This window comes from Benincasa hispida, chromosome 10 (assembly GCF_027475165.1).
Source record: "Benincasa hispida cultivar pf3 chromosome 10, pf3_genome.v1.1, whole genome shotgun sequence".
Classification (NCBI taxonomy): domain Eukaryota; kingdom Viridiplantae; phylum Streptophyta; class Magnoliopsida; order Cucurbitales; family Cucurbitaceae; genus Benincasa; species Benincasa hispida.
Genome location: NC_143487.1, coordinates 10588166 through 10660254, shown reverse-complemented (window position 1 = coordinate 10660254; position 72089 = coordinate 10588166). Strand labels below are relative to the sequence as shown.

Below are 72089 nucleotides of genomic sequence, written 5' to 3'. Positions count from 1 at the left end.
TATATTTCTTGTAATAGAAAAAAAAAAAAGTTTGGGATAAATTTCAAATTACACGGCGAAAGAATTTGAATAGGGAAAAAACGACGCAAAATATTATTTTTATTATTCATAAAAATAATAATTTGAAGTTGATGCATGTAACTTATATAAAAACAAAGCTACTAAAGTGTAGAACATACATACCAGTAATTTGTTCTTACAACAAAAAAGCTATCATCTTCTTCCCCATTCCTTATGTGTGTATAACCAAAAATGGCGCTTGATGTTGCGGAGCTTGACTCAACCCCTCCCTTCTCTCCTTCTAAACTCTTCAAATCTTCCCCTTCCAAGAATTCCCCATTACTCAACACCAATAACTTTCCTTCCATTTCTACTTATTCAACCTCCTTCTCCACCCTCCACGAATCTCTCCATGAATCTCCTCACATCTTCGATTTCTCTGAAATCAACGCCGCCACCAACAATTTCCTCACCAACCGACACACTGCCGCATCCTCCACCCCCTCCTGGCGCTGCACGCTTCAAGGCAAAGATGTAATCATCTTCCAACGTAAGTTTCAGCCTCAAATCGGCCTCCAACAATTTAAAGATCGCTTCTACAAGATTTGTCTATGTCACCATACCAGTATTATCCAACTTCTCGGCATTTCAATCTCTTCCGATTATCTCTACTTGGTTTACAATTTCGTTAATGGAGCAAATCTCTCCGATTGTTTGAGAAACTCTAAAAGCCCTAATTTCACTGTTTTATCTACTTGGATTTCAAGAATGCAAGTCGCTACAGATCTGGCGCATGGCCTCGATTACATCCACAACAAATCAGGAATTAACATCAGTTTAACGCATAATCATATAAAGAGTAGCAGTATTATAGTAACAGAGCCTTCGTTTAATGCTAGGATTTGTCATTTTGGTGTAGCGCAACTCTGTAATGAGGATGATTGGAACAAAAGAATTGAAAAACCTTTGAATCCGAGGTGTATTAATGGCGAAATTGGTGAAGATTCAAAGAAGAAACTGGAGTTGAAAGATAAGCAGGCGGTGAAATCGAAGAAAGTGCAAATAAAAGGGGTTAGAGGATACATGGCGCCAGAGTACAAATCCAGCGGCGTAGCATCGCCGATGACCGACGTTTATGCATTTGGCGTTGTGATCTTAGAGCTATTGACTGGTGAAGAGCCTGTGAAGTTTGAATTTGATAGAAGGAAAGGAAATTTCGTTAGGGTTTCTTTGATCGAGAGTGCCATGGCAGTAATCGAAGAAGGTGGTGATGACGTGGAAGGGAGGCTGAGAAAGTGGGTTGACCGTAGGCTGAAGGACTCATTTCCGATACACGTGGCAGAGAAGATTACGCGATTGGCTATTAAATGTGTCGACGTGGATCCAGCTAAGCGGCCTAGTATGTCCCACGTGGCAAGCAAGATTTCCAAGTTGTATATAGAGTCGAGAATTTGGTCTGATAATAGGGTAACCCCTGCCAACTTGTCAATCTCACTAGCTCCTCGTTAGAGGTTGACTTTTTTTTTTTTTTTTTTTCAGTGAGACTTTTCATTTAGGTAGGGGATAATAGAGACAATGACCCTTCAATTATCTTCATAATAGTATGATATTGTCCACTTTGAATATAAATCCTCATAATTTTGTTTTTTGTTTCACCCCAAAAGGCCTAAAACTAAGAGAATCAGTCATCCTTGATATACTCATGATCCTCCTCTTATCTAACTAATATGAGATTCTGATCATATTTTCAATCGATGATGGAAATTTTTTTTTTTTGCAAAGCTAAACCGGGATGAGACTAGATGGGACTCTTTTACCCTTGCCTCGTTTGTATTTTTTTAATTTACTTGTCACGATGTACGTAAAATTTATAGTTCATTTGTATAAAGAAAAGTAAGTTTAAAAAAATTATAATTAATATACCAAATAGTTTTTTTACATTGTTTCACCTAACCATTTGACATGAAAAAAAAAAAATGAAATGTAGGTCGTGATTTTTCATATCATAGTCATACTCATACATGAAAAATATATCACTTTGACTCAAATGGTGGTAATGAGGAAAGAAAAACTAGAGATGTAAAGATTCTATAATTTATACATAGTATAGATTCTTATAATTATCGTTATGTCATTGTTGTTATTATTATATATAAGTAGAATTTGAAGTATGAAGAATATCCAACAAATAGAAATGAATATTAATTGGGAAGTAAACAATGTAAGAACTTGAGCACAGAACCTCGTTGAACTACCTACTTTGATACGATCTTAAATCATTAATTGACCCAAAAGTTTAAACTCATAAATGAAGATAAATTTAATATAATATATCATAATTTAATAATTGAAGATAATAAATATGTTTGAATTAAATATCTAAATTTAGGTCATATATTTATAATTTAAGAGACAATTATCTCCAACCCTGTTCGTGAACATCTCTCTACTCATCATTGAACAAACTTGATATTAATGTAACTCAAATCTTCGTCATTGCATTCATCATCAAAGTTGACTGCAAAAAAATAAATAAAATAGAACACCCACACGAGACTTCTACCTTCTATGAAAATATTATTAGCATAGAGAGAGTATCCACAAGTATATTTATGATTTTGTAAGATTAAATTATTCATAAATTAAGTCAGTCAAACACGATTGCCTATTCTCATATCACTTCTCCCTTCGTTTTAACAACTAGTACATTTTTTTTCTTGAGAAAAAAACGTTAGAACGTGTTCCATGCAAGTTTTTTTTTTTAATAAATAATTTCATATAAGTAATAATCAAAATTTAATATTTTTGTAATAATATATTTATTCCAAGTCTTCATTTTTAGATTCATAAAGGTAAAGTATGACGATATTTTATATTTTACTCACAAAAATGAAGAGTTTTTTTTCATGGAAAAGTAGAAATAGGCTTGGTATCTTTTGAAATTATTTAGGGTGTTACAACTTACGATGCTTTGATTTCATATTTTTAAAGATTACGCTATATGCCCCATTTTTTATAGTGAAAAAGTATATATGTTATGAAATTTTCAAAAAATAGATTTCTTAAAATGACTGTATTTGTGTAAATAACAAATGAGTAGAAATAGTAATAAAGGAAAATTGACATGCAATATGTTAAGTTTGAGTCGTTTTCAAAATTACATTGAAATTAGTTATTCATAATTATATTTTCATTTATTATGTAAATTTAATTTGTTTTATTTTACTTAATTTAATTGTTATGACATGACCTTTGCACTATACAAGATGATTTCGAAAATTACCATTCATAAAGTTTAGTTATAATTTAAAATGAATTATTAATAACATATTGATAAAGTTGAGGGTAAAATGTGTAAATAAAAAGTAGTTAAACGATATGTAAAAATCTCTTATATATATGCAGTGAGATTTTTTAATTTAACAATAAAACAAAGCGAACAATCTATTCATTGATTGATAGTTGACATTGTTTAGTTTTTTATTACTGTTCGTGGTAAAAAGAAAAAAAAAACTTACATCATCTAAAATCACATATTTGTGTATATTGTTGCCTACCTTGTAAATGAAGATAGGATACATAATTTTATGTTTCTCTAACATTAAAATAAGACGTATTTATTTACTAAGAAGTAAAGAAGTTGAAGATTTGATAGGGTGATCATCAATTGATCGACTTTAGTGTTGAGTTAATATCAATGTCGACCACTAATATATCAAATTTAATTAGTTTTGGTGATCTTATTGACACTGATAGTCTCCACACTCACTTATTGAATAAAAAGAAATACTTAGATTAAAAAATATATAACTAAAATTAAATTATAAACCTTACTTTTTTTAATTAATAAAGATACATAGTGTTGTAAAATTGAGGAGCGCAACGGAAATATAAATATGAAGAAAATATAATATAATAATATATAAATATAACAATTAATAAATAAAATAAAATAACTAAAATTATGAAGTAGATTTCTCACTTATGTATGTTATTTCAATATCCATCAAATGCCACTATTCATGGGTAAAATGGCAAGTAGAATGTGATACATTTTAGACAATATGCATAAGTGGTTGAATGACACATGGGCAACATATATGGTAATGGAAAAATGACATTTCACATTAGACACTAAGCATGGGCATCTAACACCTATTTATAATATTTGTAATACTCCCCCTTAAATGTCCATTATATATATATGATATATGCCTCGTAAAAACCTTAAAAAAATCCTAATGAAGAAAAAATGTACATATTTCATATAATCTAATAATTCTAAAAGAATATAATATATTTGCTCCCCCTTATAGAAACATCACTTGAGATCGTCTCTGAATCGCCATGTTCCAATGTTGTGCACAAATTTCTCAAAGGTTGCGACAGGTAATGCCTTTGTAAATAAGTCGGTCAGGTTATCTTTTGAACAAATTTGTTGTACAGTGATGTCGCCATTTTCTTTGAGATCATGAGTGTAGAAAAGTTTTGGTGAAATAGGCTTTGTTCTATCTCATTTAATATATCCTCCTTTGATTTGGGTTATATATGATGTGTTGCCTTCATATAATATCGTTGGATGATTTTTATTAGAAGACATGCCACATGTTTCACGAATGTGCTGAGTCATTGATCTTAACCATACACATTCTCGACTAGCATCATAAATTGCAAGGATTCAACATGTTTTGAGGGAGTGGTCGTTATTATTTGTTTCACAATCGTCATGGTATAGCAGTTCCTCCATATGTAAGTAGAACACCTGTTTGATATCTAGCTTTGTGTGGATCATATAATATCCAGAATTTGCATAACTAATTAGATCAATTTGATTTATTTGAATAAAATCAACCCATATCAATGTTTCTTGGAGATAACGGAGTATATGCTTAATTATGTTTGAATGTCTTTTTGTTAGAGAAGAACTATATCTAGCTAATAAATTTACTGAAAATGCAATATCTTGTCTTGTATTGTTAGCAAGATACATAAGTACACCAATTGTATTAAGATATGATACTTCAAGACCAAGAAGTTCTTCATTATTATCTCGAGGTCGAAATATATCTTTCTTCATATCTAGTGAATGAACTTCCATTGGAATTCTCAATGGATGTGCTTTGTCCATATAAAATCTTTTCAAAATTTTTCCTGTATAAGTTGACTGGTGAACAAATATCTCATCTGCTAAATGTTCAATTTGCAAACCAAGGCCAAATTTTGTTTTTCCAAGATCTTTCATCTCAAATTCCTTCTTAAGATATTCTATTGCCTTTGAAAGCACTTTAGAAGTTCCAATTATATTTAAGTCATCAACATATACAGCTATAATAGCAAATTTCAACTGTGATTTCTTTATAAAAACATACGGACATATTAGATTATTTTATTATCTTTCTTTCAACAAATATCTACTCAGACAGTTGTACCACATCCATCCTAATTGTTTTAATCCATATAGAGATCTCTGTAACTTTATTGAATACAATTCTAAAAAATTTGATCAATATGTTTCAGGTACCTTAAATCCTTCTAGGATTCTCATATAAATATCATTATCAAAAGATTCATATAAATATGTTGTGACTACATCCATAAAATGCATATCCAGACTTTCATACACAGACAAGCCAATTAAATATCTTAGTGTAATTGCATCCATCACTGGAGAATATGTCTCCTCATAATTAATATCATGTCTTTGTCAAAAACCTTGTGCAACTAGTCTTGCTTTATATCTTGTGACCTCATTATTTTCATTACTTTTTCTCACAAATACCCATTTGTAACCCACAAGTTTGACACCTTCTGGTGTTTGAACTATTGATCCAAAAACTTGACATTTTAAAAGTGAGTTTAATTATACCTTGATTGCTTCTTTTCACTAAAGTCAATTTTTTCTATGTCAACATTCTTCAACAAATTTTTAGTTCAAAATCCTCATTTTCAGATATAATATCAAGAGCGATATTATACGCAAAAATGTTGTCAATAACTACATGAGTTCGGTTCTATCTTTTTCCTGTCATGACATAGTTTATTGAAATCTCATTATTATCTTTATGTATTCCACCTTCCTCATTAGTCATGTCATGAATTTCTTCATGGGTATTTACATCCTCAACCAAGTCTTCTTGAATATTAATTATTTACCTTTTTCGAGGATTTTTATCTTTGGAACTCACTGGTCTCCATGCTTATGGCGTGTTCCAGACTCATTAGTGACAATTTGTTATATTGGGATATCAATTTCCGGTGGGATATTTGTAGCTGGTATATATGATTTAGTTACGTTGCTTCTATAAATGCATTTGGTAATTGATTTGCTATATTTTGCAAATGAATTATTTTCTGAACTTCAAGTTCACATTGATCTGTACGGGATCTAAATGAGACAATAACGATACATTTCATGTAATCGTTTTTCCAAATTCTTAATTCCTCCCCTAATGTTGAAAATTTTGTCTCATTAAAATGACAATCATTAAATCATGCAGTAAATACATCATCCGTCAGGGATTCAAGATATTTAATAATTGATGGAAAATCATATCCATACATTAGCCTTCTTTGAGGACTCATCTTAGTACGTTGTGGTGGAGCAATTGGAACATATACTGCGCATCCAAAAATTCTTAGATGGGAAATAGAGCTCATGGACATAAGCCAATTATAATGACGAGTACTTATAATAAGCTACTGGCTTAATGCGTACAAGTGATGCTGCATGCAAAATAGCATGTCCCCATACAGATGTAGGAAGCTTAGCTTTCATAAGTAATTGTCTTGCAATTAATTACAAATGTTTTATAAATTATTTTGCTAAACCATTTTGTGTATGAACATGAGCTACAGGATGTTCAACACTTATCCTAATTGATATATAATCATTTTCAAAAGCTTAAGATGTAAATTCACTGGCATTATCAAGACGAATGATCTTAATTGTATAATCAGACAATTATGCTCTTAACTTAATTATTTGAGTGTGACTATCTGCTGGAAACATCTATTAATGTCATAAAATATTTAAATAGTCCACTTGGTGGGTTAATAGGTGTAATAATAAAATTGATGATACACTATGATTTATGATATTGCGATACTACGTTCTAAATGTATGTGATGATGCTTAAATGCTTCGTAGTATGCGTTCGTGTAGTGTGCGTGTCACAAGTTTTCTTATGCTGGAACCAAGTATAATTCCAACGCAAGTTTCTCAGAGTGATTTGAGGTCGAACACGGGGATTGTAAGAATTAATGCAATACTATTGTGGTATATGCGACCGATTAAACATAAAGAATAATGAATTGGGTTTAAAAGTAAATTGCGGTAAAGAATAAAATGCACTGAAAAATAAAATGCGATAAAGTAAATTGTGGTGATAAATAACTTGCAGTGACAAAGTAAAATGCGGTAAAAGATAAATGAATAAATAATTAATTATACAAAGTGAGGACTGGCTGTGAAGATGTCAAAAATGTTTTATGAATGCGTTGGCAAGTCTTGTAAAATGTGTCAGAAAGAGAATGGGTTGAGAGAAAGGACATCGCAAGTTCGTCAATCTTGCTGAGGGCACAACTAAGGTTCCGCTTTCCCTTGGCTTACACATTTCAGTGATCGGCCACGTTCCCATATGTCTATGGTGAAACAGAGATGAACGTGATGAATGCAAGGTTGTTTCCATCTCTGGAAATACTTCTCGCTTTAGTTAACGCATTCTTCCAACCTTCTTTCGATAGGCGGAATAACATCTTCACTTCTGCTCTCACAGGTGAATATGTCGTCGATCATGCCTTAGCTAAACTTAGCCGATTTCCTTAACAAGGATTAACTCACTTGCTTAATCCTTCCCCTTACCCTACGGATTAGTTATACATGATGGAGAAAATGAATGATGAATGTATGGAAAAGAACAGAGAAATGACGATGAATACGATAATGATATTAGAATCTAAGGAGAAGTGTTTGTTACAGATAGTGAATGAAAGATTAGAGATGAACACAGTAGATGAATGGAAGATAAGAACAAATACGGAAAGAGTGTCAATGTCTTGACACAGATCCCGATCGGAGACGATTTGCTTGTCGGCGTGTGGTAGAAATGGAGTAGAAAGCTTCCCTCTTAGGCTTGCTTTCCAGGTAGAAGTGACCTTTCGCACAGAGCTTCTTCTTCGGGAATGGAAATAATTGCTTGTTCCAGAGACTTACATCTCGGTCTTGTCTCATCTGTCTCCCGGATTTTCTCTAAATTGTCTTTTCAGACCAGCCTCCTTTCTTTGAATTTGATGAGGTATTTATAGACCTTGGCTCTTTCTGTATTAGTGGTCTCGCTCTGAAAATCTGATAATTCCTGCCATGGCATAGTGAAAATGTCCGCTCTGCTCCACGATCAATTTTTCAAAATCATATAACAGAAAAGTTGTACGATGTCAGAAGTCCTTACGAATGTGTTGCTCTTCACATCTTCGATCGATCGCTGCATTCGATGTAATTGTTTTGATCTCTTGTTGCATGCACGATCGTCGCATGCGTTGCAATTGCGTTGTTCTTTTTCGTTCTTTTTTTATTACCGCATGCAATGTGAATGCGTTGTTCATTTTTGTCCTCGAGAGATTATCGCATTCGGTGACCTATTTCCTGCAAAACAAGACTTGGACATTCCATTTTGCCATCACAATGGGGTTAGCGGGTGTGCTCACGAAACTTTACAATTTTCGTATTTCTAAACCAATTTCTATACTGTCGACGCAACTTTTCCTTCATTTTGCTGCATAATCTAAATAAAACGGTATAAATAACTTGTATTTCTACAAGTTATCAATAGGTTCACATATATCATCATGAATTCATTCTAAAAATGTAGGTGATTGAGTCCCCACTTTGACTAGTGATGGTCTAATGATTAGTTTGCCTTGAGAGCAAGCTAATTCATTAGACTGAAGAATCTTTTAGCTCTTCAATGGGTGTCCACTTGAATTCTTACTCATCATTATAGATCCTGGATAACCCAACCGATCATGCCGAATTGTAAATATATTTGAATTCATGAACTTCAATTTCATTGTTCAATATGTTTCAATTACTCGTATATAAGTATAATATAATCTAGAAGATAAAGCAGACAATTTTTCTAATATACGTTTTTCATTTGAGGCAGTAGATATAATATATAGATACTCAACATTATTCTTACTATCAGTCTCAATATGATAACCATTGCAACGTATATCTTTAAAACTTAGAATATTTCTTTGATTGACTAGAGAACAATGCATTATTAATTGTAAATTTTGTCCCTCTAAGCAAAATAATATTTGTTTTTCCAAAATCTTTAATCAAGTTTGCAGAACCTGATATTGTATTTAATTTTGTTTTCAGCATTGTCAATTTAGAAAAGTATTTTTTATTTGTAAGTATTGTGTGTAGTTGCACTGTCTGCTAGACATAGATCTTCTTTATTCATTTTTTAGTCACTCAATATATGAAAATGATCCAGATTTTTTCATTGAAAAAATAATTACAATAAGAAAAATAACATTTGGAATATAAAAAAGTTAACATTTACTAAAAAAAAGTGAAGATAGATAAAAGAAAACAACATTAAGTCTAGATATTCTCAAAGTCAAAAGAAACACTTAATATTCCATCAACTGTGTTAATCTTCTCTTCAGGAGATTTAAAGAAGTCCTCTATATTCAAATTTGTCATATGGGATGGGTTAAATATATCACTATCTTGGTATGCAAAATTTGCTTCCACATTTTTCTTTTTTTCCTCTTCAGAAAGGCTTGATAAAGATCAACTAAGTGTTTTAACGTACAACAGGTATGTGATAAATGCCCAATCATTCTGCGTCGGTAGCATTTATTTTCAACACTCTTTGAACTTTTATCTTGTGAAGCTTTTTCTTTATGACCATCATTTTTCATGGTTCTTTTGAAATTTGAATGATTAGAATGACCACCATGAAAATAATAATTATGTTTTCCTCTGTCACGGTCATGACCTCAACCACGACCACGAACTCAACCACGATTATTAACAATCACAACATTCACTTCAAGGAATGGTATTGTTCCAGTTGGTCGAGATTCGTGGTTCTTCATCAATAACTTGTTATTTTGTTTGGTTATGAGAAAATATGAAATTAGATCAGAATATTGTTTAAAACCCTTTTCTCAATACTGTTGCTGCAAGAGCATATTCAAGACATGAAATATAGAAAATGTCTCATCTAACATATCAGCATTAGTAATTTTCTCTCTGCATAACAAATTTTGAACTGATTTTAAATAATGCGAAATTGTAATCACTTACTAATTAAAAATCTTGTAGCCTTAAATGCATCCGCTCATAATGAGCTTTAGGAAGAATAACTGTTTTTTTATGATCATACCTTTCTTTCAAAATTTTCCATATAATACGGGGATCTTTTATTGTAAGAAACTTCATTTTTTATCCCTCGTGGAGATGATGACGAAGGAAAATCATAGCTTTTTCTTTGTCCTGACTGGATCTCGTATTTCTTTCTTTAATTGTTTCTCCCAAGTTCATAGCATTCAGGTTGTTGGGGTTGATGCCATAAATATCATAGGTCTTGTAGTTTGTAATTATATTGTACAAACAGTTTATTTATTTAATAAAATCTGAGGTATTTTATACGAAATTTAGTAGCATTAACCCACAAAACCAATAAACAAACATCCAAGGTTACCTTTTATAGCTTAAACATGTATGAAGAGACATATAGGTGGATTGTGTTTAAGTGATAACATGAACGGTCTATAGTAGATAGATAAGGTTGGGTACCTTATCCTATTAACGTTACGAATGCGGCCTGCTTTGCAGATGTTACAACTGTTGTAAAGTTCTATAAATGATCTTATCCTGATCATTCATATAGAGACATATGAGCGGGAGTATTTTATACAAAAAGGTTTGTATAAGACCGGACCATGAAATGAATAGTTTCATTATATAACACCGTTAAAGTATAGGCTTACATTTCACCACGATGACCATAGGTGACATGACCTGAATCTTGAGTGGGTTGTGAACTCCTGCATATGAAGGCGGTCATTTGATTTGCATGGGTGAGAATGGCTAGTTCGCCGACTCAATATGCCTACCATTTTGGGGATTCGTTTGATTAGGGAGCTAAGAACACAGATACACAAGAAGAAATTCACTCATTCTCTAATGTTGAGGTAAGTAAATAAATTGCTCTCTAAGGGCTGATTCCAGAGCTTAAACTGTTGGAGTTGATGTCCTAAATCTCGTAGGGTCTTATAGTTTGTAAACATTATATGAACAAACTCTTATGTGATTAATAATATATGATATTTTTATTCACTTTTTCTATAAAATATGTGATATTTTAGTTTTATTAACCACAAACCGATAAACTAACATTCAAGGTGGTTGTTGTAACTTAAACATGTATGTGGAGACATACAGATGGATCATGTTTAAAGAATAACCTAAATAGTCTGTAGTATATGGATAAGGTTGGGTACCTTATCCTGGTGACACTATAAGTATGGCCCACTTTGTAGGTATTACAATTGTTGTAAAGTGCTATAAATGATCTGATCCTAATTATTCATGTATTAGACATGCGAGCGTGGAACTCTATATAAAGGAGTTTGTATAAGTCCGGACCACGAAATGTTTAGTCTCATTATATAACATCGTTCATAATAAAGACTTTTGTTTCACTAGGATGACCATAGGTAACATGACCTTAATCCTGAGTGAGTTGTGAACTCCTACCTATGAGGGTGATCCTTTGAATTGTATGAGTGAGAGTGGCCAAATCACCGACTCAACAAGCTTATCATTTTGGGGATTCGTCTGATTGGGGAGCTGGGAATACAGCTACACAAGATGGAATTCACTCCTTCCCCGAAGCAGGGGTAAGTAGATAAATTGCTCCCTTAAGGGCTGATTCCGGGTCTTGAATAATGTGGTGCCACATCCTCTCCTGGCTCGAGACGGGTTTAGTCATAGTGGGACTATGATCTATTGTTCATTAGAGGAATCAGTGGTACTTAAGGAGTTAGATGTAACTACAAGGGCAAAACGATAATTTGGCCCAATTATACTTACGAGCAATTTGTGAAGGGTCATCGAACTGTTGATTGGTTATATCCAATGGACACATAAATATATTTGTAGTATAAAGAGTGTAGCTGTCGATCTTCAGTGGAGTGTCCGACAGTTAACAGATGGTGGATAATGTAATTAAAGAGTTTAATCAGTTATTCACGTACCGTTGGAGCTTCAAGCTAGTGGTCTATAAGGTCCCCTTGGTAGTTCAAATGATTTAGTTGAGAATCAGTTTTTGGGTTATTTGAAATATTCAAATTAATAAGAGAGAATTTAATTATATATGATATAATTGGCATAATGTTTTTGATACATTATAGTTTGATTGGAAAAACAAATATTTGAATATGATTCAAATATATTTTCTATGAATAAGATTTATAGTTGTTAAATTTAATATAAATATGATTTATATTAAATACCAGAAAATAGAGAAACGAAATTATAGATTATATTGAATATGATACAGTAATAAAATTATAGGTATATGTTCTATTTGATTTAACATATAGTTTAATATAAATATAATATGATAAATTAGTTATCATATTTATTTATATTATTTTTTTATTTTTTTAATAATAACTATCCTATTTTCTCTTCAACCACCTTAGTGGGTGGTTATTCAATTTTGTGGCAAAAGGAATAAAAGAAAAAAGTTTCTCTTCTTCCTTCTAAGGCTAACGTGATTTTGCAAAACGATTGAACACATATCTGTACAATTGAATTTTATAGAAACGTTCTGTCTTCTTCAATCTTCTTCCTCCAAAACTCAAACAATCTCTCCTAACCAAAATAGTTAGAGCCCACCACTCCTGGGTTCTTACCCTGAGAATACCAAATGCTCATTGTGGTAGTGTCCTCTCTGTTTGGTTCGTGAAGTTCTTGAAGAAGGCCCTCAAGAAGTTGCTAAGTTCGAGGCTCGTGACCGTTCGGGGGAATTACATGAAGAAAGGTTCTTTACAGGTGATATCTCTTAAACCTTTTTTCCTTGTAAAAAGCATGTTGTAATTTGTTTATGAATGCATATTTTGTATGTTTACTATGAATTTAGTTTTCAATAAAAATGGAACTTGGACGATTCGCCTCCACTCAAGGTCTCCTTTAAAATGAGTTCCTTCAATAAACAATGTGGCCCACACCCATTCTTGGCTCAGAGGGGTTTGGTGATAGTTGAACTATGACTTATTGTTCATTAGAGGGATCAGTGGTACTTAATGAGTTAGATATAACTGAAGGAACTCTTAAACAAGAGTATCCATGAGCGGATGCAGATCTTTCCAATTTCATTGTGACCGAATTGCCACACATACATTCTAACAAGTAGATATGCATTGTAACACTAATTATAGGCATGCTTTAAAAATTAAAATACAAAAGACTGAGTGAACATACCAGTTGAAGACTATCTTCAATCGAACTCAATCCGGCAGAAGCAAACTCCTCTACACTTCTTATCGCCCAACAAACAGTCGCTTAACAGCACCAGGTCATCTAGATGAATGACAGTGCACAAACTAACAACAACCGAGGACGACACCACCACTCGAAGCCCTCGGTATTCTCGGAGTGAAAATCCAAACGGTGGACTTTGATGGAATTGGTAGAGGGAGGAGGAAAAGACGATCGTGTAGTACGGATAAGCAAGTGGGAGATAGTAGATGACTATCTTATAGTTGAGTGCTTGTCGTTTAGGAAAAGGTACATTATCGTGTAGGTTTTACTAAGTGATCGTCTAGCAAATAGTAAGCAATTGTTTAGGTTTTCTCAGCGCGCTAAGTGATCGTTTAGAAATCGCGTGTGATCATTTAGTGCGCGGGTGTGCGATTGTTTAGCACGATGGGTGCTATCGCATAGGCTCTCAACGCTAAGCGATCATAAAGATTCACACCGTGAGCAAATTTCTGTGTGTCTTACCAAAATGAAACCAATTTTCATTTTATTCTTCAATTACAAGAACCGAATTCAATTTTCCCACTTTCGCACGATTCCGGAGAAATTTTTGGCTAATTATCTCATAACCGTCTAATTAATTAGTTAATGAATATAATCATATTATCTTCTTAACCTATAGTTTGATATCATATATCTACTATAGTAATTTCTCTTTTACTTGATATAAACCATATTTATATCTAATTTCCTCCAAAATAATGTATCTCATACATTTAGTCAATTATATCATATATAATTAATCAGTTCGATTATATCATATATAATCGAACTCCTTCTTGTCAATTTGAACATTTCAAACTGACCCAAAAACTAATTTTCAATTTTATCCAAGCTACCAAAGGGACCTTATGGACCTTTGGCTCGAAGCTCCAACGGTACGTGAATAGCTGACTAAACCCTTTAGCCATGAGATCCACCATTCGTTAACTGCCAGGCATTCCACTAAATACCAATAGTTGAACTCTTCTTACCACAGATATATTTTTGTGTCCATCGGATATAATCAATCATGAGTACGATGATCCTTCATATATCCTCATAAGTACAGCTGAGCCAATTTACCATTTTGCCCCTGTAGTTACATCTCACTCCTTGAGTACCACTTATTCCTCTAATAAACAATACGATATAGTCCAACTATGTGTGAACACCTCTCGGGCCAAGAGAAGGTGTATGGCACCACATTGTTCAAGCCCTAGAATCAGCCTTTAAGAGAGCTATCTATCTATTTGCCTATGCATCGGGGAAGGAGTGAATTCCATCTTGTGTAGCTGAGTTCCCAGCTCTCAAATCAAACGAATCCCCAAAATGGTAGGTTTGAGTCGGCGACTTGGCCACTCGCACCCATGCAAATCAAATGACCGCCCTCAATAGCAGGAGTTCCCAACTCACTCAGGATTGAAGTCATGTTACCTATAGTCATCCTAGTGAAGTGAAGTCTCTGTCATGAACAGTGTTATATAACAATACGTTAACACTTCGTGGTCAGGTCTTATACAAACTCTTTATATAGGACACTGCCGCTCGTATGTTCCCTATATGAATGATCAAGATCAGACTATTTATGACAAGTCACAACACTTGTGACCATTCTACAAAGCGGGTCGCACCCGTAGCGCTACTAGGATAAGGTTTTCCTCCTATATTCATATACTACAGACCTTTTGGTTATCACTTAATACATGATCCACTTATATGTCACCACATACATGCTTAAGTTACATACAGATAACCATAGATCTTAGGTTTATTGGTTTGTGATAAAGCAAATAAAACATTTAACTCAGCAAAATCAAGATGTGAAGTAAATATCATATATTATACAGCACAAGCGTTCGTACAAACTATTTACAAACTACAGGACACGAGACGTTAGAGCATCAACCTCAACAGTAACTATTGGGGCAAAACAGTAATTTTAGCCCACTGTACTTACAAGCAATTTGTTACGAGCCATCGCGTTGTTGACTGGTTATATCCAATGGACACAGAAATATATTTGCAGTGCAAAAAGTGCAGTTGTCGGTCTTTAGTGGAGTGGACCAACAGTTAATGGAAGTTGGGTAATTTAATTAAAGGAGTTTAATTAATTATCCAAGTACTATTGGAGCTTTAATCTACATGTTCATAAGGTCACCTTTGTAGCTCATGAGAATTAATTTTTGATTAATTTGAATTGTTCAAATTAATTTAGGGATTAATTATATATGATATAATTAATTTAAATTAATTATATGTGATATAGTTAACATAATGTATTTGATACGTTATAATATAAAGTTATTTGAGATGATATAAATATTTGAATATGATTCAAATATTAATTATATGAATTGGATTCACATATTTAATATAAATTTAATTTATATTACATTTCATATATTATTGAGAGAATTCAAACTATAAGTTATGTGTTATATTCTATATAACATATAGTTTAATATATACTATATGATAAGATGGTTATCATATATATATATATATAGTCGATATTCATTCTTCCAAAAAGCCATATACTGTCTATGGTTTCAGTGAAGGCCTCTCCCATAAAACAATTCATCTCTTCTAATTTTTTTTCTCTCCCAAAATCAATAGAGCCCACAAAACTCTTGTAATTCTCATATCCTAAGGATAATACAGAGGATTATCTTGTGGTGGTGCTCAACAAATTGTTTCGATTTTGTTGTTTATCTTTGGGAGTTCGTGATTCAAGGAGATTCAAAGTATTCGTGACCAATTAGACAAGGAACTCGTGAAGATTTCATTGTCTTCAAAGGTCAGTAATCCAAACCCCAAATTTCTTCTCTGTATTGTTGTTCTATGCATGTTTTAGTTTGTTTAGAATGCTTGGACTATGAATTTTATTTTTCTATGTGAATTTGAAAATTGGGAAACAATCTTGCTTCCGTTGCCGGTTTTCACAAACCATCACAGGTGGATTTTGACATCGAGTTTCCATGACAAATAATTATTGTCATTAATATCAATGACTACGAATTCTAATTTTGATAAGTGTTGTCATGGCATCACTATCACAAAACATTGTTTTTATATTAGAAATTTAATATGTACTAAATATACACAATTTAAAAATTTTAATTTATTAATTATAACAAAGAGAAGAAAAAAAAACTGACCTACATTTAGGACCAACCTTCAACAATGGAAGTCGTGCTGATAACGTGTTGTGAAATTGGAGAGCACAACGGGAACATGAATATGGAGAAAATATAATATAATAATAAAAAAATAATAAAATAAAATAACTAAAATTATGAAAATTGGATAATATGAAAAATTGAGTGGAATTTTAAAGTGGATTTCTCATCAATGTATGTTATTTCAAGATTCACCAAATGTCACTATTTATATGCAAAATGACAGGTAGAAAAATGACATTTGACATTAGAGACTAAGCATGAACATCTAACACCTATTTATAATATTTATAATACATAGTTTTTTATTGTAAAAAACAAATACATAGTTTTTATGACCATCGTTTTAAAGAAAGCAGAATTTAAAACACAAACGTCGTTATTATAAAATGCAATTAATACAACACTGATCCTGAATTGTGAAGTAAATGGAATTAAATATATTAAAAACGCGTTGAAATGTAAAAGTTGACAATATTAAAGCTGAACAAATAATTGATGCTTTATTCAAAATAATAATAATAATAATAAAGAGAAAAATGTATCTTCTTGGTGAATAGGTGTTAATTACGCTTTTAATTCTTAAATTTCAAGTTTAATCTCAACTTAGTTCTTAAATTTTAGAATATTATAACTTTATCCTTAAATTTTAAATTTGTTTCAATTTATTCCTTAGATTTCAACATTTATACTTCTAGGATTAGGTACATTCAAAAGTGATGTAAATTTTTATTAAATGTTAGGGGGTGTTTAAAAAATTTGATGACTCGAAAAAGTCGATCATCGACCAACCTAAAAAGAGTTGATATCCTAACTCAAAATCACACAGATTAAGTTAGGTTGGGTTCGAATAAATTTTATGAGTCAGGTTCATCGTTAGTTCATCTAAAATAACCCAAACCAACCACCCATGAACCAACCCCAGCTTGTTATTGACTTTAAACTGTATATTATTTATGATACAATTAGATATACATATATTTATTTCAGTTTTATTTAATTTCATTAGTTTTTTTGGATAATTTTTTTTCTAACTCATAAAAATAGTTTTTTTAGCGCTTTGAAAATATATTTTACATTATATAAATTGTAATTGAGATTCTTCTTAATCATAATTCTATGAAAATAATTAAATCAAATTTTTGCATATTAACATTTTACTTCATTTCAGAACAAAAAAATAAATAATTAATCCGAGCAACCCAAACCAACCCAATCCAAATAATTCATGGTTGGGTTGAGTTTATTTTTTAATTAAAGTTATTTGGGTTAAATAAATTTAAAATCCGAACAATTGGGTTGAGTTTAAAAAAAAATCTTTTAACCTATCTAACCCAACCCATGAATATACTCCTATTAAATACTCACGTTTGTCTATTGTGTTAATGTATATTAATTAATTTAAAATAATTACGAAGTGAAATTTTTAAAATTCATTTTAATAGTGTTGCAATTAATTTTAATTTATTCATTTCTTATAAATTAATGAATAGACATTAATATTTAATATTAAAAATAAATATTTGATGAGAAATTGAGGTTAAAAGTGTAAGTATTGAAATCAATGAACCAAATTGAAACAAAACTTAAATCTCAAAGGTAAAATTGTAGCATTATAAATTTAAAGACTAAATTGAAATCAAAATTAAATATAAGAACTAAAAATATAATATTTTAAATGATATATTGGGCTTCAATTGAAGAAGTGGGCCTTAGGGCCCGGTTAAAACAGCGTTTAATGAGTAAAGAAGGAAAATTTCGCAGTAAATAACAAGAACTTCACTCAGAGGACCATACGAAAGAAGTAAAAAAAGGAAAAAATGGTCACGTTTTTTAACAGCATTAGAAAAACAGCTATCAATTAAAATCACAAAGTTTGGTATACATATCATAAACAACATGAAATATGTTGACTTGGTAGAATTTTCTTGAATTCCATGGTGAATTTTATGTTGTATTTTTAATATTTATCTTTTTTTTTTTAAGTTCAATAATAAAAAGAAGTTTGTTTTGTAATTAAAAGGAAGAAAAGAAGAAAAGGTAGGAAAGAAAAGAAGAAAAAAATAATGAGGATGCCAAAGGATATCATGGTCCATTTCACCTTCTTTTTAATACTATTAATCTTTATATTTTAAAATTTGTTCAATCTTAGTATCTTATATTCAAATGTTTAATTTTAATTCTTATACTTTCAATAAAAAAAAAAAAAAAAATCTATCGCTTGTTTATTATTACTTTATACAAAAACTTTTTATTGTCTTTCACATGGACATTTTACACATTATTGCATGAACATTTTTGTTATTATTTAGTCAATTATGATAAAAATTAATCTTAACAGATTAAATTTACATTGCTACAAAATCTACATTACTTAAAACTTGTAGTTTTTAATTACTTGACGTTTCTTTTGACAAAAAAGGTCAATTAATGATCTTTTAGAAAAAAAAAATGTCAAGCAATAGAGTTAAAAGAACGGAGAATGATGAAATGTTTCGGATATTTTCACGCGAACCATTACTTGACAAGTTTTTCGTGTCAAGTAAAATATAAAAAATAATTAACTTATTATTTTAAATAAGTAAAATGGTTAAATGCCCTAAATTGAAACTCCTCCTTCCTTGGTTTCTCTCTTGCAACCCCCTTCCCCTCCGAAACCTTCTCTTCGCAGCACCCCACCAGCCCCAGCCGATTCTCCCTCTTTCCGTTGCCGGCAGCTGACTAGCTCCTCCCTCAGCCACCACCCTCCAGCGTCCAGTCGAAGTTGTCCATCGCCGTCGAGCCCAGCCGTTTGTGTAACAAGACGTCGCCGCTCGTCTCCTTCGTCCAAGCCAGAAGGAGCGTTCGCTACTCGCCGTTCGCGCCGACCAGACACCGCTGCACATCGTTTGGAGTCGCCTAACCTTGCGCCAGACGTCGTTCGCCGTACAGCCGTGCTGCCCTTGTTCTAGATCTAGTTAGTCCTCCATAGGATCCACTGTTTTCATCCTCAACCATCGCCGTTCCTTGGGATTTTTGCCAGATCGTGGAGTTGGGTGAAATTTTGGGTAAGTTGGGTTCCTTTTGGTGAAGTTAGTGGGTTCTTGTTATTTTTCTCTACCCATTGGTCTGGTGTGAGTTTAATGTTTGGTCGGATTTTAGATTTGGGTTGAGACCCCTCAAATTAGCTTATATCTACATTGAATTTTGTGTTTAAGGCTCGAGTGAAGCATCAATTTGAGCAAACAATTCGAGTAAGCCATTTTTCATGAATCTGAGGGCTTGTTAGTCTAGGAGTTAACCATGAAGAATTTTAGCATCTTCTGTAATGATTTGCTTGTTTGAATGTTTGATGATGAGATTGATTTTGAAGTGTTGGAAGGAGTTGAGTTGCTGTCCAATAGGTTTGAGACCAATCTTGGCAAGATTTTGGTAAGTTTGGAGGTTAGTATTAATAGTTCTTTGTTACCATTGAAGTATTGGTCTAATAATTGAGTTAATTTCAATTTTTGATGTTCAATTCAAAGATTTCAAGGGATTGGAGCCACTGTCCAGCAAAGTTATCGATGTTTGGATGTTTTGATGTATTGGGGTCTTGAAACTCTTTTGGAATTCTTATATAGTTGCTGGAATTTGGGTATGTAACCATTATTATTGAACTTTTCGTAGGTTGGATTACTTAGTTGTAGTTTTGAAGTGACATTCAAATCAAGCCACACTTTGGGTAATCTATTTAGAGTTAATTAGTTATTTTGGTGAATAAAATTTTGAAGAAATTTTTTATTGCTGGTAGATAAGATTGGGCTTCCAATATTCTCTTCTACTTATTTATTCCTGTATTAGCTTTCCATTAGATATGCACTTTAATTGCCTTTATAGAGGGATTACAACTGTGTCAAGTCGCTTTCGCTTGAAAGTTGTGAAAGTTGGGGGAAAGGTTTCTGCATTCTTTTATTTTAAATTTTAGCATATGCTTGATTTGTTGATAATCTTCTTCTTCTTTATTATATTTTCTCAAATCTCTCTCATCTTCCTTCGTTTTGCAGCAAAAGGTAATTGTTCCTCCTGAAATTGGATATGGTCAAAAGAGAATGAATAAAATCCCAATAAGTCCCTAACTTTTAAGTTGTAGATATTTTTTTAAGTTTCGAGTATGATATTTTTCCATTGCATAAAGGAAGCCAATCATGTACATTTTTCCTTGTGCATGACTTTTTGTCATTGTTATATCTTGACACTTATTTCTATATTTTGAAATTTAATGTTATCACCATTTATTTTATTTTGCAGGTTGACTTGCTTAAACATGGCTTGTCTGACCCTTAATTCTCGATCTTTAGACTTCAAAACTCAATATATAAATTAAATAATGTACTTTGTTGAGATGTTACTTATTAAACAATTTGTGTCACTTTTGTGTTTGTTGAAAGTTGAGTTTTGTATACAAAAACAATTTTTAGTGAATATATTGAGTTGATAGATCTTACATGTATAATGTTTATTTAGTTGATGTAATTGTATCGTTGGAATATAGATAGAAAATGAGAATATCAATTGGGACATTTAATTTGAAAGAAAAAAAAGACATATACTTGACAAATAAAAAATGTCAAGAGTTATCATATATGATACGTAATTAATGTCAAGAATCAATAAACTTGACATACCACCAATGTCAAGTGTATTATCTTTCTTGACACGAAAATTGTATCAAGAAACATTTGTCTTAACGCTTTTTCGGAGTTAAGTTATCACATTATACTTGACAGTCAAATACTTGACAGTCAAATACTTGACAGTCGAATATTCAACGCTTTTATAAGTACCAGGTATATCCTTTACTTCACATTGGAAAAACGTCACGTAATCCAATTTTTGTAATAGTGTTAAGATTTATAGAAGAAAAAAAATATTTTTTTGATCTATAGGTTTTGAATATAATTTCTATTTAGTTCATATGTTTCAATTTGTTACACTTTTAGTCCTTAAGATTTCAGTTTTGTTTCAATTTTGTTTATAGGCTTCAAGATTTATACTTTTAATCTCGATTTTTCAATATATACTCACTTTTAAGTATTACTGTCTATAAATTTATTTAAAATAATTATAAAGTGAAAATTTTAAATTTTTTTTAATGGTGATGGATAACCAGTGAAATTTTATTAATTGCAATAACTTTAATTTAATTAAAAGACATTAGCACTAAAAACTGAAAGTGAGCATTGGATGAAAAATTATGGTTAAAAGTATAAATTTTAAAATACAGGGACCGATTTAAAATAAAACTCAAATCTCAAAGGTAAAATTGTAATTTTTTGTAGGTTAAAAAACACTTTTGGTCCCTAAGCTTTTATGAAAGTAATAATTTAGTCCATAAACTTTGATTTATAACAATTTAGCCTTTGAACTTTCAATTTTGTAACAATTTAGTCTCTGAACTTTAATATGTAACAATTTAATATTGCACTTTTAAATTCATAACGAACTAGTCCCTTATGTAATCAAATTAATCAAAATTAGATGTTAATTATTATTATTTTATGATGTAGACTTTGTATTTTATAAAAATCGAGTCTCTAATTAGTTTATCCATTTATTTAGACAAGAATTCTCATTAAATCTTGACAATAATCTATACACTAGGGACTAAACTGTTACAAAATCTTAAAGTACAAGGAAGAAATTGTTATATAGTAAAGTTCGGGGATTAGTTGATACAAAATCGAAAGCTCGGGGACTAAATTACAAACTCAACTAAAGTTCAGAAAACTAAACTATTACTTTTATGAAAGTTTAGGGACTAAATGATTTTTAACTTACTTTGTAACTTAAAAACTAAATTGAAATAAAATTCAGGACGTAAAAACTAAAAGTGTAACATTTTAAAATTTAGAAGGCACTTGAGATAAGGAGTTAGTTATTATAGTTGAGTTATGATAGTTTGCGTTTGAGGTGTAAATTATTTTAGTTTGGGTTATAATAGTGTATTTGAGGTATAAACTATTTTAGTTTGAGAAGGAAATAGTAAATACGGTAGTAAATAATAAAAAATGATGAACACTATTTTAATAATAAAATAGTAAAAACTATAGTAAATAATAAATATTTAGCAAATGAGAGTTTTGAAATAATATTTAATGTAGCAAGAGGTGATTATTATAATTTTAGAATAGTTCTTGCTCCAAAGATCCTTTAATGATACAAAGAAAACTAGACAAAAACATATAGACTCTAAAAATGTCTTTAAAAAAAAAACACTAAGTGTTTTTTTTAGTGTAGTAATAAGGACTAAAATTGAACATTTAATAAAATAGACATTAGAATTAAACAAACTTTGGACCACAATGATATTTGAACTTTTCTTCTTTCTTTTGACCGCTGGTCTTATCTACGTGGCATTTCGAACCCGCATTCAACGTCGTGTGTGTATATATATAATAATACCTATTATATAATATATATTTTATTTATTTATTTTGGATTCCACTCTGCGAAGCACACTCTCTGTGCAGCGATGGAACTTGGAGCATCTTTGTTGTATCTCGATCCAATCGAAGGTGAATGTGCAATGCTGTCCATTTTTCTCTACTTTCGTCTCTGTATCTCATACTCTTAATTGCAATACCCGAATCCCGCGAATGGTAAGCTTCTCTATTTTTCGCGGTTTCCGTCTGATTATCATATACAAGATTCTTTGGTTGCTAACAAAATGTGGAGCTATCAGTAATGCCATTCCTTCTGCAATCCATTACAACTCACTCTGACCTTCAAATCAAAGCAAGTGAAGGCCATTCATGGCATAATTTCATTCCGAACACGATACAGTGACTGTGTTACTTCTATTATCTTTTATGGCCGTTTTTTTAGTTTCTCATTCGTATTCGTTGTTCTTCTCGGTTGTTGATTAGTTTAATTCATTTTCTTTTCGATTCTTTTCATTTCTTCCGTTAATTTTGACTGTCCTAATTGTTACTGATGAATTTCTGTGAGTTTGAGCTTACTATTTCGATTCTGTTTGTTATTTCACAATGTATGAATGTTCTCGAGTATTTGTCTATTTCTAGCTGCCATAGATGTAATCCTAGAATGATTCTTTCTTTCTTTATTTTTTCAGTGAATATTTGAAGCGTATTGATCGTTAAGATTGGTGGAGTTAATGTCACTGTTCACTTACGCGTTATTCAGAATCTTCAACTCATTGAGTGTACAGAAATAATTCGTCTGCTTCATCTTGTGTTTTCTGACTCACTCTCACCTCACTGCATTAATCGAATTGCTTGTTCCTTGGATTAGTTCTTTGCATTAACAAGTTTCATCTGTGTCAGTAGATTTGATTTAAGTCATTTCATTTGCTGTTGGCATGAAATATTAACGATGACTTCCTGCAGGTTAAAAGCTACCTGAAAATTTCTGCTCCAACAAACCGAAGGATGACTTTGTATTTCTCTGCCTTCCATTAGAGAAATCTCCTTTAGCACTTTCAGGTGCTCATTACAGGTATAATCTAAGTGCTGGATGGTATAAAATTGCGTTCATCGATTCACTGGAGGGAGGGAATTAGTGGGAGAAATATTTCTCATTTAGTATTTTGTCTTGATTGTGTAATTCGACTTGTATATCCTGATTTAGGAATTTTTATTTGGAGATGATTACTCACGAGCAACCCTACTGCATTATTCGAATTGCTTGTTCCTTGGATTAGTTCTCTGTCTAAACAAGTTCCATCTGTGTTAATAAATTGGATTTTAGTCATTTCATTTGCTGCTGGCATGAAATACTAACGATGACTTCCTGCAGGTTAAAGGCTACCTGAAAATTTCTTCTCCAACAAACCAAAGGATGACTTTGTATTTCTCTGCCTTCCATTAGAGAAATCTCCTTTTGCACTTTCGGGTGCTCATTACAGGTATGGTCTAAGTGCTGGATGGTGGAAATTGCATTCATTGACTCATTGGAGGGAGGGAATTAGTGGGAGAAAAATTTCTCATTTAGTATTTGGTCTTGATTGTGTAATTCGATTAGTATATCCTGATTTAGGAATTTTTATTTGGAGATGATTTCTCACGAGCAAGATCCTGATGTTGTTCGATGGGGCCTTGAACTCTTCGATGGAAACCCATTTTCTAATTACGGGTATTGTGGGAACGTTCATGATGAGATACAATACTATCAAGGACAATGTTTTGATGTAGATAATTATAACAAGGCATGCAACATAGAAAATAATGAGCTTATTGCTCAAACTCTTCAAGAACTCTCACAGCTTGCAGTCGCAGAGCCAGTATCCTTTGATGAAGGGACAGAAAATGTACAACTTTCCATGTGTCCACAAGATTGGTTTAGTCTGTCCATTAATACCTATGGTTTTGGTATGTGACACAAAATTTAACATTTAATGTAGAACATATTCAAGTTTCAACGCCTAGGTTCTATTTTCTATGTTTAAAATTAATTGTATTTTTCAGAGCATAATAATGATCTGGAAGAGGAAGATGATAGTTCATGTACTATGCCTGATGAGACATCCTACAGTGGGGATGATTGGTCATATTCTTTAGAGCTGACTGATGAGTATACCCTTGATGGAGAAGTGGGAAAAAGATTGAATCAGATGATCTCAATTCCTGTAAGTTATGCATTGAAAGAGGACTCATATTTACTCGAGTGCTATTATATGCTGTGCATGTGTCTTCTGCTGAGGGTGGTTGATTTCCCCGTTAGTTGTATTTCTGGGAGGATCCTTCCTTTCATTGGTCAGATTGCTGGAAATCTCTTCTGGTTCTCATGTTTATCTGTCAAACTTGAGCCCTGCCGTTCAAATCTGATTATTTATTTATTTTTTCATGTTGTTTATATGTGTCAATATATTTTTACTTCTGTTTAGCATTCTCCTATTAATTGTTTAAAGTTAATAAAGGCTAGGATGCGGTTAGTGGTTTAAATTACCGTCGCTGCAAGTTGAAGTTTCCACTTCATTTTTGTTCTTTCTTTCTGTTTGATTTTTTTTTTTTCTTTTAGGGGTTATCTTCTTGTCAAAAGCTCTTAGGCCAAGGCTCTTGAACTATGGTCATAGTGTAATTGATAATTTGAAAGGGAAATTGGAGATGATGCATGTACCTATATGGTGATTGGGGTGGTTCATACTATGACTTCTGCTTTTCTGACTACTTGCTAAAATGGTGCATGGATACTCAATGTTTTTAGTACTTATTTTGAGTTTTTGTAGCACGTTCCAAGAATTAATGGAGAAATTCCTTCTGTTGATGAGGAAGCTTTAGATCATCAAAGGCTATTGGACAGGTGGTATTTCTATGTTTGTCTGACACCCCTTTTCTTGCCTGTCCCCAGCTCACTCTCACACACGCTTATCTATAATTTTGGATAGCTACAATAATTTGTTGTAGCTTAGCAAGAATATATCATGATACTATTTGGTGCTATCGTGCGGAACTAATCTGCCCCCTACCCTCCTTAGACTGCAGCTATATGATTTGATCGAGTTGAAAGTGCAAGGAGATGGTAACTGCCAGGTTAGGTTGTCCTATTTTATCATCTTATCCTCTGTCTGTTATGATGTCACAGGTGAAAATATTTGTCTTGTTTATAGTACTAAGGATGATGACCATGTCATTATTTTAGATATCTTTTGTTTTAGCTGTTAGTAATTTGAATCACATACTGTTCACTGTAATACCTGTTTTATTACATTTGAGGGCTCTAAACGAGCTTTCTTAAACATGCATTCTTATATTCGTTTTGGTTCCAGTTCCGTGCTCTGTCGGATCAAATTTATCGAACTTCTGAGCACCATAAATTTGTGAGGGAGCAAGTTGTTAATCAGGTCTGGTCTGGCATATTTGTATTTAAATGTTGCTTGTAGCTCTTTTTTTGTGCTATAATTTTATGGCCTTTTCTTATGTAGTGTTAAAGTTTGTTATAATGAACTATTTTAACTCTCAGCTAAAGTCATATCCAGAGATATATGAAGGATATGTCCCCATGGCCTATACTGACTATCTGGAGAAAATGTCCAAGTACTTATTTGATGCATTTCACGATTTGTTTCCCCTGATTATTTGATTGGTAAGACATCTAACTGGAGTCTTTGGTTGTGGAATTTCTTTGGGTTGATCACAGGAGTGGGGAATGGGGCGATCATGTCACTTTGCAGGCTGCTGCCGATACGGTATGTATGGGCAACAAGCTATCATGATAATGTTATTTAGCTACTTTATAAAGCACGGTTCAGCCTATGTTGTATACAAACAGCACTGCAGCAAAATAAACGTTTAACTAAGAACTGCTTTAGCTTCTATTCTTCCTTGTACTTGTAACTCTTTCTGACAAGACAGCAATGTAAATAATTAGTTCATCATATCCTAATATATGGTTCTGTATGGTGGTGCAGTACGGTGTTAAAATTTTCATGATCACATCATTCAAAGATACCTGCTACATTGAGATCCTTCCTAATATTGAAAGGTCCAAAAGAGGTACATTATAATTTATATTGTTTTGTTTTTCTGATATTTAATAAATGAGATTTTCTGAGCAAGATTTTCCATCTTCTAATGAACTCTCGAGTCTCAACCGGTACAATTGTAGATTATATGAAATACAGAATTGCCAGTTGACCTTGGACTTTTAGTAGTCAGAATATATATAATGTTGAAGTATTGATATAAGATTAAACTTACTATAGTTTTTTAGTTTAAATTTTTGGATTCAGTGGTGATTTAACATGGTATGGGAGTAGGTCTTGTGTTAAAACTTTTACAATGGAAGTTTAGGGCAACAATCTGAAAACCAAATATGTGGAGGATTTTTATATTGAAGATAGCTAGAGAAAGGACACCAAAGGAAGCGTATGATCCTCATCATCTCCACTTTCTTGAAAAGGAAAGCGCCAATTTGGAAAAATTGCTCTCAATTGCTTTCTCTACGAAAGCATATCAGTAGTATTGATTCCACCTAGGCAGATAGCTCACATGAATATCTTGCAGTTCTTCAAAATTCTTAGACAAAGTTACAATACTCTGCTGTGTTTGAATGAGTAAAACAAACCTTATTCAAGATTAGTTACTAAGTCCACCTTGATTTTAGCTGAGGTTCATTATTCACTTCATCTATTGTTGCAAGATCGTGGTATCTAATAATCAAATTGGCACACAGTCCAAGCCTGTTTGAAGTTTGGTTGGAGCCCAACAAAAGAATCTTGAAGGGTTGATGGGCATTGCATTCAAAGGAAATTTGGAATTAGTCATCTTTAAATTCTCCCAACATATGTAATAACTGTCAAAAGACTCAAGACTGCAAGTTGGGGTGGGGCATCATATGGACCTCGGCTTAAATGGTGAGGTTTAACCCATTTAAGAAGATGCTCTCTAATACGTCCTTTGGTAACCCTGTCACTGAGGCTACCAACACCTAAGATAGTTTTTGATGATCAACCACATTCCTTGTTTAATTGTCTGAAATTATTCTCACGAACACCCCATCCTTATTGGCCTTAACGAAAAAGCACTGCTCGAGGTTTCAGCCGGCTAACATGGCTTTTCCTAGTTTCTATCCATTTGTAACATGTTAAAGCATTGGCATTAGAGCTAATCGCTGCTAACAAGAGTTTTTTTTTCAGCCTCCAATAATCTGTGAACTGTAAAAACATCTTTCGCTTTGAGCCATGATCCCTAATATGAATATGATATTTCCCACTCCAGATTTTCCCTTTTTCTCTTTCTCATATATGTTGATGTAATAGGAGGCCAATCATTCTTGTGCGTCCAGATGCGATTAATAATCTGTCAATTAATATAAGCACACCAAAATGATTGTAGGCAGTAAATCTTCAACATGTTGGCCAAAATTTTAGCAAGGATTTTGTAGATGCCAGCAGTAAGGATTATATTGATATTCAATGTTTTGATGGTAAAAATCCTCTTTGGCATGGGGAAGGCAGTAAAGGCTTCATGTACGCTGTTGGTTACTATTCGTTCATAAAATTTCCCTAATATCAGGTCTGAACATTTCTTTTGGCATTAGGAGTTGTATCTATCAGCAACACTTTTATCTTGTTTCTATGAATAGGTTCTATGAATAGGCTTTCCTTTTGGTATCCCCCTCATTTACTTAGTTAACACCCTCTCCTGATAGGACCTATTCAAATCAATTGTGTAACAATGCTGAATCTTCGTCCCCTTCATTTGTTGATCTAAGTTTATTTACCATCGTCTGAGCATGTTTTCTCTCTTAACAATATGTTGGATACAAACTTAGGCTTACTATCCAACAGAAAACGGGTGACTTCAAATGACCCTCTATTTTCCCCTTAGAAACTCTGATAGGGATGCATGTGAAGGCATATTACTGAGCACGGAATTTATCATTAGAACCTGAAGTGATTGATTGCTGTAACTGTAAGTTCTTTTAAGTGGTGCTTTATTGTTTGGTCGGTAATGTGCTGAGACCACGTATTTAATTTCATTATCCCAGTTTAGCAGTCAATCGTGCTCAAATTCCTCTCGTTCAGCTACTTAGAAAAGTTACATCTTTTATCTTTTGATATTTGAATGGCCCAAATGTTGGGTTAGAGAGTATTCTTAGCTTTAAACTTTTCAAAGATTGAATGGTCGAGGGATTGATGGGTATAACAGTGTAAATGTTGAATATAGACAAGTTAATGTTCAACTAGTCTTATTTTTCTCCCTCATGCTCACTTATTACTGAAAGGATTTTCTAATTGGATGTATAACTTGCAGTTATTTGCTTGAGCTTTTGGGCTGAAGTGCACTATAACTCAATATATCCTGAAGGAGGTGAGTTTTCTCATTATCATTAGTTTAATAATTGACTGTTTAATTTACTTGTCAACTGCAATGGAATGCTTACATCGTTGGATCCTTCTTCACCTTTTCTAGACCATATGATACTTAATCCTTCAAGTATTAGATGCGTTCAGTCTTTATGTGAAGTTAAAACGGGTAGGTTTGATGAGGTGTTAATGCCTTTTCTTTTCCAAAGAATTTGTCTTCACTAATTCTATGTTATTGCCTAATAACTTTGGACTTTGGTTCTTTTTTGTCCTCATACTTTCACCTTTTATTCATTTTAGTCCCTGTTCTTTCAACATGTTCATTTTAGTTTTTGTACTTTAAAAATGATCATTTTGATCCTTATTTGCAAAATTTTAGCCTAAATTTTATACACAATGGAAACCTTTTAATTCTAATTTCTAGCTACATTTTAAAGGTTTAGTACATTAATTGTCATGCTAAAATTTATTTTGAGAAAAAGAGAAATAAAAATGAAAATAAAGGGACTGAAACATCCACACATTAAACCAAAATGAATAAAGGTTGAAAGTACTGAAACCAAAACGAACCGAAGCCCAAAGTACGAGGACGAAAATAGTATTTAAACCAATATTTTCAAGTAGCATTCTTGTGTGAATAAATAAACACTTACCACGATTCAAGTAGGAATCCATCGGCTTGTGATGAAGCTGGCAAGATGTAGTGCATAACCTCTTCCATAACATCTATAATTATCCAAAAAAGATGAAAAATCTTTACAACAAAGTGGTATCCTTACGATTAACTAATAGTAATTGATAAACTTTTATCAGCAAATTAAATGAATTAATTTAGCATGAAAAAACAGTCTTCATCAATTGTTAGCACTCTCCCCCTCTCCTCTTCTTTCTCTCCCTAGTATTCGTATTAGGCCAATCTTACAAGTTTTGTAATTCCTGCTGTATTTTGTTATATCTCAAGATTATATCTGTATGGAATGTTGATTCTTTCTCGTGTACCATACTGTTTGTAAAGCCAATAGAACTTTGTGCATTATGTGGTTTTCTCCAGATGTACCCATGTTTGAGACGAGGAACAATAGATGGTGGATGCTTCAAAACGAGCATCTGGAATGACGACACAAATAGCAATTTTTCAGATATTGCTAATCACAATCTTCACTAAGTTGTATGGACATTTCAATCCTAATTGGATTCATAAGAGTTATGCATTTCATAGCGCGTTTTCCTGCTAGGTTTTGTTCCTCTGTGGAACTCAATGGGAAAAATTATGCGAAATACAGAAATACTGCCATGCTTTTTGATTAATATGTGCATCTCTAACATTTGCTTGGAATCTTCTTTTCCCCGTCATTTTTTTCGGGTTCAAGTAACTTCAATTGTAATTTCACACTTGGGTTTAAGCGCTTTAAGCAAATGCTAATTATGTTATGCTATTTTCTGCTTCTTTATGCTCGAAAGGCACCCCATTTAGCCCATTTGAAATAGACCTTTGAACATTAATTTTGTTGTACTTATTTTCACTAGAGACAGTCACTTTCTTCCTCCTAATCACTTTGATGTTCCCGTTCAACCAATAAAACTTCCTCTTTGACATCACGAAGCTACTATTTGCGCTCTTACAAAACTCCATTACCCTCTCCTTGGGGGTATATGTTAATTTGACTCACCATAATGGGTATATGGTCCGTTGGATAAACTTATTGGATTTTAGGCTTTGTTTGAAATTTTTGAATTTATTATCAAAACAAATTGTAAGAGTTGAGATTTAGTTTCTGTATATAGAGATCTCTATATTAATACCAATCCATTTCATGATACCTAGTTTCATTTGTTCTTTAAATTCTTTAAACTTTAAAGGTCATTAACAATAGGACACCCAAGGACGGAGAAAAAGGGATAGCTTGTGAAAACCGAATGTCTAGTATCCCTAAAGTTTTATTATAAAGAAGAGAAAGCTATCTTTTTTAAAGAATTTTTTTTTTCTAAACAATCCTTGAGTAGTTTACTAGTAGGATTCAAAATGGTTGATTTTGGATGTGGAGACTGATGTAAGATGTGAAAAATTTTGGTGAGACGAAACATGAACAACAATAATAATGATTTGTCAACGATATTCTTGATATAAAGAATCATGGCACAGCTAGCAGTTTTTACTCGCACTTGGGGGAAACTCGAATGGGGTTGCTAGCATTCAAAGCGAATGTGGCTTCAATGAAGTCGGAAGAAGTAATGGAATGAGTTCTTGTTAAATTTGCAAGCGCTGTGATGGTATGGTGGATGGCTAAAAGCTTGTAAGGCCATATAAGGACAGGCAAGCAATAATATGATTTGGACGGTTAGGCATCGACCAAACTGCTCATCTGCCTATAAATTGAATTCTTTTCCATTGATAACAAAGAACATAACTAGTTTTCTTTCATTCTTTGATTATTATTTTCCTTTTCACTAGCAAATATATTGTTCATACTTCTCCATATCTATCATCCTGGCCATACAGAGAGATACCATTTATATTGATTACATGACATAAATTGCCATTAATCTAAATCTCAGTCATCGTCGTCCTCAGTTTCGCGCTCAGAGTTTTCTGCCACTTCTTGAAGCATGGCGATGTGATGAGCAAAAAGTTCCATATCAAAATCCGAGACCAAATCAAATTCATAATTTGGCAAAGGTATGCATTCATTAGCCATTGGGAAAGCATAGTTGTTTCCATCAAAAGTTTCTTCAAAAAAATTTGTAGTAGTAGAAAGGTTTGATGAAGAAGATGGATCAAAAGGCTTGCAGCCAGGCAAATCTAGAGTAGCAGAGGCAATATCTTTACCAGTTAGAGCAATAATGGATGGCTCAGCTTTCTTCAACAGCCACTCTACAGTCTGACCATCTGTTTTGTTTCCGAGCTCACGAGTTAGCTGAAACACACGAGCTGCACACAATGGTGGAAGGCGGATACGTCGATCACGCCCGTGAACCTTGGCATGACGATCCTTTGGAGCTTTGGAAGGGATGAGCTTAGACTCTGAGGCATTTGGTGAATTGGGTTTTGGTGCATTTCTTGGGGAGTTAGATGTAGCCTTCTTGACTTTCATGTTTTTTGAACCCATGAATTCTTTTAGAGAAGTATTCCAATTACATTATGATCCAATGTACTGTCCTTTTAGGGTTTATATAAATTCACGTATGCGTGCGTGCGCACGTGCTAGCGATTGAGATATCGAAAGGTTTATAATTGTTCTATGTTTATGCATTACATTAAAAAATCTGTGTTTTTCTAGTGCAACTTCTTGGCCTTGCCTTTTCTAGAATTTTGATTTGGAGTAATCTAGTATGAAAAACTTAAATGCTTCTTGGCTTGGTAACGCTAATGCAATGCATATATGTATAATAATAAGGCACATTTTTTTCTTAGGATATTTAGTGATGGATTGAAAGTCCAATTGATGTTAATACAAATTGAAATGATAGAAAATGTAATTAAGGGTATTGATTTTGTTGAGGGTACTTTGTTAGGCAGGTTGGTGATAGTAATTTTCTTACCAAAACAGGGAGTGAAGAAATGGAATGTGTGAGTTGTTCTGTGAAGGATCTTTCTTGGCTGATATTTACTCTCCAAATATGAAATCACTTGCATGAAGTGCCAATTACGGTTGCTTGCACTTGTAAAGAAATGGTTTTAATTTGGTATTTGTAGCTTTATATGTCAACATAATTTTGGATTCTTTCGAGAGTTCAAAAATTTTTGAGCGGCAAATCACACTCTTGCGAGAAAACTTGATATGTAGCATTTATAAATTAAATCAACATAAGTATAGTTTAACGATTAAGACAATCGCTCGTTCGGATTCAAAATTCAAATATTCATTTCACATATGTTGTATTAAAGATAATGTTGAATTTTATATATTCTAAAAACTAAATGTAAGATAAATCCTAAAATGGAAATTTGATGCTTCACATCAGTCAAGAAATTCATTTTCTATTAAGATATTTGAATAAGAGGATGAATGAATCTATCAAGAGTATTTCAATTTTGAGACCTGAAAAAATAATTGATTTTCATCCAATATTTGAATTCAAAAAATTATGCTTGGCCCCTTTCATGAAACAACACTATTGCAATGAATAACTGAACATCCATAGTACTCAAAGCACTCAAGTGGTTCTGTTTGTTGGTCAATCCTCTAGTTGAAGTGATAAGATATCCACTGTTCATGGTATTTTTTTTTCTCCTTTCTTTCTTTCATTTATTTGATTTAAAATAACGAAAAATTACTCTTTTAATCTGAAATTTTCAGCCATACATAAGGTTTCAAAATATACCATTTTAGTGACTCAATTTTAAAAATAGATTTAAAAGGTGAGTTATTTTCAAATATAGAAAAAAAAAAAGCCAATTTATTTATAAATATAACAAAATATCATTGATGGACATTTATTTGGTGATAGATAATGACATTTTACTATTTTGAAAATATTTCTGATAATTTTATCATTTAAAATAATTACTCTTAAAAGATTATTGATTATTTTTATTATTATTCTTATGTCAATATGATATTTTATATTAAAAACAATAATTAAAAGGATTATCTTTTCTCTCTCCCCTCCTTCCGCTCTCCTTCCCTGCTTTAATTATTATTTTTAATTTAAAATGTAATGCACACCTTTCAAATAAGAAAAAAAAAAAAAAACCCTATGATTTTTTAAACTTATTTGTAAACTTTTAAAGAAAAAAAAAAAACTCATAGGACTAAACACATCTATTGCTAAAAAGAAAACCCAAGAGACTAAAAATTAGTTTTCCAAAAATAATTAATGGTTTTAAAGACAAAAATAAATAAATAAATAAACTCATAGGACTAAACACATCTATTGCTAAAAAAAAAAAAAAAAAAAACCCAAGAGACTAAAAATTAGTTTTCCAAAAAACCGTGTTTCTTTTATTTTTTTCGTCTCTGACGTCTTCTTCATGCACGATTTTGAGGTAGTCATCTTCATTCTCCCACTCGCTTCTCTTTTCTTTTTCCTCAAACTCATGCACGATTTTGAGGTACGTCTTCTTCATTCTTCCTTGCATGATTCTGAGAGGAACAATTAATCAGTTTTCTACTTACGATTTGATATTTCTACCTACGATTTGTTATTTCTAGTCGTGCTTCGGTATTTTGAAATCCTCTCAATTTTTTAATATAAATTCGTTTCATCCTTTGCTCGTGCTATTCTTTCTCCCAAGTCGAGGTCGTAATTCTTCGTCAGTTTTTGGATTCAGTTTCATCTAGTTTTTTAAAATTTGTTTTAAATTTGTACTGTTTTAGATTTCATTGATGTTTAATTAAAGTATGTTGATGTTATTAGTCGATTTCATTATTTCTACAAGTCTCATCTACTCTATTTTTCCTTTGAGACTTCATGAGTTAATTTATGTTTGGGTTTATATTTAGACTTTTTTCTTTTCAATCAGTCATATGCTTCCTATCACTGATATTAGTCTACTAATATGAGTCTACTATTGATAGATACATATCATAGCCTATCGGTGATATTAGTCTATCACTGATAGATACATATCATAGTCTATCGGTGATATTAGTCTATCACTGATAGATACTGTTTTCTATTTATTATACTAGTTTATCAATGTTATGAGTTTAATTTGTGTTTCTTGCAGTGATTTGAAAATATGATTAAGCTTATAGTAGTGGTGTTTCATAGTGGACAATGGGAAGATAAACATAGTTAAATTACAAGACTAAAGGTGTATTGGTCGATGAGATTATGTGTTTTGAGAATTTTGTGAGTTTGATATCAAAGGAAATTCAATTGGATGCATTTATTTCTTTAATACAATTATCGATCTTATTGGATTATCAATGACATTCAAACTATGGTTGACATTCATGAAGATAATAACGTTCCTTGATTTTTAAATTTAATTAAAGAATAAAGTACAAGACATCCATTAGTTGTTCATGCCATTTATATGCTTTTAGAAGAGGTTTCCAATAGTAGATTTGATATTTTTCTATGTGTTGTTTCTTCTTCTTCTCCAATTAATGATGATTTCAACATTCTAGCGGATGTTCATATTAGTAGCTTGTCTTCTACATTTGATTTGAAAGAAAAAGATATGTTTGCTAGTAAGGAAATAGTATCAAAGTCTTTTTACTACATAGCTATAGAGAATAACTTTGAGTTCAAGACTGTGAGATCAAATTCTAAATCAATTGTGTTAAAGTGTTCACAAGATGATTGTCAATGGTACGTTCGTGTATCTGGTTAGAAGGGTGGGGAACTATGGAAACTTAGGAAGTATATTGCTAATTACAGTTGTTCTATAAATGTTATTCAAACTTCTCATAGACAAGCATCTTCGTCATTGATTGGTGATTGTATGATAAAAGATTTTAGCTTTTGTGACCGTTTGACTCCAGATGATATTATGATTCACATGCATACTAAATTTGGGGTAAATATTAGCTACTATAAAGCTTGGAGGACGAAAGAATATATTATAAAGTCATTGAATGGTGATGCAAAGAAATCTTATGCCTTGATCCCAAGTTTTTTTTTTACAAAACAGAAAGAAATGAATCTAGGTTTTTTTCCCCTTATATCCTTTATATATCATTAATCAAGCTTTCAATGAGTATATAGTCAGTATTTGATAGACGTTTTTAACTGATATGGTCTATTATTGATATTGGTCTGTTAGTGATAGGTCTTATAGTAAATGAGCATATCATTGGTCTATCATTGATATTTGGTCTATCAGTAATAGATCTATTGTAAAACAACATGTAATTATTTTTTTATATATCTTTTTTTTATTGCATGTTCATTCACTACGTATGAAGCTGATTCTGAGGGACATTTTAAGTATCGTTTTATGGCAATTGGATCGTGTATTGGGAGGTGGAAATATTGTAGGCCAAACATATTAGTTGACGACACCTTTTTAAAATGTAAATATGGTGGAACTCTTTTGATGGCGTCAACAACTGATGGTAACAATCAATTTTTTCCTCTTGCCTTTAGTATTGTAGACTCTGACAATGATGCATCATGGAGATGATTTTTTGAGAATATAAAGAGAAGTTTAGGGGATCGAGAAGGTTTAATTATTATGTCTAATCGACATTAAAGCATTCCAAAAGGTGTTCAAAATATTTTTTCAACTACTGAACATTGTGTTTGTTTGCAACACCTTTTGAAAAGTTTGAAGTTGACATATAAAAACTCTTCTATTGATAATATGTTTTTTAGATGTGGAAAAGCATATACTGTTGCTGATTTTGAGTTGAATATGAGATGGATGGAGGCTATACATCCTAACATATGAGACTATCTTAGTAAGGTTGGTTTCGAGAGGTGGGCTCGTGCGTATTGTAGAAGAAGAAGATATCAGATGATGACTACCAACATTTAAGAATCCTTAAATGCAGTTCTAAAAGAGCTTAGAGATTTACCTATGATATCACTACTTGATTCTATCAGACAATTACTTCAAAAATGGTTTTATGATAAAAGTAAAGCTGTATATTGTATGAAAACTATTTTGACTAGTTGGGTTGAGAGAAAGTTACGAACACAACATCAGATATCGAGAAGCTTCACGGTAAAAGTTATTTGTTTTCGTGGGTAATATCGCAAAATCTATCAATGATTGACTCTTATCAGTGATAGGCTTCTATCACTGATAGACTTAGATAGTTGGATCTTAATTAATTTGTTATCTATGTGTCATTTTTCTCAGGTTAATGCAATCAATGATGTTCAATTTCAAATGATTGATGGAAGCAATCAATTTATGATACATTTAGATTGCAAACCATGTACCTGTCGTGTTTGGGATCTTGATGAAATTTCATGTGTCCATGCACTTGTTGTTCTTCGTGGCCACAATATGGATACTTACTCTTTTGTTCCTAAGTATTTTTTGTCAAGTACCTTGATTTCATGTTATGTTGGTTTTGTTAGTCCAGTTGGGAACCATGCTAAATGGAAACCTACAGGGCTTGACATGAATATATTACCTCTAGTTGTTAAGCATCCAACAGGCTGACATCGAAAATAAAGAATATTATCAATTGACGAAAAAAAACTAGACAAAGTATAGTCGTTGTCGTCGTGCTGGTCAAAACCATAGAACGTGTAAATTTCCACCATTTATAAGATGATGTAGCATTTACTATCGATATGATTTTTATAGACGTGAACGTGTATATTGCCACCATTTTATCAATGTTGTAGGTGTTTGAGTTGGTACCCTAAATCTCGTAGGGTCCTATAGTTTGTAATTGTATTATACAAACATTTTATTTATTTAATAAAATATGAGATGTTTTATTTGACATTTAGTAGCTTAAACCCACAAACCAATAAACTAGCATTCAAGATTATCTTCTATAGCTTAAACATGTATGTAGAGACATACAGTTGGATCATGTTTAAATGATAACCTAAATGGTCTGTAGTAGATGGATAAAGCTGGATACCTTATTCTGGTGACACTACGAGTATGACTCGCTTTGTAGATGTTACAATTGTTGCAAAGTGCTACAAATGATCTGATCCTGATCATTCATGCAGAGACATGTGAGCGAGGATATTCTATACAAAGGAGTTTGTATAAGACCGGACCACAAAATGACTAGTCTCATTATATAACTCGTTCATAATAGAGACTTACATTTCACCAGAATGACCATAGGTGATAACCTAAATCCTGAGTAAGTTGTGAACTCCTGCCTATGAAGGCGTTCCTTTGATTTGTATAGGTGAGAGTGGTCAGATCCCCGACTCAACAAGCCTACCATTTTGGGAACTCGTCTGATTGGGGAGCTGGAAACACAACTACACAAGATGAAATTCACTCATTTCCCAAAGTAGGGGAAAATAGATAAATTACTCTCTTAAGGACTGATTTTGGGGCTTGAACAATGTGGCACCACACCCTCTTCTGGCTCGAGAGAAGTCTAGTCATAGTTGGACTATGATTTATTGTTCATTAGAGGAATCGATGGTAATTAAGGAGTTAGATGTAACTATAGGACTACAACGGTAATTTTATCCTAGTTGTACTTACGACCAATTTGTGAAGGGTCATCGTATTATTGATTGGTTATATCCAATGGACACAAAAATATATTATAGTGCAAAGAGTGCAATTGTTGGTCTTCAGTGGAATGTTCGATAGCTAATGGATGTTGAGTAAATTAATTAAAGAGTTTAATTAATTATTCAAGTACAGTTGAAGCTTCAAGCTACAGGTCCAAGAGGTCCTCTCTGTAGCTCAATGGGGTATTTAATGAGAATCAATTTTGGATTATTTGAATTGTTCAAATTAATTGAAGGATATAATTAATTTAACTTAATATATATGATATAATTATTATAATATATATGATATAATTATTATAATATATTTGATATATTATAATATAAAATTTATATGAGAGGAAATAAATATTTGAATATGATTCAAATATTAATTATGTGAATTGGATTCATATAATTGAATTTAATATAAATGAGATTTATATTAAATACCATTTATGAGAGAATTAATATCATAGGTTATATTGTATTTTATACAATATTAAACTATATGTTATATGTTATATTAGATATAACATATAGTAAGTATATATTATATGTTAAGTTAGTTAATGTATACTTATATATATTAAATAAATTGAAATAAATTTTAATTTATTTAATTTTATTTTAAAATTTTGAAATTTAAAATGAAGGGAGTTATTTTCTAACTCCATCCCTCTAAAATCTCTCATCTTTCTATCATGATAGGTTAGTGGTTTTAGTATGCTCTCTTGTACTTCACGAAAAGAGAAAGTTCTCTGAAAAAAAATTTCCGCACTATCAAATACATTATATTAATTATATCACATATATAATTAATTTAATTAATTATATCATATATAACTAATTCTCTTAATTAATTTGAACACTTCAAATTCTTCTAAAAATAATTCTCAATTAAATCCCTATTGAGCTACAAAGGGAACCTTATGGACCTGTAGATTGAAGCTCCAACGGTACTTGGATAATTAATTAAACTCTTTAATTAAATTACCCAGCATTCATTAACTATCGGTCATTCCACTAAAGACCGACAGGTGTACTCTTCGCACTATAGATAATTTTTTGTGTCCATTGGATATAACTAATAAACACTTGCGATGACCTTGCTCAAATTGCTCGTAAGTATAGTTGGACCAAAATTATTGTTTCGCCCCTGTAATTACATCTAACTCCTTAAGTACCATTGATTCCTCTGATGAACAATAAGTCATAGTCCAATTATGACCAAGTCCCTCTCGGGCCAGGAGAAGGTGTGGCCACTATGTTCAAGCCCCGAAATCAGCTCTTAAGGGAGCAATTTATCTACTTGCCCCATCATCGGGGAAGAAGTGAATTTCGTCTTGTGTAGCTGTGTTCCCAGCTCCCTAGTCAGATGAATCCTCAAAATGGTAAACCTATTGAATTGGAAATCTAACCACTCTCACCCATACAAATCAAAGAACCGCCTTCATGAGCAGGAGTTCACAACTCACTCAGGATTCAGGTCATGTCACCTATGGTCATCCCAGTGAAATGTAAGTCTCTATTATTAATGGCGTTATATAATGAGACTAATCATTTTATGATCTGGTCTTATACAAAACTCTTTGTATAAGATACCCACGCTCCTACGTCTCTAGATGAATGATTAGAATCAGATAATTTGTAGCACTTTACAACACTTGTAACACCTACAAAGCGGGCTGATAGCTTTTAGAAATACAAGCTATTGTAGTCTTTTACTTAGAATTATGAGGGCTAATAAGCAGAATATGCGTCAATAATACCAAGAATTCATATGAAAAAGTAAGTTTGTGTCGACCAGCACAAAAAATCCTCACTAACCCTATATCATGCGTTATTCTGTTTCAAAGTGTCTATTTTTGCAGCTATTGCAGGAATTGATCGCATGCGTTGATTCCAGACCGCCGCAAGGTTGACCGCTTGCGTTGATCTTCACGAAGACTAGTTCGTCGCATGGAATACTACGTCCATAGAGTGATAATCATGATAGAAGATTGATCGCAAGGTGTGGAATGCATTGACACTTCAGGAGAAACAAGCATGAACGTATACCTTGGGAGTATCAACAAGATAAAGTGATGCTGACATTTCCCATACCACGACAGAAGTAGCAATGAGTCAGAATGGGGTTATCAATGTTGTCGGCGATTGAACTCTATAAATAGAGCCTTGGAGCTTAACTTCAGACTATCCGAGTTTCTACCTCAAGCAGATTCTTGTGATCATAGATGAGAGCATGAGCAAGACATTCTTTGAGAGTTCTTCACCTCCACAACCCCTTCCGAGTGACGACCAAAATTTTGCTGGAGATAGAGCTTGAGAGAGACTTCTCCACCATCCATCCATGGCACCACCAGCAGCCTTGACGCATTTCGGATGAGAAGCAAGAGATTGCTTACATCTAGCTTTCCACCTCTCCTCTTATCTCAGTATTGTATTACATTTTGGCTTAAGACATTAATACATTTTGTAATCAATGCATCTCTTAGTTCTTTCAGCACCATCTTCATCATCATCTTCTTCTTTATCATCGTTTAGTTAAGTGTCAAATACAAGTCGCATACTCAGTCACGCGGCCTAGAGATATGACGCATGTAGCAAACCATTGAGAGGTGTGCGTTGCACGGGTATAGTGAAGTAATCCTCTCTGCTTGGTGTGAGGCTGTAGCAATGCTTGTTTATAAGCTGACTAGCTACAACTAACTGCTCGAAAGGGTAAGTAGTGGAACACACTAAGACAAGGTAAGCATTGTTCCTAGAGATAGGAACGATCTTATGCTCGACGCAACCATGCGTTATAGAGATATAAGCATGTGACCGACCACTGAGAGGTGTGCGATGCGTTAGTGTGGCGAGCTGGGATTACTCTTATGACTGAGTGTAATGAAGTGGCGAACTCATTCTCTCCACAAATCTCTCCTCTCACCTTATTATGCATCAATAGTTGCCGTATCTCTACCAATTCTCATAGTTAAATTGCTCAATCTATTTAGTTAGAAGTAGAAGTAGTGCATAATCCATTAACTTCTGTCCTTTTTACTTTTACTCATCACCTCAAACGCATCACTTCACAAGCATTATTTAGTTACAAGTCCCTATGTTCGACCTTGGATCATCCCGAGAAACTTGTGTTCTCGTTATATTTGGCGAGAAAGCAAGAAAACTTGTGACAGAAATGCATGGTCATCGCATACACGCTTAACGCATATTGCATACTCTCTATTCCAACGCATGACTATCGACGCATAGAGATTAACACATATCAAAAGACAAATGCATTTTTCCTATTCCCTTTTTTCTACAAACACAGGTCGTATCCGTAGTGTTACTAAGATAAGGTACCCAACCTTATCCATCTATTACATATTATTTATGTAATTATTTAAACAAGATCCACTAGTATGTCTTTACATACTTGTTTAAATTATATAAAATAAACTATGATCTTAGTTTATTGGATTGAGTATATGTTTATAAAATAACACTTGTTTTCATGAAATAACACTTATTTTATTAACAACAATATGTTTATATAAAGTTTACAAACTATGAGATTCAAGAGATTTAGGACACCAATCTCAAAAATCTCTCACTTGTTCTAAAGTTTAGAGAGCCTAATATACAATACAGATAAAGTACAAAATCACAATAAACTAGGGCATACACTATACCTCAGTAACATTTTTCATTTGTCCTAGACAATATGCCGTATATCCCGTAGACCCAAGTTTTTTAGATGACCCTCGAACACTTTAGCCGTGAGAGCCTTTATAAACGAATCAGCAACGTTATGCTCTGAAGTAATCTTCATGATAGTCACATCATCTCGATGCACAATCTCCCGAATCAAATGATATTTTCGCTCTATGTGCTTGCCTCTTCGGTGACTCCTAGGTTCCTTAGAATTTTCCACAGCACCATTGTTATCACAATAAAGTGTGATGGGTAAAGACATATTTGGAACAACTTCCAAATCAGTAAGGAAACTCTTAAGGCATACAACCTCTTCAGTAGCTTCACAAGCAGCTACGTATTCAGTTTCTATAATGGAGTTTGTGATGCATCCTTACTTGATGCTTTTCCATACTATAGCTCCTCCATTCAGAGTAAACACTAACCCTGATGTGGATTTCAGAGAATCTTGATCAGTCTAAAAGTCAGAGTTTGTGTATCCTATAAGGATCAAAGCCTTATCTCCATACACGAGCATATAGTCCCTCATTCTCTGAAGATATATGAGGATCGTTTTGACCACTGTTCAGTGATCTAATCCTAGATTGGACTGATATCGACTGACAATCTCTACTGCATAACAAATGTCAGGTCTAGTACATAACATTGCATACATAAGGCTGCCAACAGTCGATGCATAGGGAATTTGTCTCATTTTCTCAACCTCTTGAGAAGTCTTAGGACACTATTCCTTAGACAATACAATTCCATGCCCGAAAGGTAATAAACCATTCTTAGAATTGGTCATTGAATATCTAACAAACATCTTGTCAATATATGATGCTTGAGACAAGGCCAATCTTTTGTTCTTACGATACCTGATAATCTGGATCCCTAAACCAAACTGCGCCTCTCCCAAATCTTTCATTTGGAATTGGACGGCTAGCCATTTCTTTACATCAGTCAGAAAACTTACATCATTCCTAATGAGTAGGATATCATCCACATACATCACGAGGAAATCTACTGAGCTGTTGATGATTTTCTTGTGAACACAAGGCTCATCAACATTCTGACCATAGCCATAAGATTTGATTGCAACATCAAATCTTATATTCCAAGATCGATATGCTTTTTTCAGTTCATAAATGGACCGATTAAGCTTGCAAATCTTTTACTCTTGATCTTGCTTAATTAATCCTTTTGGTTGATTCATGTAGATGGTCTCTTTAAGACTACCATTCAAAAAGGCAGTCTTGACATCCATTTGTCATATTTCATAGTCATAATATGTGGCTATGATCAAGAGAATCCTGATAGACTTTAACATGACAATAGGTGAGAAAACTTCTTCATAGTCCACTCCCTTAACCTAGGTATAACCCTTTGCCACAAGTCTCACTTAAAGGTCTGTACCTTTCTATATACATCTATTTTCCTCTTGTAGATCCATTTACAACCTATAAGTTCACCCCATCATGTTGATCTACAAGCTCCCAGACAGAATTGAAGTACATAGACTCTATTTCTTGATTCATGGCTTTAATCCATTCATCCTTATCAACATCTTCCATTGCTTGTTTATAAGACAATGGATCCTCAACTCTATCATCAATTATGATATTTTGGGCTTTTGTTAAGCCTATGTAGCATATAAGTGGGTTCATAACCCTTCAACTACGTCGAGGCAATCTCAACTCTTGAGATGGATGACTAGATGAATTGACATCAACAACTCTTGTTGATGTATCGGCCCCTTCAACAACTCTTGTTGAAGTCTCAGTAGATTCATTAGAAATTTCACTTAAAACAATTTTTCTTCATGGCTTATGATCCTTCATGTGGTCTTCTTCCAAGAAGGTAGCGTTTGCCGATACAAACACTTTATTCTCACTTGGATCATAGAAGTATCCACCTCTCGTTTCCTTGGGGTAGCCTACAAATAGACACACATTTGAACGAGATTCTGTCACATCCCCTCCCAATCTCACCTTCTTGAACCTGAAAGAAGACTTGAGGACGACAGATACTACCCTTTTGTGATACTTAATGCCCATCTGAACTTTTTACTAAATTTAAAGCCAAGTAAATAAGCAACAACTGTTTGGTTAAACTTATTTTATCACAAATAGAATAGCATTTATACAACTTCTAGACTTAACTACAAATGTTTACAACAACAACTTAAATCCGGAAGTATGGCTGTGGCATGGCAAACCTTGACCTTAGCAGTACCCTGGAACTTCTAATCTTTCGCTATCTGAGAAGAAAAACATGAAAAAAAGAATGAGCTTCAAAAAGCCCAGTGAGTGGTAAACAACTTAACAAGTTTCTTTCAAATTATAGCAATAAAAGCATATCACATTACGAGGTCAACATTCAAACCTCAGTCTTGAATGGGTCTGTTCTCAATCTTACCGACACACACGATAGATAGTTAAAACTAATACTTATCATAAACACTTACTCTCCTATGTTTCTTATGTGCACATATATCCTCGCTTATGGGCTTAGAAGCTAGGCCCATTGGCCCTCTGACCATCCCATACGAGGTTCCTCTCACAGGCTCAGGAATTAGGCCTCATGGCCCTCTGACCATCTCATGAGATTCTGCTCTAGGCTCAGGAACTAGGTCTATTGACCCCTTGACCATCCCAACCATATTCTCATTCTCGTTCTGGCTACTCATTCACAACATAAACATACAATCTAAAAGATATGCTCAAGACCTTAAAAGAATACCACTCACAGTTTATTTGCAGGAATCCTTCTTTCCTTGCAAGTTCCCTGGTTTTTCCTGGCTCCTCCTTCGAACCCTAGTTTCCAGTTTCATTTTGAAGCTCAGATCACTCATCATTCTAGATCTAATTTTGAGACACTTCCTTGTATAAACTTGTTTAGAAATGTCTTCACTTACTAACCTTAACATTTGAGCTCCAAATTCCAACTCAAAAGCTCAGGAGCTCAAGATTACTCCACCTTGCCTGTCCTCGATTCTGTGAACGCCTTTCAGTTTCCTTTTATTTTGACAATCTTTCTCTTAGTTTTTCTTTACGACAACCCTTACGCAAAAACGACACTCAATTTCTGAGATTTTGGCTCAAGAATCACCTGATTTACACGAGTAGTTTTGGAGAACCCCTCGTTTGAACTTGGTGTTACAGCAAAACTTTATACTGTGAGAACTTTCCCCAATGCATGGGTTGATCTCAATGCCACAACCACACTTCCGAATTTAAGTTGTTGTTGTAAACATTAAGTTTGGAAATTGTACAAACGCTATTCTGTTTGTAATAAAATAATTTTAACCAAACAGTTGTTGCTTATTTACTTGGCTTTAAGTTTAGTAAGCGTAAAAGGTTCAGATGGGCAGTAAGTATCACAAAAGGGTGGTATCTGCCATCCTCACGCCTTCTTTTGGGTTAAAAAAGGTGAGCTTGAGAAGGGGTGTGACAGATTCCAACTTTTTGGGGTTTTCCATTAGCACATGGGTTGGACATCCTCAAATTCTGAAGTGACGTAAACTACCTTTATGACCTCTCTACAACTCAAAAAGTGTTTCAGAAACACTCATTGAGGGAACGTTGTTCAAAATATAAACTGTAGACATTACTGCATATCCTCAAAACGAGTTAAGAAGATGAACATAGCTCATCATAGATCAAACCATGTCCAACAGGGTTCTGTTTCTCCTTTTCAATACACAATTCTTTCAAGGTGTACCTGAGGCTGAGAGTTGGGACGTGATTCCATGTTCTATCATATACTTTTGAAATCTTAAGTCCATATACTCTCCACCACAATCAGATCGTAGTGTTTTTATTGTTTTACCTAACAAGTTTTCAACTTCAATCTTGTACTCCTTGAACTTTTCAAGAGCTTTAGACTTATGTTGCATTAGATATAGATACCCCAATCTAGAATAATCATTTATGAAAGAGATGAAATATTCATACCCTCCTCGTGCTCTTACATTCATCAGACCACAAAGGTCTGAATGTATAAGCTCCAAGGTTTCTTTGGCTCTATAACCTTTTCCAATAAAAGGTCATTGGGTCATTTTACCTTCAAGGCATGACTCACATACTGGTAAAGACTTTTCTTCTAAACCATTTAGAAGTCCACTTTTCACCAACTTTTCAATCCTATTGAGATTGATGTGATCTAATCTTAGATGCCAAAGATGGACATTTTCTTTAGGAGAAATTCTTGATCTTTTTACAGTTATTGCTATTTTGAACATTTCAGTATTGAGCACGACTTTTAAGATTAACGACCTTAGTACATATAAGTTATTTTCCATTGAACCAAAACCTAACTCCATTTCGTTCTTAAAAATAAACACTTTATTCTCAGAGAAGGATATGAAATATTTTTGTTCAATTAGACAGGAAACAAAAATTAGGTTCCTCTTGATATGAGAAACTACATATATGTCATCTAATAACATATATTGTTTCTTGTCCAAAAATAACTTAAGCCTGCCTGCAGCAACAGCTGAAATGACCTCACCAGTACCGACTCTAAATGTCATCTCTCTAGCTTCCAACTGTTTCCAGGAATTAAATCATTGATGGGTAGAACACAAGTGGTTAGTAGCGTAAGAGTTAGATAATATGCAGCAGAAGTATCAAGGATCCATAAGCATTCAAATTCACTAATTTTGACAGAAACTTAAGCATGCTCTTCTAAAAAAAAAAAAGGGTTTTAAGATCATACCTTTGAAGAACTCTCCAAGAACTTGATTGTACAACAACGGTCTTCATCAAAGATCACCGTGAACCACCTCAAGATCTTTCCCACTATCCTCTTGGAGCTTTAGACAGAGTTGTGGGACTCAAGAACAACTTGAATCTATGAAGAATAGTGAAGAACTCGCAGCAGCTCACTTTAAAGAACACTTTCTTCTCTCTAAAATTTTCTCTCAAAATTTTTGTATTAACCTCTCTCAAATCACTCCAAACTTCTTTATTTATTGTAGATGAACATGCAGAGAAGTGAATTGCATAGCTTGCAACTCATGCTTGAAGTATTAATGAAGAGAAGGAGATGGGCTTTGTGTGAGCATGAAGAAGATGATAATGGAAAAACAACATTTTCCATTTTGAAGGCATGCAAAAACCGTTTTTCCAATTTTCTTTTAAAAATCAAAATTTGATTTCAAAACCATTTTGATTTAATAAACTGAAAAATGATTTTCTAAAATTAATTTCATAAATTAATTTCATAAATTAATTTAAAATATTAATTAATTTAATATCAAATATTAAATTAATTTTTGCACAATAATCATCTTCATATATTTAAATCATATTTAAATATATATTCTCTTGTTTTGTTTAATTTGAACGTTTCAAATTAATTTCTCAAGCTACTCTCAAGCTCCAACGATTCGAGATTAATCAGCTATACTCATTAGTAGGGGGACCTCGCGGACCTACAGATCATGGGCTCCAACGATTCGAGATTAATCAGCTAAACTCATTAGTATGATCTAACCCTCATTCGTTAACTAATAGGACACTCCACTATAGCCCATAGTTGAACTCCCCTCACTGTAGATAGATTATGTCCACTTAATAACCATAATCAGTAAGTCGATCTTTCACAGGTTGTTTATAATCATAGCTAGGTCAAAAATACCGTTTTACCCCTGTGAATACATTTTGTTCCTTAAGTTCCTACTGACCCTCTAATGAACAATTCTGATTCATAATCTCTATGAATCAAATCCTTTCTTTATCATGAGAAAGCGGGGCCTCGATTGTTCAAGACCTGGAATCAGTACTTAAGAGAACAACCTATCTGCTAACTCTAAATAGGGTAGGAGTGAATTCCATCTTGCAAGGCTATGTCCCCAGCTATTCATCCGGTCTTATCCCCAAAATGGTAAGCTTATTAAGCAGTGTTGTTGGATTACTTTCACCGTTTGCAGATCAAAGGATAATCCCGAATAAACAGGAGTTCATAGCTAGCTTAGGATTAAGATCGAGTTAACCTAGGTTATATGATAAATGAAATAGTCAGCTTTAACAGTAAGCGGTCGTTATAAAGAAAAGTGAGTTCAGTCTATATGCAAACTCATTGCATAGGATGCCCCCACTCACATGTCTTGACATGAACGATTTGTGGATTACATCATTTGTAACACTTTACAACTTCTTGTAACAACTACAAAGTGGGCCGCATCCAATAGTGTTACCAGGATGAGATACCCAATTTCATTCATATACTTTTTAGACCATTTAGACTATATATTGTCAACTTAATCCTGTTTATGTCACTACATAAAGTTACAGTATTCAAACTATAGTTAAGGATACGTTTATTGGATTTCCATAATAAGATTTAATCAACAAGTCATTGTTATTGATAAATAGAATGTTTAACATGAACTGTGAGTTCTAGGACATTCCCAACAATCTCCCACTTGAACTAAAACTCTAGTGTGAACAAATATATACAATATAATGTTGAGATACATAATGGGAAAAATACAATAAACTAGGGCATTTATAATACCATAGACATTCTCCCATTACACTACTAGGAGTCATAGTCTAACTAGGTGGCCCTTGAAAACTTTATCCGAGAGAGCCTTTGTGAATGGATCAACAAGGTTGTCTTGAGAGGTTATCTTTGGGACGATCACATCTCCTCTGTGTACGATCTTCCAGATGAGATGGTACTTTCTTTCAATGTGTTTTCCACGTTTATGACTCCTGGGTTTCTTTGAGTTGGCAGCTGCACCACTGTTGTCACAATACAGTGTGATCGGCAGGTGCATATTTAGAATGACTTCCAAATCAGCTAAGGATTTGCATAGCCATACTGCTTCCTTAACAGCTTCGCATGCAGCCACGTATTCCGCTTCCATGGTAGAGTCAGTGATACAACTTTGCTTGATGCTTCTCTAAACTATAGCTCCTTCGTTAAGAGTGAAAACTGATCCTGAGGTAGATTTCCTAGAATCTACGTCAGTTTGAAAATCAAAATAAGTGTATCCTGTAAGGATCAAATTCTTAGGTCCATACACAAGCATATAGTCCCTTGTTCTCCTTAGATACTTGAAGATATTTTTGACAACGATTCAATAACCGTGTCCAAAATTGGATTGGAACCTGCTGACGATTCCAACTGCAAAACATATGTCAGAACATGTACACAACATAGCGTACATCAAACTCCCAACTGCAGATGCATATGGAATTCTGTTCATCTCTTCAACTTTTTGAGGTGTCTTAGGACATTGTTCCGTCGACAAATGAATCTCATGCCTGAAATGTAATAAACCTTTGTTGGAATTTTGAATATTATACCTTGACAACATCTTGTCAATATAAAATGCCTGAGATAGTGCCAATGTTCTATTCTTTTGGTTTCGAAAAATCTGTATTCCTAGAACATACTGAGCATCACCCAAATCTTTCATTTGGAACTATGTTGCTAACCATCTCTTTACGTCAGCAAGAAAACTTGTCTCATTCCCAATGAGCAAGATATCATCAACATATAGAACTAAGAATGCTACAGTTTTGTTGACTATCTTCTTGTATACACAAGGTTCGTCAATGTTTTGTTCAAAGCCATGATTTGTTGACTATCAACATATAGAACTAAGAACTATGATCGCAATCTTTACATTGCGTCAACGCATATTCGACCCATAAATGGATATCATCAACATATTCGACCCATAAATGGATCGATTAAACTTATAGACTTTCTGTTCCTATCCTTTTTCGACGAACCCCTCTGGTTGAGACATAAAAATACTTTCATCAAGATAGCCATTCAGAAAAGCTGTCTTGACATCCATTTGCCATATCTCATAGTCATAATAAGTGGCAATGGCAGGAAGTATTCTTATTGATTTGATCATGGCAACAAGAGAAAAAGTTTCTTCATAATCAACTCATTTTCTTTGGGTAAAACCCTTTGCCACAAGTCTGGATTTATAGGTCTGTACCTTGCCAGTTTGATCTCGTTTTCTCTTATAGGTGTAACACCGTGTGGTTGATCTAGAAGTTCCCAGACTGAGTTGAAGTACATAGACTCCATTTCATCGTCCATGGCTTTTATCCATTGTTCCCTATCGACATCTTCCATTGCCTTCTTAAAGGTTAATGGATCCTCTAAACCATCATCTTTTATGATGTTTTGAGTTTCTGTTAAACCCATGTAGTGTTCAGGTTGTTGAATAACCCTCCCACTACGGCGAGGCATTCTCAACTCTTGGGATGGACGTGACGGGACAACAACCGTTGTTGATGGACCAGCTTGATCAACAACTCTTGTTGACCTTTCTGTAGTATTCTTGCAATATTAGTTTACTGCGAGTTAGATAATTTTTAATATGATCATATTCCATGAACGTTGCATTTGTCGATATAAACACTTTATCTTCTTGAGGATCATAAAAATATCCTCCTTTTGTTTCTATTGGGTATCCTACAAATAGGCATAATTCCGAACGTGTTTCCAATTTCTTAGGATTCTGTACCAACACATGTGCTGGTGATAACGGGCAGAAATGCACGTTATCATAGTGCTAAGTTCTTAAACAATGTTGGATTGCGTTGATGAAATATGTTAACTTGCGTCCATTGAGCATCATTTTCATGATATTGCGATCGCATGCGTTCAACGCAGTAGAACAGTTGGTTTTTGTATTTTTGTGCAGAATATGCGTTGACGCAATGCAAAGATTGCGATCATAGGAATTCATTGGTCAAGCGCAACTTCACCGCAAGGCTTTGCGTTGATTGTGCTCGCAAACATTCGCCTGAGACGGATCGCCACAACTTGGTCAGCATAACATGGTGGGTGCATCTGGGTGAAAGGATAATTAAGAGCGATGGGACAGAAAGCTGATGACAGTTGAATCCAAATTAAGTTAACAGCCAATAACGGTCACAAAGTACAATCAGCTTTATCGGTGACAATTATTCGGCGCATCAGTCAGGAACTAAAGTTATCCCATCTGTACAACTAGGAGAGAGAAGTTGCCTTTCACCATGGATGCTCTATAAATACCAAGGGCATTCTTCAGAGAAGGGGGTTGATCAGTTCATGAGTTTAGCAGTTAGAAATTTCATACTTCAGTTTGCACGTCTTTAGTTTTCTTTCATTTTTAAGGTGGACACGAGGGAAGAAGTTGTGCCGGCAGATCGTTCCGATATACTTGGGAGAGCGTCGAAAGCTTCAAGGACAGAGAAAGGGCCGACGCCTGCGGAAGCGGGAATATCTTTATATCAGAATAGAGAATTCAGTGTAAAAAGCCTCAGTCAGCAAGGAATTGCTACCAGACTCTCTACCTTTACTTTCCATTGTCATTTCGTACTCAACTCATCTATAAAAATGGAATTCCCTTCTCTAAATTTGTTCACTCTCTGTTATTCATGCATGAGTAGCTAAATCAGTTGAATGGATTGAAAAGCATTTATCTAGCACAACTAGGGAATCTTCATTCTTTGCAATTATCTGGTTTATGTATGCTTCATTCGTCCATTAGAGATACTCGAGAGGGTAGTCTAAGGACAGGATCTAGACTAGGGAAGGTCAGGTTAGAATCTAGACTTGGAAGAGCCTGATTAGAATGCATAAACAAGAGATAGGTGCTTAGGAATGAGCACTATTTGTTATCAACGCATCGCATGCATCCTAGAGATAGGATATGATTGTATGCGGTCACCTTGCTTTTATGCATTTTGCATCATCGCATAGGACAAGAGTAGAGACTTAGGGATGAGCTCTATGGACATTTTGCATTCAACAAATGCGTTCTAGATTTAGGAGCATCGCATTTACATTGGAAAATGACTTGCTATGCATGGTTATAACATAATTGCATAGTCTGATGCATTCCCAAGTAACGCTGACTAAAGATCTTCTCAACCCGTTCATTGCATACTCATTGCATCTATCAACGCAACTGTTTTATCTCAACTCCGCCACATTTGTTTATTTATTTCTTGTCAACAAAATCAAACAACAAACCCACTATTTATTTACTTGGTTACCGCAAGGATTCATAAAAATTATCAATGCAAACTGTTTTCACAAGTCCCTGTGTTCGACCCTGGACTTACCAGAAAACTCAGAAGAATTTACACTTAGATTCCGCTGGTGAAACTTGAGTGCACAATGCAATTCCATCAACGTATATCATCCATATTTCCATTTCATAAATACAAGAATCAAGTTTTTGGTGCCGTTGACGGGGACTTTGGCAAAATAGAGTGCTAACGGTAATTTTTCTGATTTCTTTGCAGACTCTCAATCTCTGGCGAATCACGACCCAAAGATTGAGAGAACATTTCGAAGGAGATTGAGAATCTGTACTGCATACTCCCAAAAGGATTGAGGTAATTGAGCATAACTCATCATAGACCGAACCATGTCCAACAAGGTTCGATTTCTCCTTTCTGCAATACCGTTTTGTCGTGGTGTTCTAGGTGCTGTGAGTTGGGATTGAATTCCATGATCTACTAGATAGTTATATAATTTTAAATCCATATACTTATCACCTCGATTAGATCGAAGTGTTTTAATTCTAATTTTATGATGTTCAGTAATTTAGGACAAAAGCCACCGGAAGGTAGTCAGTTGTCCCTTCATTGAATTGAGACACACTGAACCAACCATTATACCAGAATAACTCTTATTCCTATAACAGTCAGTTATCATTTATTTGGTCAAGAAATCATTAACTTGCTTAGTAATTTCCCATAAGCGTGACCCTCCATTTTAGACCCTAGAGTTCCACCCCAATGAGCCAACCGAAGGGAAAAACTAATTGGGGGCAAAAACTAAAGCGATCCTATCCATATTTAGAGTTCGCCTTGATATTGGCCTACTGCATAAACCATCTGAAGGGGGACACTCCTAGGATGTGTCGAGGCCATGTAAGAAGGTTTCATGGTGCAAACCATGAAAGAGACCGTAGGACATGTTGACACACATTCCTCTCCCACTTACTATAAATACTCTTTACATTCATCTTGATATTGACCCATACAAACACCATCTGAAGGGAGATGCTCCCAGGATATCTCAAGGCCAAGCATGAGTCTCACGGTGTGAATATTAAGGGAGAAACGTGAGTGAAAAATTGACATATCATATACATCTTTTCTTCCCACTAAGTATTTTAACAACCTAAGGTTTAATCAACATAAAATGCGGCTAATTATTTTTATTAAGTGACCATTTAAGTTTGCCCAAAAGTAACACTTACTTTGGAAAATTAAACAATTTTTTTTTATTAATATTTGTTAAACACTTTAACAAATGTTAGTCAATAATTGCATGCTTGCAGCAAATCTATCTAATTCATCTTTTCAAATAGGTTCCCAGTTAGGGGTGCAACATTTTCGTCATCTTAAGTACCCCAGCCTAGATAAAACCCGCCTTAGACAAAAGGTCTCTTATAGATATATTTGCTACAAATTTAATCTTTTATTGAAATCAATTTAATCCTATTAAACCAATTAAAAAATATTAATCTAATTTCTAATCTCATTAGAAATTTGTGAAATTAAGTCTATGTGAACCATATTTTAAAACTATTTTAAAAAATGATTTTACCTAAGTTTGCATGCAACTCTTAGTTATTGATTTTAATGTCTAATTTTATTTATTTATAACTCTTATAAAGTAAATGAAACAAATTAAAACCTACATTGCATTGATCGACATACTTTATAAAATTATAACGATTATAAGATTACCTAAAGTAATGTCATGCATTATGCAATGTTCATTTCATTACTACATATATATTACACATGTATAACAAAGTAATGAAATTAATAACATACATTACATGCATACATTCAGACTATATATTATAACAATTATAATATAAATGATGCATGACTATGTTATTTATGCATGCAAGCATATAGTATAATACTTATATTATATGATGCATGAGCATGCTATAAAACTAAATCATGCATATACATATATTATAACACCTATAATATAAATGATGCATGAAAATAAATGAATATCAATTCTATATGACATACAAATCATTAAAATCATACATCATATGTATAACTAAATAAAAAAAGCAATATTGGACTGAAATTGACATCCTAAACATTAATTAAATTAATATAATAATTATATTAATTTAATTAATGAAAATACAATAAATAAGTAATTATTACAAATTAGTAATTAAATAAAAAGAAAAAATTGCAAAGGAACCGTTGGGAAGACTCAAATCCACTATCTGGTGGAATCTAAACTCACGCACTGACCATCCAGAGTGTCGTGACGCTTTGATGTCAGTGTTGCGACACTGGCTTTTATGTTGCTGCAGCGTTGCAACGATGTGACAGAAGTGTCGCGACGTTGCGCGGCAGAAAGTTTGCTTTGCTTCGCCCGTTCATCCGATTTGCTCCATTCTTGCTCCAAAAATTCACCAATTTGAAGCCGGAGCTCCATCAAGAATGACACGAATAATTATAGACTCGATTACATGAAATTAAACTCCCAAAACACCGGGCAATTGCAACTTTAATAAACTTTAAAGCAGTAAATTCTAGCCAATTTGGAAAACATCCAATATGCAAAACTCATTCCATAAAAACATTCATCATATGAAAAATAATACAGAGTGCACCCACCAATTTTATAATTAAATTATGGAATTAAAAAAATGGGATTGAAAACCTCCGCTCTTATACCAATTGAAGGGAAAACCATTGAAGGTTCCCACAACAGAATGCGGGGATCGTCCATATTTTCATTTTCTTTTTCCGGAAAATCAGAATTACAGAATATAAAGAGAAGGATTATGCATTGTAAATTAACTTACAACACGCTAATTTCTAAAGAAAAGGGAGAGGAAAAACATTACCTTTGAAGAACACCTTCTTCAAGATCTCCCATGAATGGATCTTGATCCGATCTTCCAAAAGCGAAACTATCAAATGGAGTCCCGTGTATTCTCCTTAGGGTTGAGAATCAGGCACGAGTTGTAGGCTTTGCCTTAGGGTTTTAGGAAAAAAGGGAAGGAGATATAGAGGAAAAGAGGAATTTTTTCTTCTCTGTGAGTTTTTTCTAGAGAAAACTATTCTCTCAGTGTTTCATGGAGGAAGATGAATGAGAGTCATTCATCTTCCCCACATCACGTAATGGATGAGAGATCGGGGGAGGGAGTTGTAACTGAAGGATCTCTTACCGAAGAGTTCCATGAGCGCATTCGGATCGCTCCGATCTCACCGTGATCAAAATACATTTAATACACTCAAACATACAGTGGGGCCAACAAATAGTAATTATCGACATGCTATGAACAACAAAAGAACAAGAGAATGAGTTGCCATACCAGTTGAAGACAATCTTCAATCTTCGAAACTCAACGCAGCGAAGCCCTCCAAGCGATCTACCAACGCCCAGTAGCAGCGTCAATAACAATAGCATGAATAACCGCACGAACACGAATGTCGCGGGGATGACACCATCAGAAAATAGCCTTGGGTATTCTCGGAGTGAGAACCCAAAGCATGGTCTTTGGTGAATTTGGTAGAGGAAGGAGGAAGCACGAATGTGTAGGCGATAAGCAAGTGGGAGGGAAAAAGTGCTATTGCATAGCAAAATGCTTATCATTTAAGAGAAGCTACACGATCATGTAGGTTTTACTGAAGGATCGTTTAGAAAATAGTATACGATCGTTTAGCAAACTCGGCACACTATACGATCGTTTAGAGAAGCTATGCGATCGTGTAAGAAATAGTGTGTGATCATTTAGGCGCGAGGTGGACGATTGTTTAGGCGGAGACATATAGGCTCTCGAAATGCATAAGTGATCGTTTACTTTCACCAGTGCGATCTCCTGATTTCTTTTTGGACGGACAATTGAACGAACAAACAAACGCTTAAAAAAAGAAACAATTTCATTTTTATTTCATCGATTACAATAACAGACTCATTCCCATTAACTCATGTCCAAACGTGATTTTTGGGTTAATTATCATATCACTAAAAGAAATTTGGGCTTTAATGTCAGTTGGAAAAAGTGAAACCCGATGTATAATGTCAGTTTTTTAAAAAAAGAAAAAACGGATCTTTAATGTCGGTTTAAAACCGACATTAAAGGTCTAAATTTATTTTTTTCTTACTTTATTAAAAAATATATCTTTCATTTTAATCAAACCTTCTCTCTCCTTTCACCCTTTCTTCTTCTTGGCCGTTCGAATCCCCAAAGTTTTCGTTGTTCCGATCGTTGTCGTCACCGACATTGTTAAGGTCTCTGTCGTCATCGGTGGTTGGTCTCTGTCATCCGATCATTGTTGTGGGCGTTGTTCGATCATTTCCGTGGGCGTTGTCGTGGGTCTCTGTTGTCTTCAACAACGTTGTTCAGTCGTTGTCGTGGTCTCTATCACCGACATTGGTTGGATTTGTAGATTTGGGTCACCGGCGTTGGTGGATCGTCATCGGCGTAGTGGAGTTCACTGTTCATTATAGAAGAAGTACGACATTGGTTGGATCTGTAGATTTGGATTGTTAAGAAGTAAAATATATCATCACCGACGTTCAACATTGGTTGGATCTATAGATTTAGAGTATGTCGGTGTTCGATCTATCCGTGGGTCTTTCGATCCGATTTTTCTTCTGTTGTAACTTGGCTTTTCGTTAGGTTGCTATCATTCATTTTAAGAATTAAATTGCTAAGAATTGGTCCCCCGTTGACCCAGGTAATAGATATGTTTGTTGAATTGTTATTGGAATCATTGACTAGTTTTGGTGGCTTAATTGTTCTTGTTGAAATGATGTAGATGAACAACAGAAGATTTTTTAGAGTGATAAAGATGTAGTCCGGAAGAACATTCTTCCATTCTTGTCACAGGTTCCATCTTTGTTGAGGTAAGTGTCTGTTGTCTATTTATGTATAACGTAAAATAGCGGTTGAAGACTGCCTTTTTGAATATTTTGGGTATAATAGGAGTTTGGGAAACTCATTGTTCTATGAACAATCTTTTTAAATTTGGTAACTTCCAAAAATAATTGACTATGACGTGTGGATTTGAATTCTTTCTGTTGCTTCAACATCGTGCATATGCAGGGTACAGCTTGGGGAGTGCTTAAAGTCGATCATTCATGCTGATTATCCGGAGCAATGGTTGTGTCTTCTTGATTGAGTGAAAGAAAATTTACAAGCTCCAAAGGTTTATGGGGCTTTATTTGTGTTGCGAATTCTCGCTAGAAAATATGAGTGAGTATATTATGTTTTTTAGTTGTGGACTTTTTCAATCCGGTCGCCTACTTGTCTGATCTACTCATGGGTCTTCCGGTCCAGTTTTTCTTCTGTGTAGTTTGAATTTTCTTTAGTTATGAAGTAGTAGCAATGTGAATAAGTTGAAATTTAAACAGTCAATAAGTTCAATACAGATAGAGAAATCTATCTTTCCATGTTCCTATGCTCTGTTGCTATCTTTAAAGTCATTCTTCTTTCTTTCAGGATAATCTCTTAAAGTGGCATTCTTTATGACAGTGATAGCACTTAATCACCGGTTTTTGCCTATGAAATCTCTGCCCCTTTATAAACTTTTCTTTTTGAAATGATTGTTCTTCCCCTTTGAAAATAAGGTCTCACCATTTCCAGAACTTTTAGATTCTGCCTTGAATTCTAGCTACTTACATCTAATGGTTGTACTTACTACATTAGTGGAGATATTATCCCTTCCATACTTAAGTGCCATTTTTACATTTTTATAAGTATTTGGTAATTAATTAAGAAGAATGGTTGCTTCACTTTCTTTGCCTAGTTTCTCCTCTGTTTGATTTATTTTTTATGTTAGTCTTCTACAGTCATCTAGGTTCTCATCCATTGTTTTGTAGTATTCATCTTGAATGAGAACAACCTTTCCCTCAAGAAAATTTTATTTGACACATCATTTTTCTCATATAAAGCTTTTAATTTATTCAAAACTTCATATGTTTTGCATTCATCAATTACTTGCCTTAGTATGTTGTCAGTTACATTCAATAACAGAGTTCTTCTGTAGGCTACTTCTTCAATATTCTGTTTCTCTACTTGAGTTAGAGTTGTAGGCAATGTCCCAGGATCTTCTAATCCTTTTAAGGTCTTTTGATATTTCAATATCATTTTAATCTTCTTTGACCATAGATTAAAATCATTACTTTCAGTGAACTTTTCAATTGTGTACTTCTCTGATCTTTCTATTCACTCACAACAAATCAATGGAGACAAAATTTGAGTAAAGAACTAAATGAAGATTAAGGAAAGTAGAAGAGAAACACCTGATTTATAGTGGTTCGGCTTATTTATTCCTACATTCACTCCAGAGAATAGCCATCGACATCTTTATTCAAGATCAAAATCACGAAGCAGACATTACAAAGCACAATCAGGTTCGATTCTTCATAAAGACTTCTTCTCCCTCTTACAGCCTTAATTATAAAGCTCAAATCTTTTGCATTGATTTAAATAGTCAATAGGTTAATTACAGAAGAAGTACTCAATAGGTTCCTTTGAATTACTATGCAAAACAGCTCCCATACAAGCACTTTCCCTTCTAACAGTTGGTCTGTTCATTGACTATTGCCTTACTAGCAAATCTCTACTGAAATACAACTACACTTTTGGTGCATTCGTAAGTCGTTATTCTGACATCTCTCTTTTTCGAACCTTGTATTCGTTTCACTTTTACTTCCGAAGATCAATCTATCCTTAATGAATATTGTAGTGTTTCATGTTATTGTCATGCTTCCTAGCTATGTTTTGCAACATCAGTTAATAGCTGGGCAGTTGAAATTGAGAAAAAAGCATCATTTTAATATTCGATTTAAATTATTTGATCATTCGATAAGTATCACTACAAGAATTTTGCCTTGAATGTACCATTTATGCATATTCCCAATAAACACGATTAGTTGAATATGAATTCTGATAACCTTTTCACTTTCAATCCTTTGTCTTAAACCTTTTTTGTTTATGTATTTTTTAGGTGTTTGGAATGGGTGGGGAGGAGATGGATTTCTTGCAACAGCAAGGGATTCAGGTGAAAATTATTCCTGGTAAGTGCACTTTTGAATGCTTGCAGTTTTAAGCACAGTTTCTAAGTGTTTTCAAGTGACTCTAATGATATGAAAATTCCTGTTTGAGAAGTTATAGTGTGCTTATTTCTCTTTGGACCATATTGGATTAGAATGTAACACCGTTTATGATTCATGGGTACTATTTATTTGTAGTTTAAATTTGATTCAAGGTGCTTGAGTTTGTGGGTTGCCCTATGGTAGTTTGTGGGTTATCCATATTATGATATTGATGTGAAGGAGGCTTTGAATCGACTCCCAGGGAGGTTGTTGATGCGGGCAATCAACATTTGAAGCGGGCCATGGACCTTTCCATGAAGCATTAGTACCTTCCTGATGATCTTCAAGTTTTATCCTACTATAGATGTTTATCCCTTCCTTAGATCTCTTCCTTAGATCGCCCAATGACTAATACCTTAGTTAGGTAGTTTTATGCTTTAACTTCAGGTATGCTGTGTTATATACCTCAACATTCTATTACTCTTTAACTTTAAGGTGATATTTTACTTGTGGATTCTTTGCAACCACCAAGTATGGAGATTTTAGTATGTCATTTTGTAAAGCTGGGGAACCTATAAGCCTAGAATTTTGGGTGTAACCACTGTTGAGTCGTTTTGGTTTTATTAGTATTCTTTTGCTTTGTTATCTTGCAGCTGTTAGTTTTATTTTTGTTTTAGATCTTGGATTCTTTAATTTATTTTTGCTACTTATTTGGGAAGGTAGGCAGTTAGCTTAGGCCTTTCTTTGTACATAAGATCTTTATTTTGTAAAGAGGTTACTGTTTTTGATAAAATTCTCTTGGCTTTGGCTATTTACATCGAATTTTAAGCCACCATAGGTTGGACTAGTGGTTAAGGCCATGTAAATGATAAAGAGCTTAGTGGGAATGATTGAAGTCAGTGGCCACTTATGCAGGATTTAATATTCTATGAGTTACTTTGGCAACTAAATTTAGTAGGCCTACATAGTTCCTCTGTGTGAATAGTCAAGGTGTGCAAGTTGACTCAAAGACTTGCATATATAAAAAAATCCTAAAGTTTTACCATCAGATACGATGATCGTCTGTAATCTTTTTATTGTATATTCTTGATAATCATTCTCTACATTTTCTTGCCCTTGTAATGGTTTGTCATATCAGAATTGGTGACTATTTATGTAGTCTAACGAGTAAAAAACTTGGGAGAAAGTTGAGTTTATTTTGGATAGACGAGGTATTAGTAGAGCACCATTGTTTCAAAAGGGGAAAAAATTGAGGACATAATTTTTTCATGATTTGTCCTTAGATGCATTTTATTTTCCTCGTTCGAAATCTTAAAACATTCTTGAAATTTTCAGTAAAATGTATTTCACAATCTGCAGATTCTCCACGCGATTCTGTCCAATTTATTGAATAGTCCCCATTTTCTTGTCCACGTGCTCTGCTAATAGCTAATTTCCATGGGAGGACAACTATTTGGACTCAACCTTCTCGTGTAAGCTTAAATCATATATTCCCTTGACAAATGTAATGGTTATGTTTCTTTCTCTTTCAGAATCAAGGTCTCATAATAATTGGTGTTTTAATCAAGGGTTCATGTCACAAGCTTTTCCTAGTGGTCTTGCACGTGCTCTTGACTATATATGAGCATACATCTTTTCTTGTTTTAATTTGCTTTACCGTTCTATTTTCATCCAGGGTTCAACTTTTGGGTAATATATGTATGAATCCTGGATGAATTCTTGATTTTGATATTATTTACCATCTATTAGCCTAGATGTTTTCTGTTAGCCTATTATTTACCATTTATTTGTTATGTACTACAGACAAATGCTGATGGTCTGTTATAAATAGTTATTGATTTTGATATTATTTACCATCTGTTAATCTAGATGTTTTCTTTTAAAGCAAATAAATGACTTGTATAGGCCTTTGTTTGTGGTTGAATTCTTGATTTGTTCTGATTGTAACATTATACAAGTTTATACGAGTGATTTTCATGCATTAACACCAGATCTTCGCTGTTAATCCTAATTCTTATATTATTTTCAAAAACATTATACGAGTGAAATTGCTTTATCACATGCAAATAAAGTAAAATGTGTGGCGGTAAATTTCTTTTTTCTTTTTGTTTGATTAATCTAGATTCTTTGATTTTTATTTACTGACGAGTATGGAAGGAAGACTAGATAAAAATAAGATAGAGCAAGGTTGATGATTTGATGACCAGTGCAAATTAACCTGCTCAATTGTTCTATTCGTTGTGTCAAATTGTTTAATATTAATGTCTCAGCTTAGGTGAATAAAATTTGTGTTAATTTAAACTGTGTAGTAGCAGGAAGTAGGGTCGCATGATGCTGCATATGCGTGCTACAACTCCTTTGATTTCTTGGAATACTACTTAGTGAATAGTTGTGGGGATTGTGTTGCACATCCTACCATTGCTTTCTACTTGATGTCGACCTATCTTATTCCGCCAAATTTCATCCGATGTCTTGCTAGACTGTTGGTACATAGCTTCTTTAGTATTTTCCCTTTGAACTTTAGGGTAAATGACTTCGTTTAGTAATTAAACAATCTCATTTAGTATTGGTCTTTGTTGATATTTACCTTTATTAAACCGGAGAAAGCTGAATGAATTAAGCTAAAGGTAATTTTTTCCCGCTTTGGGTATGTTTTTGCAGGTAAAGAAGGAGAGAGCAGAACATGAGGCATTGGAATAAATTCAGAAAATGCTTCTAGTTATATTGAAGAAGGAGCTAGCCATGCCATTGTTACTTCAATAAGTTCTTTCCTTTTATCTATTTATGTGTTCAACAATGGACAAATGGATCTTACAAGGCTTAAAGATCTTGTTCGCATTATTGGGAGACAGAGGCTTGTGTTGTATCTTAGTTGTAGAAAAAAGGTACTTCTTTTTGTGTTATTGTTGCTGAGTTTAGAAGCTATCATGATTGATTAACATCCTAAGTTATGCTTAACCCTTTAGATGTAAAAAGTCAGCCAAAGTCATCTGGATTGAAACAAACAAAACATCTTGTAGCTTGGGGCTTCACAAACATTTGTCTATGCTCATGCATTGATTAACATTTAGTTTTGATTTAGGAAGGTAAAATGCAATTGTGACAAATAGATGGCAGAAGTTCAGTGATGTATTTTTGTGTTGTATTTGCTTTTAGTTACATACAATTTGAATCTAATTCGTCTTTGGAATCTTGTTTAGATAATCTAAGATTGACCCTCGATAGCATCTTTTAGTTGGAGATGTTTTTTGTGGTATCATTTGATTGAAGTCTTGTATCCATTGGTGTGCTTTTTAGATACTTAAAGTTTTGGTGTTGCTTTAGGGGGTTTTTTACTTTTTAGTTATATGGATAATGTAAATTTTTTTAGTTGAATATGCTAGCCTTGTACGTAAATTATTTATTTTTTATATAGTACTAGCATTAATTTAATAAATGGACGTAAATTTATGTTGAATTTATCCTTTTTTTTCGTTTTGTAGTTCAATACAAAAGATGCATATACGCAAGGAGAGATCGACGTAATTCGGACCCGATGGGCAAGTTTTGTTGGCCGATTTGTGTAATGATGTAATTCTTGTTTTTTGTCTCAATAGAATGCAAATGCTAGCTTAGAATGAATGTAAATGTAATGGATTGGAAGGGAAACATTGATGGGCTTGCCATGCAAATATTCTGGTTATGGTATTGTTTTGCAAATTTTGGTGGATAAATTCATAGATGGAAGACAAATATTGATGAGTATATGTAATGGATTGGAAATATTGATTCTTGTTTGTGGATAAATTCATAGGTGGAAGATAAATATTGATAGGCTCGCCATACAAAATTTTCTATACTTTTTAATATAAAACACGAACATTTCCTGACCTAACACGAGACATAATGTCGTTTTTAACTTATTTGACCAAAAAAATGGATTCGGCAACGGAATTTAAAAAAAAAAGGACAGATTCAGGCTTCAATATCGATTAAGAATTAAAAAAAAATGGCTTTAATGTCAATTGCAACCAACATTAAAGACCTTCAATGTTAAGACCTTTAATGTCAGTTGCAACCGACATTGAAGGCTGTGTTATTGAAGCCCTTTAATGTCGGTTTAAAACTGACATTAAAGGCAACCGACATTAAAGGGCTTTATAACACTATCTTTAATGTCCCCGAATTTCTTCTAGTGTATAATTAACCAATTAATTAATTAATTAATATAATAATATTATATTTTTATTGTATAGTTTGATATTACATATCTACTTGATATAAATCATATTTATATCTAATTTCCTTTAAAATAATGTATCTCATACATTTAGCCAATTATATCATATATAATTAACCAGTCCAATTATACCATATATAATTGAACTTCCTCTTGTCAATTTGAACATTTCAAATTAATCCAAACACTAGTTCTCGACTTTATCCAAGCTACCCAGGGGATCTAATGGACCTGTGGCTCGAAGCTCCAATGGTCCGTGAATAGCTGACTAAACTCTTTAGCCACGAGATCCACCATCCGTTAACTGTCAAGCATTCCACTAAAGACCAACAGCTGAACTCTTCTTACCACATATATATTTCTGTGTCCATCGGATATAATCAATCATGAGTACGATGACCCTTCACGGATGCTCGTAAATACAGCTGGGCCAAATTACCATTTTGCCTCTATAGTTACATCTCACTTCTTAAGTACCACTGATTCCTCTAATGAACAATACAACATAGTCCAACTATGTGTGAACACCTCTCGGGCCAAGAGAAGGTGTGTGGCACCACATCGTTCAAGTCTCGGAATCAGCCCTTAAGGGAGCTATCTATCTACTTACCCCTGCCTCCGAGAAGGAGTGAATTCCATCTTGTGTAGCTGAGATTTCGGCTCCCAAATCAGAAGAATCCCCAAAATGGTAAGTTTGAATCGGCGACCTGGCCACTCGCACCCATACAAATCAAAGGACCGCCCTCAATGGCAGGAGTTCCCAACTCACTCAGAATTGAGGTCATGTTACCTATGGTCATCCTAGTAAAGTGAAGTCTCTGTCATGAACAGTGTTATATAACGAGACATTAACACTTCGTGGTCAGGTCTTATACAAACTTTTTGTATAGGACGTCCCCGCTTGTATGTCCCCAACACGAATGATCAGGATCAGACCATCTTTGATAAGTCACAACACTTGTGACCATTCCACAAAGCGGGCCGCATCTGTAGCGTTACCAGGATAAGGTCTCCCTCCTATATCCATATACTACAGACCATTTTGGTTATCACTCAAAACATGATCCATTTGTATGTCATCACTTACATGCTTGAGTCACATACAGATAACTAGAGATTTTATGTTTATTGGTTTGTGGTAAAGCAAATAAAACAAGCAACTGAGCAAAATACAAGATGTGAAGTAAATATCATATATTAACAACACAAGCGTTCGTACAAACTGTTTACAAACTACAGAACACGAGACTTTAGGGCATCAACCCCAACAGTAACTCCCTACCTTTAATTAAAATTAATTTAAAATAAAATAATATATATATATACACACATTATATGTTATATCAAATATAACATATAGCCTATAGTTTTATATTGCATAAAATACAATATAACCTATAGTTTTAATTTCTCTCAATAATACATGACATTTAATATAAATCACATTTATATTAAATTCAACTATATGAATCTCATTCATATAATTAATATTTGAATCATATCCAAATATTTAATTCCTCTCAATTTATTTATGGTATTTAATATAAATCATATTTATATTAAATTTAATTAAATGAATCTCATACATATAATTAGTATTTGAATCATATTCAAATTCCTCTCATATTACCTTATATTATAATATATCAAATACATTATATTAATTATATCATATATATAATTAATTTAATTAATTATATCATATATAACTAATTCCCTCAATTAATTTGAACATTTCAAATTAATCAAAAAATAATTCTCAATTAAATCCTTGTTGAGCTATAGAGGGGGCCTTATAGACTTGTAGATTAAAGTTACAATGGTACTTGGATAATGAATTAAACTCTTTAATTAAATTACCCAACATCCATTAACTGTCGGTTATTCCACTAAAGATCAACAGCTGCACTCTTCGCACTACAGATAATTTTTTGTGTCCATTGGATATAACCAATTAATAGTGCGATGACCCTTTACAAATTGCTCGTAAGTACAACTGGCTAAAATTATCGATTTGCCCCTGTAATTGCATCTAACTCTTTACGTACCACTGATTCCTCTAATGAACAATAAGTCATAGTCCAACTATGACCAAGTCCCTCTTGGGCCTGAAGGATCTCATATCTACGAGTTCTATGAGTGCGTTCGGATCTCTCCGATCTCACCGTGACCGAAATATAACAATATATATTCAACACATACAGTTATGCAATCAAAACATAATTAACTACATGCTATGAACAACAAAAACATAAGGGAAAGAGTTTTGTACCAATTAAAGACTATCTTTAAATTTTAGAACTCCTACGCAGCGGAAACCCTCCCAGTGATCTACCAACGCCCGGGGGGAACTTCAACTGCAGTAGCATGATCAACGCAAACTCACTACCGCAATGGGGACGACACCACCACTAATGAGCCCCGGGTATTCTCGGAGTGAAAACCCAAAGGGTGGGCTTTGGTGAATTTGGTAGAAGACGGAGGACACACGAATCGTGTAGGCGATAAGAAAGTGGGAGAGCAAACGACGCTATCGCATAGCAGAGGTGCTTATCGTCTAGAAGAGCTACACGATCGTGTAGGATTTACTGAACGATCATTTAGGAAAATTTGTACGATCGTCTAGTTAAATCGGCACACTATACGATCATTTAGAGAAGCGATCCAATCGTGTAAGCGAAAGTGTGCGATCGTTTAGCGCAATGTGGACAATCGTTTAGGTAGAGAAGCGACTATCGTATAGGCTCTCGTGCAATCATTTTCTTTCACCAACACGCGCTTCACGAAGTCTTTTTTTTGGGCGATTACGAAATATCGATTGCACTATCCAAAATAAAAACTTTTTTCATTTTTAACTCATCGGTTATCATAATCGATACTGCCCACTAACCCATGTTCGAACGTAGAAAATGGATTAATTATCATATAATTAATCAATCAATTAATTAATAAATATAATCATATTATATTTATATCCTATAATTTGATATCACATATCTACTATGGTATTTTCTCCTCTACTTGATATAAATCATATTTATATCTAATTTCCTCCATAATAATGTATCTCATACATTTAGCCAATTATATCATATATAATTAACCAGTCCAATTATATCATATATAATCGAACTTCCTCTTGTCAATTTGAACATTTCAAATTAACCCAAATACTGGTTCCCGACTTTATCCAAGCTACCCAGGGGACCTAATGGACTTGTGGCTCGAAGCTCCAACGGTACATGAATAGCTGACTAAACTTTTTAGCCACGAGATCCACCATCCGTTAACTGTCAGGCATTCCACTAAAGACCAACAGTTGAACTCTTCTTACCACAGATATTTTCTGTGTCCATCGGATATAACCAATCATGAGTACAATGGTCCTTCACAGATGCTCGTAAGTACAGCTGGGCCAATTTACCGTTTTTCCCCTATAGTTACATCTCACTCCTTAAGTACCACTGATTCCTCTAATGAACAATACAACATAGTCTAACTATGTGTTAACACCTCTCAGGTTAGAAAAAGGTGTGTGGCGCCACATCGTTCAAGCCCTGGAATCAGCCTTTAAGGGAGCCATCTATCTACTTACCCCTGCCTCAGGGAAGAAGTGAATTCTATCTTGTGCAGCTGAGTTTCCAGCTCCCAAATCAGACGAATCTCCAAAATGGTAGGTTTGAATCGGCGACCTCGCACCCATACAAATCAAAAGACTACCTTCAATGGCAGGAGTTCCCAACTCACTCAAGATTGAGGTCATGTTACCTATGGTCATCCTAGTGAAGTGAAGTCTCTGTCATGAACGGTGTTATATAACAAGACGTTAACACTTCGTGGTCAGGTCTTATATAAACTTTTTGTATAGGATGCCCTTGCTCACATGTCCTCAACACGAATGATCAGGATCAGACCATCTATGACAAATCACAACACTTGTGACCATTCCACAAAGCGAGCCGCATCCATAGCGTTACAAAGATAAGATTTCCCTCCTATATCCATATACTACAGACCATTTTGGTTATCACTCAAGACATGATCCACTTGTATGTCACCACATACATGCTTGAGTCATATACAGATAACCAGGAAGCAAATAAAACAAGTAAATGAGCAAAATACAAGATGTGAAGTAAATATCATATATTAACAACACAAACGTTCGTACAAACTGTTTACAAACTACAGGACACGATACTTTAGGGCATCAACCCCAACAGTGCCACGAGAGGGTGTTGCAACGATGTTCAACCCCCAAAATCAACCCTTAAGGGAGCAATTTATCTACTCGCCCCATCATCGGGGAAGGAGTGAATTTCGTCTTGTGTCTGTGTTCCCAGCTCCTTAATCAATCGAATCTCCAAAATGGTAGGCTTATTGAGTTAACAATCTAGCCGCTTTCACCCATACAAATCAAAGGACCACCTTCATGAGTAGGAGTTCACAACTCACTCATGATTCAGGTCATGTCACCTATGGTCATCCTAGTGAAATGTAAGTCTCTATTATTAATGATGTTATATAATGAGACTAATCATTTCGTGGTCCGGTCTTATACAAACTCTTTGTATAGGATATCCCGGCTCACATATCTCCACATGAATGATTAGGATCAGATCACTTGTAACACTTTATAGCACTCGTAACACCTACAAAACGGGCCGTATCCGTAGTGTCACCAGGATAAGGTACCCAATTTTATCCATCTACTATAGACCATTTAGGTGATTATTTCAACAAGATATACTTGTATGTCTCTACATACTTGTTTAAATTACATAAAATAACCTACGATCTTAGTTTATTAGATTGAGTATATGCTTATAAAATAACACTTATTTTATTAACAACCATATGTTCATACAAAGTTTACAAACTATGAGATTATAAGAGATTTAGGACACTATTCCCAACAAGTCTATCACTAACATTGATTTATCATTGATAGGCTTCAGCACCCGTTACATAATAACAAGGGTTTAGTCCTTAGAACTTTAAAATAGAAAGCACAAATGGACATAATTTGCAATGATTCAACTAATGATCCGACATTGTTCTATATTTATATGATAAAAGCAACTACATATGAAGTTAATGTCACTGTGAAGTCTATCATGAATATTTTCTATCACTGATACTATTATTGTATCCACAAAAACTAAGGTATAGTAGCCCACAAAAGTACTACAATATCCACAAAAACTAAGGTATAATAACCACAATATTAAATTAAGTCACAACTACATTATTACATCTAAGAGATTTTTAAGTCAAAACTAGGGGCACAATCCTTGACTCTAAAAGAATGTTTTGTTTGTTGTGGAAAAGCTTTCTTTTGGTCTTTTGCATTTTTTTGGTCTTTTGCATCATTTTATTCTTTGTCAATCTTCTAGTCATTTGCATTTTCCAACATCTTCTTTGACGATTTAGACTATCTTTTCGGTATAACATTTTCAGCATTCTTTGTTGTATTTTTCCTTTCTTGAATAACCTAAAATGTAAATACTTAATTATAAGTTTATAAATATATATTGAGTCTATAAGTCATAAAGCAATATAGAAAATTTGACAATTGTTATACCTTCACATTTTTTGCTCTGTCATGCACAATATATATATTTTTTTTTATACCTTTTTTCATGTCCATTGTCTTCTTCCTCACTGTCTTCAATTTTTCATAAATATTATATAAGTGTATCAATGAAAAAAATTGTAGACGATGTCAATATACTTTTTCAGTGATATAGTCTATCATTGAAAAAAAATTAAAAGAACTAGATGTTGTCACTGTTGGACTCTAATAAAAAATGACAATATTCTATCAGTGATAGAAACCTATCACTGATAGACTATAATGACCAGCATAGTTGAAGTCTAAAAAAATACACTAGCAATAACCTACTATTAAGCTAGATGGATACCTTTTTTCCTTAACAATAGTGGTTTCTTCTATTTCCTTTTCTTTATCACGATTTTCTTCAAGTTTTTGTAGATATTAGTATACCAATAAAAAAGAAATGAAAATATTGTTAGTAAACTTTATATAGTCTAATTGGGGAAAAAAAAGTAAAAGAACTACAAGGCTTTAATACTTTTACCTCTTTCCCCTTGGAGTAAGTAGTTGTATATTCATCTACTTTATCAATATTAGCATCAACAACAATATCTATGATTTCTAGACTCAATGATGGAGGATGATTCTTTTCCAATGACTCTTGAGATTGTCTTTCACTTTGACATTTGTGTGAGACTTTTTGCTTTACAATTTCTGTTAGAGAATGTACCAAATTAATAATCTTCATTTGTCTTTTTTTAAGATTTTCAAAATCTTCTTTGTATTGCCTTTTTAGACATTCAATATCTTCTTGTAAAGAAAACATTCTTTCTCCAATCTTTTTATCTTTTTCTGCAACATATTCTCCTTCCTCTAATCTTTTTTTCTCCATCTTCATAACTTTTTTGAAGTACTATGAGGACATTTCTTCTTCTGATGCAATAATAGAAACTATGGAGAGCTTAAACATACTATTTAATTAGTACTTTATACAGAATACCTTCTTTTTATGAGATTTTAAATACTCCAATAATCATAACTAGGAGTTATCAATGACATAGTTTAATGAGTTCATATCATTGTAGGCTTATCACTGATAGACCCCGTTATTAATAGACCAATATCATTGATAGACCCCGTTATTGATATTGGTCTATCAATGATATTGATAACGGGGTCTATTAATGATATTGTTTTATCAATAACGAGGTCTATCAGTGTAAACCCATATCATTTATATGGTTTCATTAAACTACGCCACTAATAACTCCTAGTTATGATTATTGGAGTATTTTAAATCTCATAAAAAGAAGGTATTCTGTATAAAGTGCTAATTAAATATTATGTTTAAGTTCTCCATAGTTCCTATTGATATGGTCCATCTAGCTGTGATATATGCTGTAATATTAGTCTATCATTGATAAACTATGTCACTGATAGACTCCTTCCCTATAGTTATTTGAGTTTTTCAATAGATAGAATACTTCTACCACTAATATTTGTCTATCACCGATAGACCAATATCATTGATAGACTTGTATCATAATTAATGATGAAAAAAAATTAGAAACTTACATTTTGTTTTGAGAAGACGTTGTCATTAAGATCTTGCAAATTTGGTTGTTTTGTTGTTTTCCAATTCAAGATTTTTGGAAAACCATTTCTTATTCTTTTTGTGAACCCTTCGGAAAGTTTAGGAAGTATTTCATATGCCCAATAAGTTAAAACTCTGGGGAAGCTTTGCAGATAGGCAACTGGTTTTATTTTTACTCTGAATAGATTTCTATAAGATAGTTTTCCCCATGGATAATTCCTAAATTTTTCCTCATTATTTAACATCTTTACATACTTCCAATCCACACAATTATGAGGCTGTTTTGGACAACAAGTTTTCTAGCAAATAAAGATTGACAAGTTTTGCTATTTTTCTTTCATCACTTCAATGACCAATAAAATAGTGAAATGCACTCTTAAGATTTTCTCTAGTGATGCTAATATCATTTCTAAAAAATGCTTGTCTAATTTCTAAATCATTTTCTTCATTTTCATCTAAAACATCCTCAATAGGGTATTAATCACAATTTAATCTTGTAATCAAACAAAAATTCCTCAGCCCAAATTCTACAATGTTACCTTCAATGTTGAAAAGGAGAACATTGCTATCAGTAAAGACATATTGTCTTCTAATCAAATATGCTAGAAGTTGTAAAAGTATTTTGGACATTTTTAAACCTAGCAAATGCCCAAGCGGTCCTTCCTTAAATAAAGATAGACATGTAGAATCTAAGTCGTTAATGATATGGTCTATTACTTCTAGCTTGACATAAGCTATGACTTTCAAAGTGAAATTCCAACTTTTTTTAGGAATTTCTTTTGCCTATTTAAATAAAAAAAAAAGAAAACACATGTTATAAATATTCTAAAGTACAACTTAGAAATAAATATATACTAAATAGTGAATACCTTCTATTTTTTCACCTTTTTCTTTTTTGCTTGATGATTCTTCAAGTTTTAAGGTTCTTTTTACCCCCCATTTTTTGTTGTTCACATTCCATAATTGTTTTTCACTTATTAATATATTAAAATAGTAATAAACACTTTAGTCAACAAACTAAACACTTCTTATCAGTGATAGAGTTGATGACTGATAGACTTGAAGTAGTGAAGTCTATCAGTGATAAAGCTTTTATCATCGATAGACTTGAAGTGTTGAAATCTATAAGTGATAACCTTATCACTGATAGACTTCATCACTTCAAGTCTATTGTTGATAAAAACTTACCACAGATAGACTCTAATCAACAACATATTTGAAGTCTAAACAACAACTAACAGAAATGAAACTACAATTTTTCTTACTTTTCATGAAAAATAAATCCAACATGCTTCAAGTCTATCAATGATAGAAACCTATCAATAACATAATCTAATCAACAAAAAAATAA

General features: G+C 33.5%; 2 protein-coding genes, 1 long non-coding RNA gene and 2 pseudogenes across 7 annotated transcripts; 4 read left to right on the top strand and 1 right to left on the bottom strand.

Annotated features, from left to right (window-relative positions):
* The first annotated feature begins 181 nt into the window (after positions 1–181).
* On the top strand, positions 182–1655 carry LOC120088763 (lysM domain receptor-like kinase 3). The gene has a single exon (XM_039046200.2). It carries the CDS (start codon positions 253–255, stop codon positions 1507–1509), a length of 1257 nt encoding a protein of 418 aa, XP_038902128.1. The 5' UTR covers positions 182–252; the 3' UTR covers positions 1510–1655.
* Positions 1656–19321: 17666 nt separating this feature from the next.
* LOC120089219 (uncharacterized) lies at positions 19322–20434 on the top strand. 2 transcript variants are annotated; one of them, XR_016524148.1, is made up of 3 exons: positions 19322–19772; positions 19923–20136; positions 20232–20434. It is a non-coding gene; the product is annotated as an uncharacterized LOC120089219 (long non-coding RNA). The 2 variants fall into 2 exon arrangements; XR_016524147.1 differs by having other exon boundaries at positions 19923–20148.
* Positions 20435–23121: 2687 nt separating this feature from the next.
* On the top strand, positions 23122–30948 carry LOC120087704 (OVARIAN TUMOR DOMAIN-containing deubiquitinating enzyme 12-like). Of its 4 annotated transcripts, none has more exons than XM_039044570.2 (14): positions 23122–23261; positions 23819–23908; positions 24093–24201; positions 24502–24610; positions 24742–25073; positions 25170–25330; positions 25931–26004; positions 26180–26234; positions 26471–26545; positions 26665–26738; positions 26842–26890; positions 27113–27197; positions 29460–29516; positions 30564–30948. In XM_039044570.2, the coding sequence occupies exons 5-14, from the start codon at positions 24758–24760 to the stop codon at positions 30626–30628; spliced, it is 1011 nt and encodes a 336-aa protein (XP_038900498.1). In that variant the 5' UTR covers positions 23122–23261; positions 23819–23908; positions 24093–24201; positions 24502–24610; positions 24742–24757; the 3' UTR covers positions 30629–30948. The 4 variants fall into 4 exon arrangements, with proteins under 4 accessions (XP_038900498.1, XP_038900500.1, XP_090161722.1 ...); XM_039044572.2 differs by having other exon boundaries at positions 23819–24024; XM_090305596.1 differs by lacking the exon at positions 23819–23908 and having other exon boundaries at positions 23142–23261; positions 24758–25073.
* Positions 30949–35195: 4247 nt separating this feature from the next.
* LOC150033102 (uncharacterized) lies at positions 35196–37062 on the top strand (annotated as a pseudogene).
* Positions 37063–70707: 33645 nt separating this feature from the next.
* Positions 70708–72089, bottom strand: part of LOC150033101 (uncharacterized) — a 2444-nt pseudogene continuing 1062 nt past the window's right edge.

Excerpts from the sequence above, each read along its gene's own strand:
- LOC120088763 (XM_039046200.2), top strand. The coding sequence starts at position 253 with ATGGCGCTTGATGTTGCGGAGCTTGACTCAACCCCTCCCTTCTCTCCT.
- LOC120087704 (XM_039044570.2), top strand. The coding sequence starts at position 24,758 with ATGATTTCTCACGAGCAAGATCCTGATGTTGTTCGATGGGGCCTTGAA. Across the intron at positions 26,739-26,841 it reads TATCTGGAGAAAATGTCCAA|GAGTGGGGAATGGGGCGATC; the intron begins GTACTTATTTGA and ends GGTTGATCACAG. Across the intron at positions 27,198-29,459 it reads TATTGAAAGGTCCAAAAGAG|TTATTTGCTTGAGCTTTTGG; the intron begins GTACATTATAAT and ends TATAACTTGCAG.